Genomic DNA, 61,692 nt, shown 5'->3' on the forward strand with positions numbered 1-61,692 from the left:
AGACAAATAAGGTAAGACATCTCACAAACCTTTTGCCTTCCTCCACTGCACTTCTTTCTTTTGACCTCTTGACCTATGAAAAACTCAGCCCAGTCTCACGAAATTTCGTTATATAGTCACGTATTTTTTTGATTCTTTTTTCGTGCTATTATCACGAAATTTCGTGTTTTTTCGTAGTCGTATAACGAATTCCTGTTTTCGTGTGATTATCACGTATTGGTTACTCGACTGTTTTGTCCTATTTTCTTACCATTGTCGCTTCGGTTTAGGGTTAGATTTACATAAAATGACATCCCTAACCAAACCCAACTCTAACCCTAACGCCAGGCGACATATAAAAAATAAATCAGGAAAAATAGTATAGATCAATATATTAAGTGACATTCTAATGCAAGCACCAAATCTAACCCTAAACCGAAGCGACAATGGTTTAAAAATAGGAAAAAACAGTCGAGTAACCAATACGTGATAATCACACGAAAACAGGAATTCGTTATACGACTACGAAAAAACACGAAATTTCGTGATAATAGCACGAAAAAAGAATCAAAAAAATACGTGACTATATCACGAAACTTTGTGAGACTGGGTAGGAAAAACTTCAAAGAGCTGATGCATTGTTTCAAAATAAAAGTGCTTTTTTTAAGTGCTTTGGGTAGGGTAACACCAATGACGTAAATTTGGTGGACAAATATTTATTTGATATTATTCATATTAATAGTGTATTTTTATCATTTCAGTGTTGTAGTAAATTCATACAGGGTTAAAGGTAAATGTAAATTAGATTTGTTTTACAAAAAACATGGTTTTAAATAATAAGTACACAGTTCAAGTCCCATGTATGATCAAAGGGTCAGGGCAATTTTCAGGACCAGACATTTAAAAAAAGTTTTAAAAAAAGAAAAAAAAAGAAATTTAAATAAATAAACTCTCTCATCATTTTAAGGACAGTCTATATTAATTAAATATATATCATTATGGGATTATTGGGTCAAATTAAATGATTAAGGGGTCTGCAAAAGCAAGGGACAAGCATTTCCACCTTTTTTGTAGAATGAACCATATGGTAATTTAATGAACACTTAAATGCATGATACATTGAGGACAATTTTTCTGTCGTAATTGTTGATCAGATGACATAAAAAAAAACACTAACAGTTTTATAATGAGAACGATTGATTATACTGCTGTATTGTTACATAAAAAACTGTTTTGTCCCAAAAGTACCGTAATATGTTCCTGTCTTTACATTTACCATAACACCACAGTATTTAAAAATATAACACTACATTGGAGTTAACAAATTACACTGAGGGAGTTAATTTTAACAAATAAAAAATATTTAACACAGACTCAATGTGCTTTCAAAAATGTTAAAATCAATCTTTTGGGAGTGGATTTCTGGTGCATTCTCCGGAAGTCGCGTTGCTCAACCGCATACGTCATCGAGGTTCTCACATTTCAGTTAAAATACATTAGAAAATTAAGATTTATTTCTTTTAAGACATACAATCATTAGTTTCATTCTTACCTTGAAATGTAACGGTTGCTTTTCTGAAATTGAACTCGAAATATTAAACCTTGATGATGTATGCGGTCGACCATCGAGACTTCCGAAAAACGCACTGGAAACCGGTTCGGGACGTGTCTGGCGGAACTGGCCCGAATGGCCACCCTAGTGTACTACGGCATTTGGTCAGTATGAAGTCCTTATCAATCTAAAATCATTATGAGTCGGAGTCGTTTATAACGTGCATTTAAAAAGCAACACTCGTTAAACAAAATCATTAAATATTATTTATTATCATGAAAATACATGAAACAATTTGAAGACCAGCGATATAAATAGATAGACATTATTATCTTATAGGCATTTCCTGGAATAGCGTTTGTAATGCTACTTCTTCTGTGGCACAAAGGGAGTTTCTGCACGAGAGCGCCCTCTGGCTTTTGGATATTGCCGGGATTTCACCGTAATTCAATAAATTTCATTCATTGAGAAAAAGTGCATTTACACAGTTAAACGTTACAGCCCTCCTGTCAATCAATTACAATATTTAATCTAGATTAATCGCATGATTCTCGTGAGTTGACTTGTGATTAATCGCACAAACTTAATCACACATTTTTATTTGTTATATATTTACCTTAATTTAAAGGAATAGTCTACTCATTTTCAATATTGAAGTGTGTTGTTGCCTTGGCTGGGAGTTGTTGATGCATCCCTCTGTCATCTGTGTGCGTGCGCGTGGGTGCTGGAGCGCGCTGCGACGCTTCGATAGCATTTAGCTTAGCCCCATTCATTCAATGGTACCATTTAGATATAAAGTTAGAAGTGACCAAACACATCAACGTTTTTCCTATTTAAGACGAGTAGTTATACGAGCAAGTTTGGTGGTACAAAATAAAACGTAGCGCTTTTCTAAGCGGATTTAAAAGAGGAACTATATTTTATGGCGTAATAGCACTTTTGGGAGTACTTCGACTCGCCTGAAAAGTCCGCTCCCCTTCTCAATCTCATAATGGGAGAGGGAGGGTGTTACTGCGCCGAGTCGAAGTACTCCCAAAAGTGCTATTACGCCATAAAATGTAGCTTCTCTTTTAAATCCGCTTAGAAAAGCGCTACGTTTTATTTTGTACCACCAAACTTGCTCGTATAACTACCTGTCTTAGTCACATTGAAGCTTTTCTCACACTTAATGGCTGTACAGCAAAGGTTTGGCTTCATTTGTGTTGTAATCCATCGTCGTAACGTCCAATTTACAGAGAATCTAATCAGAACCGTCTTCACGACTATCTTATGGGAACATTCACACATGACATCATTCCCGAGCGAGTCGGACACATAATAAGTTGGGTAAACAGTGCGTTTATTTACAGAGTCTTAAATTGTGCAATAAATTAAAAATGGTGTTTGTAAGAGAGCTATCATCTGTTAGCTTAAAACAACATAAGCGAAGCCTCACATGCTGCTGTGGGCCATGGGATCCTCACACATCCACACCAGAGAGTGTTATGGCAGGTGTGAGAGGAAGTGTGAGTGTTTTAAAGGGGACCTATCGTGAAAATCTGACTTTATCCATGTTTAAGTGCTATAATTGTGTCCCAGTGCTTTTATCAACCTAGAAAATGTGAAAAAGATCAACGCAGTAACTTAGTTTTGATAAACCATTCTCTGCAAGCATGTGAAAAATAGCTCATTGAAATTTGGCTCCCCTTGTGATGTCAGAAGGTGTATTGTGTAACTTTTACTTGGATCCCTTTACAGAAATGCAATATGATAACATAACTATATTATCAGTGATGACCTTACATAATGAAATTATCTTAGAATGAGCAGTTTTTATCTCCATACACCATGTTTCTACAGTAGCCCTAAACGGACAAACTGCTTTTTCGTCACTATGGCCCTGTCCCAAATGGTGCACTTCATTTGGACTTTCGGTCTTGTGGCCTTAAATTGCGCGTGCTCGCTTAGTCCGTAGGGTGACCCATCTGTCGTTTTTATGCTCATCAGCGCCCCCTTTGAACCCTTGTTGACTGCAGCAGGCTTCACGCGCACTTTACCAACCCAGAAGTCCTTGCGAAAGAGCATTCAAAGCAATCAGACGACAGAAGGGAGGATTTCACACTGATGGGCAACTTCTCTTCCTATTTCCGACGTGACGCTCGAGTCTGTCCCAAAATACGACTCCGGTGCACCCTTTTGGACACAAGGGTCCCTAAGGTCTGCACTACATGATGTCATCAAAGTGTGGACTCTGAGGAAGTCCACAAGTCCAGAGTGTGCCATTTGGGACAGGGTCATTGTTTCAGACGATGATGTGTTTGTCCTGTGGTGGCCACCGTAGCTTCATGCACTTCCAAAGGAGGGGTGAGTTGTGGACTGAACCATTGGTTGCAATTTACAATCTCACCACTAGATACTGCTAAAAATCTACACCATGAACTTGTATCAACAAACTGCAAGGGTCAATAACAAGTTTTTTATTGCCTTTTAGTCCTAAAATGTTATATTTTATTTATTTAAGTTTATTTATTGCTTAATTTAACTCTATTTCTGCATAAACAATGCTTGCATTTGGTGTTTTGGTGGGTAACCTAATTGGTAACATGGGTTGCAACCAAGCGCCCTGACTCAAACTAGGTCTGTGTATGTGCTGTTATTGTTTAAAAATCACTGTGGGAGGGTAGATGGGGGAATGATGTTCATTCAGCAGGGCAGCCAAAGTGCAATGTCTTCCTCTTGGCACGCTTTCTCCTTCCTCTTCTTTAGGGTGTGGCTCATTTCCTCTCTCTCTCTTTCTCTCTCTCTCTCTCTCTCTCTCTCTCTCGCACGCACGCACGCACGCACACACAGAGTCCACAGCAGAATCCCATTATGTACAAAATACACCGCAAAAAATTATTTTCAAAAAAATAATTCTTAGTATTTTTGTCTTGGTTTTTTTTCCAGTAAAAATATTTAAAAATTCTTAAATTAAGGTGCTTTTTCATAATGAGCAAAACGACCCAAGAAAATAAGTTTAGTTTTTAGACCGAAAATATCAAATTTAAGTGATGTTGTGCATAAAACAAGCAAAAAAATCTGCCAATGAATTTATGCTCAAGATTTTTTTTGCTTATACCTAGTGTTGTAGTTCTCGAGACCGGTCGCGTCTTGGAATCAACCACTTTTTTACATCGGTCTCAAAGAGGACTCGGAATTTTATTTTTTAGACCGGACAAGACCACAACTGATGGCACATCATGAATTAATTTTTTATCATTAATTTTATGCAGTTTATTCAGGTTTGGCATATGATGTTGGCATTGTTTAAGCATTGTTTAAGTTTCTCCTAATGACAATTTTTCTAATTTTATTACTAAAAACACCTGCAAGTGGATGGCAAGCCATGAAGGACAGTTCAGGTAAAGTTTGATTTCAGCTCTTTAGTGTTTGTTCACTTTTATTTGCTTATAGACAAAGATAAATTCCCACATATCTGCAATGCTTTTGATTATTTTATCAACTTCTCTAATGGCATACATACACACACGCACGCACGCACACACACACACACACACACACACACACACACACACACACAGACAAGAAGTGCCTAATCATATGCATATTCCACATTTTATAAGTGTTTTAATGTAGTTACTTGCACTGGTCTTGGTCTTGACTTGATCTCGGCCTGTCTTGGTCATGACTTGGTCTCGGTTTAGGTGGTCTTGACTACAACACTATTTTTTTTGCTTGTTTCATGCACAATATCACTTAAATTTGATATTGTTGCAACTAGACTTATTTTCTTTGGTCGTTTTGCTCATCAAGAAAAGCATCTTAATTTAAGAATATTTAAGATATTTTTTACTGAAAACAAGACAAAAATACTAAGAATTTTTGTTGAAAATCATTTTTTGCAGTGTATTCTTCTTGACGAGCAAAATGACCTAAGAAAATAAGTCTAGTTTATAGACAAAAAATATTTTAAGAAATAATATTAAGTAATAATAATTTAATTAAGTAAATTTAAAATGAAAACAAGCAAAAATATCTGCCAATGGGGTGAGAAAAAAATCTAAAAATAAGTTTTCTTTTTTTCTTAAACACTTGATTTAAGCAAAATTGTCTCACCCCATTGGCAGATAATTTTGCTTGTTTAAAGCACAAATTCCCTTAAATTGTATATTTCTTTGGTCCAAAAACGAGACCCATTTTCTTAGGTCATTTTGCTCATCAAGAAAACACATCTCAATTCAAGAATATTTAATATATTTTTTACTGAAAACAAGACAAAAATACTAAGAATTTTTTTTCTTGAAAATCATTTTTTGCAGTGTATGTTTCTTGATGAGCAAAATGACCTAAGAAAATAAGTCTAGTTTATAGACAAAAAATATTTTAAGAAATAATATTAAGTAATAATAATTGAATTAAGTAAATTTAAAATTAAAACAAGCAAAAATATCTGCCAATGGGGCGAGAAAAAAATCTAAAAATAAGTTTTCTTTTTTTCTTAAACACTTGATTTATGCAACATTTTCTCACCCCATTGGCAGATAATTTAGCTTGTTTAAAGCACAAATGTACTTAAATTGTATATTTTGGTCTAAAAACTAGACATATTTTCTTGGGTCATTTTGCTCATCAAGAAAACACATCTTAATTTAAGAATTTTTAGATATTTTTATTGAAAACAAGACAAAAATACAAAGAAAATGTTTTGTTGAAAATAATTTTTTGCAGTGTTTACTTTCTTCTTACCATTTCTGAAGTTTTAAAATGTAAATATTAATATTAATAATAATAATAATAATGATAATAATAATAATAATAATAATAATGGGATATAACAGAGACTGAGACCTTATTTTTTTCTTACGTGCTCATTTTTGCAGTATACTTTTAAGACCATTTGATCTCAAGGTGGCTTAGTGGCTGAATTTTTTTAGGTCAATGAGAGAAAAATACGTTTCTCTGGCATACTACATACACTGCAGAAATACTATAAATAGTAAAGCAGTACTATTGGAGGTAAATATGGATTTTTTTAAAAAGTGAATGGACACTAGATGGCAATAACAAGCTTTGAATCCACACATAATGCTGCTGTCTATCAGGAGAGGGCGCCACTGTAAAACAATTCAGCTTAGATATCAATAAGGTGATAGATTTGCATGAATTTCTACTGTCCGCCATAACATTTGTGACAGTATTAGTTTAATTTGTATTGTTTATTATAATAACTATACTATAAATTGCTGTATATTAGCATTAGTAATGGTTGTGAATTTTGTTTTTAGCAGAAAAACAGCATTATAACATGATGAGACACTTGTGAATCTGGCTTCATTTTACTTCATATTGAAACAGATTTTTGTATTTTCATATGCGTTTGTAAGTTTGATGCACTGCATGAGTTCGTCTTATTCAAGCGTGCATGTGTAGGTGCATGCTGAAGGCGTTCTCTGTCTTTACCAAACTCTGTACCTACTGTATGAGCGTATGTGTGCTTTGCTGGGCATACCGGGTCGGTGTTCAATAAACTGCAGTAATTTAGTCATAATTAAGTCCAGGCATCAGAGCACAGAAGAGCCCTCAGTGTACCCACACACATACACTCCAATACTTGCACTCAAGTTTACCCACACACGTCTGTCCTGAATGGAAAGTCTGTGTGCGGAGCGGTGTACTTTTGACTGGATAAACAGGAATCGCTGCACAAATATACAATTCAATGAGTATATATATGCAACATTTCATTTGGGTAACCAGGTCTTGGTTTGACTCACAACATGCATTTCAATTTGCATAACATGCACTATTTTACACCGTACTACTATTTGTTCAAATAGTGTTGAGTTCACTACAAGACAAAGTGCACTGCGATTCCCCAGATGGTGCAGTTATGCAACCAAAAAAATAAACATGGAACATTGGACACAAGTTTATACGTTCAACAGAAGCCGCTTTTAGCAGAAGAGGCGATGTGCTGAAGCCAGCTGCAACACATCACATGCACATTTGATTTGACACCTTATTGCAAGCTATTCACAAACATCACAGACGACAAGATAGAGCTTTGTAGTGTGCACTTTGCAAGTTTAGTTTTGCATACGGTGCCATGACCCTCCCTCTGTATGTAAGTTGTTCTGGGGGAAAGAAAACTGCTGTGTGATTTCTGGAAGTAAAAAATTGATTCATGCATTCTCCATAGAGAAACTGACAAGCTTGGGGATTATTAAGCAATCTTGTCTTTGGGTATGGCAACTTATGCACTGGGTCAAAAAAGGACAAACCCATCTGTTGGCTTAATTAGAAACAGAAAATGTTTAGATTTCACCAAACAAAGGGTTACCAGCATAGGCTAAATTACAACCAAATGAGTTGGTTCGTCCCTTCTTGACACAATGCTGGGTGTATGATTATATATAAAAAAAAACATAACATAAGAAACCCCAACCCTGCCCTAAATCCAGCATCACTGGATGAACCACTGAAACTTTTTGGAAACGTTATTTCAAGGTAAAAAAACTCTTTGGTGTTGCTTTAACTACCTCGTAAAATACATTCGAATTGTTAGAAGATCATGTTGGGTCAAACCCACAACCTCATATCTGTTTTGAAGCCCTTTCTTCCCTACTGAAAAGAGCCTGGTTTTAGCTGGTGTGCCAGGCTGGTTTAGAGGGAGTTTAGACACTTTTAGATTGTCTAAGCTGGTAGCCTGCTCTTAGCTGGTTTAAGCTAGTCCTCACAGCTTGCTTTTAGCTGCTTAAGCTGGTGTAGGATGCCACTTACTTTTTAGCTGGTCAGGCTTGGAGATCCGCTGACCCACCAGGTTTACCAGAGCTTTGCCAGGCTGAGAGGACTAGCTTAAACCAGCAAAGACCAGGCAGGCAGCTTAGACCAGCTAAAAAGTATCCAGTCTGGTAAAACCAGCCTGCTACAGCTAAAACCAGATTGGGAGCCAACAAGTGTATGAGGTTTTAGCTGGTCTTTTCAGTAGGGTTTTGGATGCAGGTCACAGTAGCGATGAGGTACTCAGACTCAAGACCAGTCTCGAGATTTCTGTTTTCTAGGATTCGATCAACACATTTTTTCAATGTTAATATAAAAAAACACACAACACAAAACAATAATAATAAAATGCATTGTTGACGGGCATTATTTGAAAATGACATCCCATGGTGCAATGCAAAGATACTGCCATCAGAGCTGTTTATTTATCTCTAGAAAAATAGGCAGATGATGATACATGTGGAAGGGATTTTTTTAATGATAGTGAAAGCATCGCCCATATTAAGACGTTAAGACTGCTCGTCTAAACAATTCCCAATCTAGCCTAGTCTGTAGGCCTAATGCTACGTACACACCAAACGCGGGGCATCGCGTTACTCGCTATAGATTACTTGTGGGATTTAACTGCGTGTCATGCGAATTTTTCGCTCGAGTTCAATTTTTTCAACTTTGGCGAAGACGCATTTGAGGCGAATAGCTCATGTTTTTGCGGTAAACGCGCCGCCCATATCGCATCATTTGCATTTCTCCATGCGTGGATGCGTCTGATCACGTCTTTGCATTGACTTTGTATGTAATCTACTCGAGCAAATCGTTGAACTCGCGTTTGGTGTAAACCCACAGTAACTGTTGATTATTAGCTGGGGTTGAATATGAAAACTGACATGTTTTTATGGTCTTGGTCTTGACTAGTTCTCGACTCCTAAAGTACTCAGTCTGGACTCAGACTTGCTTCCTCAAAGACTCGGTCTTGACTTGGACTTGACTCTATTTGAACACCAATGGACTCGGTCTCGACCCTTCAAAGACTCCGTCTTGACTCGGAATCGGCATAGGCGGTCTTGTCCCCATCACTAGGTCACAGTAATGGCTAGTGTAATATTAGTTTAATCACATAAAATTGATTGTTTTACTTGCGTTTTTAGAACGATTGTTTGTTATTTTTATACCTCATTTGCTTCATGGGACAAGTGCATTTGGCCTTCTTTAATTTTCAAAACTTGCTTTAAAAAATGTTAAAGGGGGTTGTCGGTTCCTGTGGTCTCATGGGATGAAAACGTTTCTGATTAGTGGAACCAGGACAAGATCAAACTTTTTCCAAATACTGCGGATTCAGGCATCCTACACATATTGTGTACTGCTTGTCATATACCATTGTTGCCATATTTAGATTGGGAACAGTTCATAGCTATGATACTATTGGATTGGATAGACGAGCCTACTGAGCCCTACTTAACACAGGAAAGAAGTCATAAGCCATTTTATGGGGTCTTCCGTGGAAAAATGTTAAAGGATTATTCCACTTTCATAAAAAATCTGAATAATGTACTCACCCCCATGTCATCCAAGATGTTTATGTCTTTTCTTCTTCAGTTGAAAAGAAATAAAGTTTTTGGAGGAAAACATTCCAGGATTTTTCACCATATTGTGGACTTTAGTGGACCTCAATATGTGAGCTGTGCTCGAGTTGCACTATGAGTTTTCTAAACTTTCAGCGGGATAACTATTAATTACTACAGTATTTTATTTGCGTTAAGTAGTGGAGGAGGAATACAGACGCTGCTGTTGCCCATCTCCATTTCCCGTAACCTAAGCTGCCTACCTACAACAAGCTACCATGACTTGAAACACACCTTACATGCCACCATAAATTGATTGATGTTTTCATGACACAGCTTTTCTTCCACATTAATGAGCTATGTACCTAGAAAACAACGTTTCCCGTCATTTATCAGCGTATCCTCTTATGTTTCGAAACTGGACTGTTTGGACATTTAAATATGAACATACACATGTTTCGTTTTATAAGAACAGAAGCAGATAAACGAACGAGAACACATTTTAAGGCATTCATGTGTATTAAAATTAAATTTGTGAAAGTTCAGAGAGAAAGGGAAACGTGAAACAGCCAATGTAGTAAGAATGCAAATACGACGTGATGACGTCACTGGTATGCTAATGAGGCAATGGCGTAATCTAGCGACATTTAGCGACTTTCCAAGCAAGCTTTAGCTACTTCCCATTGAAAATAGTTGGCAACACTGACCACAACTTTTCGCCTTGCACTAACCGTGTGACGCGCCAGCACAACCTTACGTATTACGTAAAAAGGTCAGAAGGTCACACGTTACATATGAGAAACGCACAATTGCGGACCATTTTAAACATTAAACTGAGACAAAGACAGTCATTAGTATCATTCCACATACAACAACATCTGAACGTTTCTATTGGCCGCGCGCGTAATCATCACAAAGCGCAGCGCAAAGTTAAACTATTGTGAACATTTACCGCGACGTTGGCAGGGTGACACAACTACAAACCACCCTCGCACGGCCAAGCCATTAAAAATGAATGGGTTTCATAGCACAGTGCACACCATGTCCTGTGTGATGTCGCGTAAGGGTCTTATCTAGCGAAACGATCATCCATGAAGGCCCACTGCTCTGCACATTTTGTATGTCTCTCTTATCTGCCAACCACAGTTCAGTTCATGGAGATCTCTGCTAATTAGCTGATGATTTGAATGGTGTGTTAAATAAAGGAGACATACAAAATGTGCGGAGCAGTGGGCCTCCAGGAATAACGTTGAGAACCACTGCTTTAAACCACAACTTTTGCCTTGCACTAACCGTGTGACGCGCCAGCACAACCTTACGTATTACGTAAAAAGGTCAAAAGGTCACGTTACATATGAGAAACACACACTTGCGGACCATTTTAAACATGAGTCAAAGACGGTCATTAGTATCATTCCACATACAACAACTTCTGAACGTTTCTATTGGCCGGGCGAATAATCGTCACAGAGCGCAGCGCAAAAGTTAAACTATTTTGAACGTTGACTGCGGCGTGAGCGGGTTGATAAAACAACAACAAACTGATTGGGTTTCATAGCGCAGCGCACACCGCATCCTAAGTGAATGCGCCATAAGGGTCTTATCTAGCGAAATGATCGTCATTTTCGCCAAAAAAAAAAAAATTTATGTACTTTAAACCACAACTTTTGTCTTGAACTAAGCGTGTGACGTGCCAGCATGACCTTACGTATTACGTAATCATGTCAAAAGGTCACGCATTACATATGAGAAACGCACACTTGCGGGCCATTTTAAACAACAAAGACATTAATTAGTATGATTCCACATACAACAACTTCTGAACGTTTCTATTGGGCGGGCGAATAATCGTCACAAAGCGCAGCGCAAAAGTTAAACTATTTTGAACGTTGACTGCGGCGTGAGCGGGTTGATGAAACAACAACAAACTGATTGGGTTTCATAGCGCAGCGCACACCGCATCCTAAGTGAATGCGCCATAAGGGTCTTATCTAGCGAAATGATCGTCATTTTCGCCAAAAATAAATAAATTGATGTACTTTAAACCACAACTTTTGTCTTGAACTAAGCGTGTGACGTGCCAGCATGACCTTACGTATTACGTAATCATGTCAAAAGGTCACGCATTACATATGAGAAACACACACTTGCGGGCCATTTTAAACAACAAAGACATTAATTATTATCATTCCACATACAACAACACCGAAACGGTCCCATTTCTCCGCACTTGTAAACACTGGTGCGGTAGTTTCGCATACGTCACGCGTGACCTTTCGACGTGATTACGTAATACATAAGGTCACACTGACGTATCACAACGCTGCAAAAATTTTTTGGTGAAAATGATGATGGTTTTGCTAGATAAAACCCTTATGCCTCGGTTAAAATTGTTTAGAGTCCTTTGAAGCTGCATTGAAACTGTAAACTATTGAGGATCACTAAAGTCCACTATATGGAGAAAAATCCTGGAATGTTTTCCTCAAAAATTTATATTTCTTCTCAAAATGAAAAAATTTAAACATGAGCATCTTGGAAGAGCATCTTTATTTTTAAGAGTGATAATGGTGGTGGTTCTCTAGTTGATTAGGTCTTAGCTCGCTCTCTCTCTCTCTCTCTCTCTCTCTCTCTCTCTCTCTCTCTCTCTCTCTCTCTCTCTCTCTCTCTCTCTCTCTCTCTCTCTCTCTCTCTCTCTCTCGCTTTCACTCTCTCTCTTGTCAGACAGGAAAGGGGCTGTGATTTGGTGCCTAGCTCTATGAGACGGCGCTTGTGTTCAGTGGGATGCTAAGAAAAGGGAGGGTAGGCGGCAGTTACAAACGCTCCTCTTAGCTCCCTGACAGCCTCTGGCATTACTGAGAGAAAAAAAATCTCCAACCGTACAAGAGGAACTTGTTCAGTTTATCATGTTGAACTGACCAGTGTCTCTTACCCTTCTGGATTACTCTACATAGCAACTTCTAGTAGAACAAGGAGTGATCTTTCCCATAAGGTACTTGAGGAAGCCAATATGATCAGCTTCGGTAAGTGTTTATCTCATTCCTCCTCAATGGAATAGGAAACTTGCATGCGACGTTCAGCCACACCTGAACCAACGCTTGAAAACAGATGTGTAGTGGGGGACAGACTACAAACATAGTTTACCATGTCAGGTTGACTGGCATCAACCAAACACAGGCAAAGAAAATTGCACGGCATCCGTAGCCACAAACCTTGTGTGTTTGCTCGTGTGCTCCAGACGCTGTTTGTTATAATTAGATCAGATGGAGACAGCTAAAGCATGCAGTACTGTCAATGCATTAGTGGTGCTGTGCTGATTCATACTGTCATATTACAGTTCTGCCTCAGATTTATCATCGTCATGATTGTGGAAATCTACAATTATGTTTGACAGATTATCCAAAATGTTGTTTTTTAGACCGATTGCATGCAAGGGTTTGTTGGGAGGGTTTTAGTTCTTGCATAATATGAAAAAGTTGCTTGGTAAAGACGACGCAGTTGCTTTGACATAAGGTTTTGATAAAAGGGAAAGAGTGTTTACACATTTATAAACATTTGGCGATTAGGGGATGGCTAATGACAGTAGAAATATGTAAAAAGGAATGAATACAAACAGGATTTGGGAAAAATAGCTACACTAAAAAAAAGCTGGGTTGTTATTAACCCATGCTGGGTAAATATTGGATACACCGCACTCAATGCTGGGTACTTTTTAACTCTTTCTCAGAAATACCAAATTTGGAGGAAAAAGCTGAGATAATTGCATTTTTGCGAAGGACTTTTGTTAGGGATTAGATTCAGAGCATACAAGGAGTTCTTACCGTTTGCCCTAAGGGGTTGCTTCCAGGTCTTATAAGTTAACTAAGAGCGCCACCTGGTAGATAATAGCGGAAATAAGGATTGCCAGAAAAACGCATTGGCAGGGAAGCGTTTTCTTTTAATTGACGAGATAACTCGTCAATGGCGGAGAAAGATTAAAGGTCCAGTGTGTTTTTAGCGACATCTAGTGGTGAGATTGGAAATTGCAACCAACAGCTCACCCCTCAATTTCAAAATGAATAGAGAAGCTACGGTAGCCGCCACAGGACAAACATGTCGTCGTCTGAGACAATGTAGGGATGAAATGCGCTCTATAGAGCAGTTGGTCAGTTTAGGACTACTTCAGAAACATGGCGGTGACTTTCATGTAAGGAGACCCGTGGTGTATGTAAATAAAAGCTACTCAATCTGAGGTAATAAAACAATACAGTTCATTTTATAGGGTCCTTATACACAACTGATAATATAGTTATGTACTTGATATTGCATTTCTGTCAAGAGATCCTCGTAAAAGTTACACATTGGACCTTTATTACATCAGTGTGTTCTGTCCAGCTGTTAACCACCCAGCATGGGTTAAAAACAACCCAGTATTTTTAGTGTATTTTGTTAGTTTACAAGCTTATTAGAATTTTACATTTCATGCCGCATTTAATGACAAAATGTAAGTGGTGCATGCTAGTGCTAATTAACTTAGTTACCATGATAGAGGTTATCGGTGGTTGCTGAGGCGTTGCTGTGAGTTTAGGCCTGGGTATACTTTACTTTTAATGTGTACGTGAGGGTCAGTGTACAGTGCGCAACACAAATTTCGTGTACTTTACACACACAGCCAAATTTTTGTAACCGCGCATACGTTTTACATGCAGGATGCGCATGTGCAGACAGGGGTATGTTGGCCAGGAGACGTATTGCAATTTGTTGCAATGTGCATGCATCGAACGCCTGTTTAAATTTGAGTAAAATAAAGTTTACTTTGAAGGCTGTGTGATCGACTGTGCTACTCACGTACATGTAAAAAATACTAAGTATACTTGGGGTGGTTGGGATGAGAAATTGAATCCCACATAATATTATTAAAAAATATAATTTTGTACGTTTTCTCCAATTTTCAAAAAAAATTAAAAACGTTGTTTAACCTTTTAACTGGCGCTAAGTTAAGTTTACTTCAATATTTAGAATGTAAATGTTAATCTATTGCGACAAAATTATTTATTTATTGTTGGAAAGATCTAAGAATGTTGTTTTCATATTTAAAAACTTTTAGCAGTAATAATAATGCAGTAAATGTAATTTATTCATTTGTGACAAGAGTATGCAGCAAACCTCACAGCAAACCAACACAAACCTCAGTTTTTTGATAATTTTATGTATTAAAAATAATACTATATTGCATTTTTTATAAATGTAAACGATCACACTTTATTTTACGGTATCACTGTTACAGTGTAATTATATATTTAAGTACTACGTAATAATCATTAACAGCATGTACTTACTATAGGGTTGGGGTTAGGATTAGGGTTTGGTTTAGGGTAAGTTGCATGTAACTATGCATAATTAACTGTTATTACTATAATAATTACATGTAACATGTGTAACAAAGACATTGTAAAATAAAGTGTTACCATGTAAACTGCTATAAAAAATTATATTTTGACCTCCAGACACTTCTGTAAGAAACGTTAAAGTGTCTTCTTTAAAACAAGACCAAGACAAGAAAATTAATGAAAAATGGTTTTAGTACGAAAGTTAAAGATCCTATGTGCCTAATCTAGGGTTTAAAAGAGATCTCAGTAGCTGCCTTTCCATTAAAGATTTGTGCAAAACTTATTTTTTTTAAATGTCGACCAAAAACTATTGTAAAATGACGACTCATTAACGTTTCCATTAACCAATGTTATGTGACTAAAATGTAATTTTGTTGTCACGATAAGTCATTCCAAAAACGATGATGACGGGTATGTTCGGCTACATACGGCTACATACTACAATGTGTTCCTTTTTTTCTAATTGCCTTAAAAACTACTTCACCCGAAAAAAAAAACGTTTTTGCAATATATAGTTTATGCGAAATTGACGTGTTTTAATTCAGTGCATTTTTTATTTGTTATTTCAATTTGCGCAATTTAAAAGGTAATGTAAACACTCAGATTTTCATCAAAGTCTGCATAATACGGGACAAAAATATAAATGAAATTCATTTTAACTCATTCCCCGCCACCCTTTTTTTTAAGTTGCCCTCCAGCATTTTTTTGTGATTTTCACAAAAGTTTCACAAAATGCCTTCCAGGAAATGTTTCTTCTATAAATAAATAAACGTACAAATATATCAAATGAAAGAACAAACAATAAACAAACAAACAAAACAGGAAAAAAATGTTTCATTCTATCTTTATTTTTGTCTCTGTTTATAAACTCTTAAATATGGGTATTTTTCTTTCAAAATACAATTTTTTTATCAAAAAGTTGAAATAATTGCATTTTTGTATAGGAATTTTGTTAGAGATCAGATTCAGAATTATTATCAAGTGTAAAATTAATTAAAAAAAAATTTGCTTCAATTTTTTTATAAATTGGGTAAGTGCTATTTAGTAGATAGTCGCAGTATTACAGATATCCATAAAAACTCATCAGGAACACATTTTTTTCATGCAAATGTTTGCTCTTAATTGGCGAGATAACTCATCAATGGCGGGAAAGAGTTAAATTACCCAAGACCCGGGTCCACTAACATTACAACCGACCCGTGACCGAGGCACATGTGAAACTTTTAGACCCGTAAAGTCCTCTAAGCCAAAGTATGGGATGTGCTTTTTTGAACTGAGCTAGTAACCTTCTTAGCAACCAACCAAAACACCCTAGAAACCACCTAGTAATGCCCTAGCAACCACATAGAGATATGCGAATGACCACTAGAATATCTTAGCAACAACCACATAGAAAAACCTGGGCAGCTTTCAGAACACATTACAAGCAACCTAGCAACTACCCAGTACACCTTAGCAACCGCGAAGAGGTGCTAAAAATACACTCACAAAAAATGTAGCAATGTTAGCGCTTTAGCTCTGGCCGCTACCATGAATACACTTACATGACAGGGACCGTTATACTTGTGCAACCTTGCTACATTTACATATCGAGGGCTGAGAACCAGAAGGGCGTAAGTGACATTTCACAAACATTACAGGAGGGCCAGAACAAAAATATCACCATGGTTTGATCTTACTTTGTGTACTAATTTCTTTTATAACTCCAAAATGATTCAGAATTAATTTGTGTCCTTTTGACAGCAGGAAAAGCTCACACACATATATATATATCAATTTCACCCAAAATGTCACCTACGGCCTTCTGGTTCTGTAAAATTATCCAAATTTATAAATGCAATATTTTTTTGCTTTTTATGTCTTCATTTGGATTAATTTGAAATGTGTGACATTCAAACACAGTGGCATCTTCAGTTTAGCTGTGCACATGAGCCAAAATGTTTTGCTTTCATTTCATTTCTCTTTAGGGGTTGTAAGACTAAACAGCGTGACTGCTTTGTGCCATTACATCAATGAGTCAATGCTTTTCAATACTGTACTGTTGCCACTGAAATGACCACAAATGAAGTTGGAAAATATTGCTGTAAATGACACAAACATAGTCAGTGTACCAGTAAAACAATGAAACATCTGTTAGTTTACCTCTGCCGTCAATGCACTTCAGTTATACCCTTTATTATTAAACTCAGTGAGTCCAGGAAAGTACTTGGGTCCAGTCCTGAGTGATTCAAACCTTTTTCCTTGAAGGGATTATATTATCCTGAACTCCTAAATTGGGTTTTGGCTGATGTGCTGTCTTTACCAGGTACCTTTGGTCAAACAGCATCATTAAATAGTGTTTAACATAATGTTGCTTGTAAACAGCATAATAAAACTAGCCAGCTAGACCAGCCCGAAACCAGATGTACATCCTTGGACTAGTATGGACATTTAGTCCAAACTGTTCTTTTCAGCTGGATTCAGATGTTGTAAGGGCAATCCAGGCTTCTTATGTTTGTCAGCCAGAGAAATGAACTCAGCGCTTGCGACACACATTGGCAGATATGCTACTTTCTCTACTTTCTCTCGGGATAGGGAATGATATTTGTCACGAATTATGTAATACATCTTAATGGTTGGTTCATGGAGTGATGACTTTGCATTGAGAAAAAAAAAACAGAATTAGCTCATGCACAACCTTCCTAATGCATGCAGTAGGCTCTGTGTTAAACCAAATGTCTACTGTACATAATTGCCTTTTAATGGTGCATCCTAATTGACGCTGAACCTCATAAGTGCTCGATTTGGAATCCCCTACATAAGCAGTAATGTACAAATAGCTCAACATAAAACGTACAAATATCAGATCAAATAGACAGATAGATGCAGTAAAAAACATAAACAGCAGAATACAGCTGTTAGGATTAACCATACTAGCGAGCATAGTAAAAATGTAACGTATGTAAGTGGGTGCTAAGTTAAGCCAATGTCAGCAGTCTCCTCAGGGGTTGAAAAAAAACCTAGGAGAAAAACCCTGTGGGAGAAAAGTCCTAGGAGGGGAAAAAACCCTTGGGAGAGAGACAGACATAGCTGATTCTATAGAGGATATATTATATAATAGGTACATTTTTTAGTAATTTTATGAGGGTTAAAACATAATATATATGTGTATATACACTGCAAAAAATGACTTTCTTACTTAGTATTTTTGTCTTGTTTTCAGTAGAAATATCTAAAAATTCTTAAATTAAGATGCTTTTTCTTGATGAGCAAAATAAGTAAATAAGTCTAGTTTTAAGACAAATAATATACAATTTGTACTTAAAACAAGCAAAATTATCTGCCAATTAGGTGAGAAAAAAAAATTGTAAAATAAGATTTCTTTTTTCTTAAACACTTAATTCAAGTAAAATTTTCTCACCCCATTGGCGGATGTTTTTGCTTGTTTTGAGCACAAATTCACTTACATTGTATGTTTTTTGTCTAAAAACTAGTATTATTTTCTTAGGTCATTTTGCTCATCAAGAAAATACAACTTGATTTGGGAATTTTTGGATGTTTCTACTGAAAACAAGACAAAAATACTAAGTAATAAAGTCATTTTTTGCAGTGTACATGGATAAGTATATTAGATGGGGGCAGCTGGTGGTCGTTGGTTTGACATCAGCAGGGCATCATGTTGAAGGAAGGCCAGTAGATCAGTGGCATGATGTCCCATTGTTAGTCCCATTGTCCTTGGGAATGATGACAAGACAGGAAAAGAGAAACAAAATCCGAAATATAACACAAACAAACGGCTTTCATGGAACAAACGTAACTTCCGGTAAACTTTTACAACGAATCAATAACAACAAAGTCCTTTAACAAGCAAAATAAATAACAACACTGCAAAAAATGATTTTCAAGAAAAAAATTCTTAGTATTTTTGTCTTGTTTTCAGTAAAAAATATCTGGAAGATCTTGAATTAAGATGGTTTTTCTTGATGGGCAAAACGACCCGGGAAGGTAAGTCTGGTTTTTAGAAGAAAGTATCAAATTTGGGTGATTTTGTGCATAAAACAAGCAAAAAAATCTGCAAAAGGGGTAAGCAAATTGTTCTTGAATTTTTCTTGAATTTAGTGTTTAAGAAAAATGTTCAAGATTTTTTGCTTACCCCATTGGCGTTTTTTTTTTTTGTCTTGTTTTCAGTAAAAATATCTAAAAATTCTTAAATTTGGAAGTATGTTCTTGATGAGCAAAATTACCTAGAAAAATATGTCTAGTTTTTAGACAAAAATATACAATTTAAGTAAATTAATGCTTAAAACAAGTTAAAAAAATCTGCCAATGGAATAAAAATATTTACTTTAAATAAGTTTTTTTTTCATGAACACAATTTTTTTCTTATTTCATTGGCAGTTATTTTTATTTATTTATGTTTTGCTTGTTTGAAGCACTAATTCACTTAAATTTGATATTTTTTGTCTAAAACTAGACTTATTTTCCTAGGTAATTTTTCTCATAAAGAACAATACATCTTAATTTAAGAATATTTAGATATTTTTACTGAAAATAAGACATAAGTAAGAAAGTCATCTTCATTTTGTATTTGGCAGAACAAAGAAATGTATACAGGTTTGGAACAGCTTGAGGCTGAGTAAATGATGATACAATTTTCTTTTCTTTTTTTTATTGGTGAACTATCCGTTTAAAAATACTGAATATTATCTAGGCGGCATACTAGGTTATGTAACAGAGCCTCACTGTTCATTGTATTAGTTTGATATATGCTGCTAACCAGACCGGTCAATGGCATCTCCATGGACTAGTTACCCTATCAATAAGTGTTAAAATACTTTCTAGACACTGAAGCCCCTTTATTCAATATCTGAAGTAGGGTATTTTATCAGTGCCAGAAAAAACACAGGGGGTTCTGGGTAATACGGTGCTTTAATGTGGAAGTTGGGCCTTTGCGGAGGTCATAATGTTCGCAGACAACGTTTTTAATTCCCATATGAACAATCTCAGGACTGAGTGCATTTCCATAAAAGTGATTAACGTAAAGGAGTTATGGATTAAATGTCAAATAAATGCTTGATAGATGAGAAAAGTTTTATTAGCAAAATACATACAAGTTTATTTTGCAAAGCTATCATATCTGTTTAGAATAAAGTGAGCCGTATGGGCTGTATTAAGGTATACTTTCATAAACATGACTTTTCTGTAGTCATTTTTTTGTCGCATAACAATAGTATTTGATGGGTAAACACTTGGTTTGGACTTTCCTAAAGATTTCTTTCAATATCACAAGACACGTTATGATCCATAATATATCTGAGATGGCTTTGTGGTGCAATAACGTTCAATGTTGGTGGCCATGACATCATTTTTGTGCAGTAAGTACATTGTGTTTTAGACACCGGCCGTCACAGTATATTCCCACATGCCATGATGGATATGAGCTCATCTCACATGTTTCATTAATGTATGTGCAGCTGGTCATTTATAATGCATGATTTTGCTAGATCACTTCATGTGTGTATGGAAAAAACAAGACAAAAGCATTAGGTTCAATCCCCTTGGGATATACTGTAATAATAACGCTTGCATTTTCTACCAATTTTTTCTTATTGGAAACTCGACCATCTTGCATTTAAATAAAGCAATCTTATCCAGCTTATAGGAAGTTTATCCATATGACTTTATTCCAAACACATGATAGCTTTGTTAGTGGAGTAAACCTTTTAGTTTTAGATGTAATTTGCTCCTCTTCACTAAAACTTGAGCCTAGGCCATGTTTATGCTTAAGAATGGCACATTGTTGACCCCAAAACCAAACTTGTATGTGTTGTAGTTGAACATAAAAATCTCATTTTCTGTTTGTCGTTTAAACAATGCAAGTAAATGATGACACATTTTTTATTTTGGATGTACTCCCCTTCCCTTGTAATCTATTGCTGTTGTAAGATTCCCTGCCAAGTCAGTCACGGGACATTGGTTTTGCTCAGAAGAAAGCGCTCTTATCTGCGCTCGTAGCCTCTGCGATTTCTGAAAACACTTAGGCCACAGGACTACGGCGGGACGGACTCCTAACCGAATTTTCTAATTGCTTTCTTCTGCAGAGCGCCCCCCTCCATTAGCGCTGATGCATCCTGGGAGAGAACCTCCCTCTGTGGCCATCATGCCTCTGAGAAACACCCACCACCAACAACTGCATCACAGGAGGAGAACCAAGAGGATGGAGAGGGGGAAACCCGGATCGCGCTCCAAGAAACTAGCCATACTGTCCAGATCTCTCATCATCTGTAGCTCCAGCACCAATGAAGAGCCATCGAGCCCAGAAGAGAGGAACTGCGAGGCCTGGGATGAGGGATGCTACAAAGACCCGCTGGAAGGGTCAAATTCGGAAAAGTATATCACGAGGAGCATCAGCTTGCAGACCTCCGTGCAAGAGGGCCCCAAGAGAGCGATGAGGAGGTCCTTCTCCATTAAGGTATGTATTAGTGATGACATCACAGGTGTTGATGACATCACAATGTATTCCTGAATGGGTAGAGCATTGCTTTAACAGCACACCATGCTCATTTTAAAAGTGCATGTGCACATTTCAAAAGGATCTCTTGACAGAAATGCAATATAATATGTATAACAATATAATTAGTGGTGTATAAAGACCTTATAAAATGAACTGTATTACTTTACTTACCTTAGAATGGGCCCTTTTATCTATTTACACCGTGGGTCCCCTTACATGGAAGTCGCAGTCATGTTTCTACAGAAGCCCTAAATGGACAAACATGCTCTACATGTCGCGTTTCTTCCATACGTTGGTTGCAATTCGCATTCTCACCACTAGATGTCGCTAAAATTGACACCTTTATGCAGGGTTCACACCAGACGCGGTAGAGGCGGCAAGCGCAAGTAATTTACATGTTAAGTCAATGCAAAGATGCGATTAGGCATCCTGCTGCACGGTTGGCGTATAGCGAATAGCACAGAATTGAGCATTGCCGATGGAAATACGCGAGTTGAAAAAGCTGAACTTCGGCGGATTTCCGCAACGCGTTAACCAATCAGGACCTTGCTGTATTTGTGACGTGATTAGAGGAAGCGAGCGGAGTCGCAGAAGCCCCTCCCATGATGCGGATTTCCGCTTGGGTGTCTCGGGTGACTGGAGTTTCGCGTGCAAATGAAGCGAGTGAGCTCGGGTATTTGGGCGTCCAGCTGCGCGCGAGTGTCACGTTTTTGCCGCCTCTTCTGTGGCTGGTGTGAATGCACCATTAAGGTATAAATTTATAATCAAACTTAGTAAGGTTAATGCGTAAGACAAGCAAATGAAGGTAAGAAAATCGTGACAACAAATCAGTTTATCTTTTTGCGAATATTTCTGTGATGGTGTTTAATAATGTATTTCATTTGGGAATTAAGTCCTGTTTTTGCACAGGACTTCAATGTGTTTTCCACTGCAGCATATTGACTCCCACATGACAAAATATTGTAGTAAACATTAGTGTTCACCAGCGTTGGGGAAAGTTACTTTTAAAAGTAACGTATTACAATATTAAGTTACTCCCCCCAAAAGTAACTAATTGCGTTACTTAGTTACTTTTTATGGAACGTAATACTTACATTACTTTTAAGTTACTTTTGCGTTCTTTTTCATACTTGGCTGAGGCTTGATCTCTTTCAGGCCTTGCAGGTGTTTTTTTATGAAGTTTTGCATTCAGAAATTGCATATTTCCATGGCTAAAAAGTCTAGCTCTCGTCTGCCATTTCTGCTAACTCAAACGGTTCCCGCTGAGGGCGCGCATAGATTGCGTAATTCTACGTGACTACATTCAGTTTAATTCAGTGCATAATTTTTTTAATCTTATTAATTAGACTGAAACGTAACTCGCATTACTTTTTTTAAAAAGTAACTTAAAGGCGGAGTCCACGATGTTTGAAAAACGCTTTGGAAAAGGAGACTGGCCGACTACCAAAACACACTTATAGCCAATCAGCAGTAAGGAGTGTGTCTACTAACCGACATCCTTGCCGGGTTGCGTATGTGTAGGGCGGGTCTATCAACTGAAGGTCCAGATTCTATTGGGGTAGGGGCGTGTTTGTTTAGGTGATTTCAAATATCAACATTGGCTTTCAAACATCGTGGACTCCGCCTTTAAATATTAATGTCTACATTTATAAAGTAATGCGTCACTCGTTACTTCAGAAAAGTAATATTATTAAGTAATGCACGTTACTTGTAATGCATTACCCCAAACACTGGTGTTCACTATAGTAAATTGTAGTATGTTATAGCGAGTACTAGACTTTGGTTATGTGTACTATAGTAGTATTAACTATAGTGAATTTTTAAACTGTAGTAAATATTGTGAAAAACTTTAAATATTAACTACAGTAAGGTTAAAAAACAAAGTAGAAATTACAACAGTTTAAACTACAGTATTTTTATGTGGACTGCAGCAGGTTCAAAGTTTAAAAAAAATGACAAGAAAGAGCTTTAGACGGGAATAAAACATTAACAACGTACTGTTTAAAATAACAGAAAAATCTAAATAATGAAAAAAGAAAGTCCACAAAATAAGGGTATTTTTTAAAATAATGAATAAATAAGCTTTCCATTGATTCATGATTTGTTATGCTGCGTACACACCAAATTTGAAGCATTGCGTTCATTGCTCTAGATTACTCGTGGGATTTAACTTCAACTCAAGTGAAAAATTCAAATGACACGAATATTTTTGTATCTTTACATTGACTTTGTAAGTAATATACTCGCAATAATCATTGAATTTGCGTTTGGTATGTACGCCCCATCAGGACAAGACTACCCAGTCTCATGTAGATGCGTATAGATAGCACGAAGTGTGAAAATCGTGCAATACATACGCTAAATTCCAGTTTGCCGTGCATATGATACGCCAGTCCTTCCCATTCACTTAAATGCCGCATCTTTTTTGTCGTTTTATTTATTTGTTTCTCAATTTTTTTCTGATTTTTAAACAGTTTTCGCTTGGGATAGATTTGAGATTTGCTTAAGGAGGTTATTTAATATACAGGTTTCTCCATGTTTTTGTCTATATTCAAGCCATGGTCGCTTGGAGTTGGTGGTTAGAATTGGGGTTCGGGTAAGGATGTCATTTTTATATAACAAAAACTTGTTCTAACCCTAAACCCAAGCGAAATGGTAAAAAATAGCAATAAAAATGAGAAACCAATAAATAAAACGACAAAAAAAGATGCGCCGTTTAAGCGAATGGGAAGGACTGGTGTATCATATGCATGCCAAAGTGAAATTTGGACAAGGACGCTTTACATTGACTTTGTAAGTAATATACTCGCACTAATCATTGAATTTGCGTTTGGTGTGTACACCCCATCAGGACAAGACTACCCAGTCTCATGTAGATGTGTATAAATAGCACGAAGTGTGAAAATCGTGCAATTCATACGCTAAATTCCAGTTTGGCGTGCATATGATACGCCAGTCCTTCCCATTCACTTAAATGGCGCATCTTTTTTTTTGTCGTTTTATTTATTGGTTTCTCAAATTTTTCTGTTTTTAAACCATTTTCGCTTGGGTTTAGGGTTAGATTTAAGATTTTCTTAATGAGGTTATTTAATATACAGGTTTCTCAATGTTTTTGTCTATATTTAAGCCATGGTCGCTTGGAGTTGGGGTTAGAATTGGGGTTCGGGTAAGGATGTCATTTTTATATAACAAAAACTTGTTCTAACCCTAAACCCAAGCGAAATGGTAAAAAATAGCAATAAAAATGAGAAACCAATAAATGAAACGACAAAAAAAGATGCAACGTTTAAGCGAATGGGAAGGACTGGCGTATCATATGCACGCCAAAGTGAAATTTGGACAAGGACGCTTTACATTTACTTTGTAAGGAATATACTCGGGCTAATCGTTGAATTTGCGTTTGGTGTGTACGCCCCATCAGGATAGGACTACCCAGTCTCATGTAGATGTGTATAAATAGCACAAAGTGTGAAAATCGTGCAATACAAATGCCAAATTCCACTTTGGCATGCATATGATAGGCCAGTCCTTCTCATTCACTTAAACGGCACTTTTTTTGTCGTTTTATTTATTGGTTTCTCAATTTTTTTCTATTTTTAAATAATTTTCGCTTGGGTTTAGGGTTAGATTTTATATTTTCTTAATGAGGTTATTTAATATACAGGTTTCTCCATGTTTTTGTCTATATTTAAGCCATGGTCGCTTGGAGTTGGGGTTAGAGATATGGGGTTTGGGTTAGGATGTCATTTTTATATAACAAAAAGTTGTTCTAACCCTAAACCCAAGCGAAAATGGTAAAAGATAGCAATAAAATTGAGAAACCAATAAATAAAACGACAAAAAAGATGCACCGTTTAAGTGAATGGGAAGGACTTGCGAATCATATGCACACCAAAGTGGAATTTGCCGTATGTATTGCACGAGTTGTCTTTCTGTCACTATATGTAAGCCTGTGTATGTCACTATACCCTGTAAACTGGGAATCACACAGATGTATCTTCACAATATGAATCATAATCACATGGCTGGTGAATCTATGGTCCAGCCCGTCTCATTACATCAGCACAAAAGAGGTCTTGTTATGATACAGAGAGACACAGAACAGGGCTCTCATACAGGCCACGTACAGTAGAATATTCATGTAATGACATTTAAGCCCCAAAGAACGACACTGTGATAAAACCCCACTGTGACCTTTGCACAACATTTAAACGTATTGTAACAATGTTTATTTTAAAATAGCGCTGCTTTGACTTTATGAAAAAAGAAAAGAGCTTTGTTTTGAATAGAATGTCAGTACCCTGCTAGTTCCAGATATTGACTATAAAACGACAATAACAATACATTTTCTTTTTAAAGAGGTGTGTTTATTGAAAATAGATGATAATACATTTCCATTGCAATGCATCAAGATGGCCAGCAAATAGACTATGAAAGAACAGCTGGTTTGGACTACAGCCCTCTACTTTCCAGTTTAATGACGACAATATTCTAAATTTTTTGACTAACCTCCGCCTACTAACCTGTTGCGCTTCTATGGAGAGGAGGAAGAGTTGTGTTAGTAGAGTGTTTTTGTTGCCATTTGGGTATAAAGAAATGTACCTGACTCGAAATGAGCCGGATCACTTTTTACCTGCACCCGACGTGATAAATAATTTTTTAAGACCCCAGTCCTTATACCCAAATTCTTAAATTTTTTAAAACCTGACTGGTCCCGAATTTAATTGGCATAAGTCAGACAGAAAGAAAGCCCGTTTGCCTTGCAACCAATTTGGCCCGCCGCTCCATTTATTTTTATTTATTATCTGAAGACGACACCAAGGTAATATTGTAGTAAACATTAGTGTTCACTATAGTAAATTGTAGTATGTTATAGCGAGTACTAGACTTTGGTTATGTGTACTATAGTAGTATTAACTATAGTGAATTGTTAAACCGTGGTAAATACTGTGAAAAACTTTTAATATTAACTACGGTAAGGTTAAAAAACGAAGTAGAAATTACAACAGTTTAAACTACAGCATGTACAGTTTAAGAATAAAAGAAAAATCTAAATAATGAAAAAGAAAGTCCTATTTGATCCTGACCACAAAATACACTGCAAAAAATGATTTTCAAAAATTGATTTTTTTTCAGTAAAAATTACCAAAAAAATCTTAATATAAGTGTAGTTTTTAGAGCAAAAAAAATCAAATGATTTTTTTCTTGAATTTAGTGTTTAAGAAAAACCGTGTACAAATAACAAGGTGATATGAGACACAGCGATCTTTTAACAGTATACATACTGAGAACTATATTCTCTGAAGACGAAGCACTGCCGCATGGGCGGAGTGATCTGCACAACTCTGACCGAATTCTCTGCTCCTCACCAGGGGCTTCTCGTGTGCTGCGAGCAGATCACTCCGCCCATGCGGCAGTGCTTCGTCTTCAGAGAATATAGTTCTCAGTATGTATACTGTTAAAAGATCGCTGTGTCTCATATCACCTTGTTATTTGTACACGGTTTGACTATACAAATCACAACACATAAATAGGAAAATGATCGCGTTATTTTGTCACTTATTGGGAGCAGTATACTAGCTGGAGCCATGCATTTCCAGTCTTTGTGCTAAGCTAAGCTAGCGGGGGCTGCGTCAGACAGAGTTACAGCACGCACGGAGATGAGAGAGGTATGTATGGACTTATCTAACTCTGGGGGATACGGTGAATAAGCTAAATTCCCAAAATGTGGGCGTGTTCCTTTAAATTTGATATTTTTGGTCTATAAACTAGACTTGTTTTCTTGGGTCGTTTTGCTCATCAGGAAAAACATCTTAATTTTTTTTATATTTTTACTGAAAACAAGACAAAAATGCTAGGAATTTTTTTCTTGGAAATCATTTTTGCAGTGTAAGACTATAAAAAAAAAGCTTTCCATTGATGCAGGCTTTGTTATGCTGCGTAGTGCATACACACCAAATACGAAGCATTGTGTTCATCGCTCTAGGTTTCTCGTGGGATTTAACTTTGCGTCATTTAAATTTTTAGCTTGAATTGAATATTTTCAACTTGCGCAAAGACGCAAGCATTGACTTTGTATGTAATCTACTTGCGCAAATCGTTGAATTTGCGTTTGGTGTGTATGCCCAATTAGGATAGGACAATATTTGTCTGAGATAAATAGTTTTTTAAGAATAAACCGACCCAAGACAAACCCGATTAAATTAGACCCCGAGTCCTTATACCTGAATTCTTAATTTTTTTAAACCCGACTGGACCCGAATTTAATTGGCACCAGTCAGACAGAAACAAAGCCACGTTGCCTTGCAAACAATTTGGCCGGCTGCTTCATTTATTTTTATTTGTTATCTGAAGACGACACCAAGGAAATGCTAAAATGTACATTTAAAGTTGATTGACAGGTGTGTCAACGAAAATTAACCTAACACCAGCCACACGATGTCACAAGTGCTCTTGGTTAACAGATGACGGGTTGGTAAAGGACATCTACACACACACACGTGAGATAGTTCGGGTTGTCTCATTCATTTTAAATTACCCGAGACCCGATGCCGCTATTATTATACCTGACCCGTGTCCGAGGCACATGTAAAACTTTTAGACCCTTTGGTTAATGGTCGGACCTCGGGCTTTCCGATCTAAGTAGACCCGTGAAGATCTCTAGTTGCCATGCCATCAAGACGCTGTTAATTTCCACCCGGAGTTAAGTCCCCTTTGTTTGGCCTTTGCTAAGGCCAACTTCCTCAATCTGGCGTGACCTTTCCGGACCATAGACTGTAAAAAAAGATGGACGATGCGACGTCGCCTCCCTCCAATCTAATGAATTGAAGCTAAAAATGTCTGACTATGGTCGCCGCCATGTTACGTAAAAACGTCAGTTTGCATGCGCAGAAGGAATCATCCGTGGAGCAAGAGGCAGAGCCGCGGTATCAAACTTCTGCCCAAACGCTACAGCGCTTTAGAGATAAGAATTTTTTTTTTACACGGGAAACATGAACACGTTATATTGCGCACCGTACACACAATCATAGCTTCGAAAACACAAAAAGAAATGGCACCTTTAACTATTGTGTTACATGCTAAATTGAGAGAATGACATGCCGTCTCTAAAATTATTATTTTTTTAGCATTTTTACTTCAATTTCATATAAAATAGTCTTGTCAATTACTGAATTGATAAGATGTTACGTAGGTCCATTTGTCATAGTGGAAACAGAAGGTCAAGCAGATTGCATTGTGGGATGCAGCACCCACCGCAGTGCGCTCTGGTTGTTTACCTCACTCTTTTTGTTGACGGAGATCTGTTAGGAATTCCTTGATGCAGAAAACAAATGCAAAATAATATATTTATGGTATGACACTATGCTTAAATCACCATCTGTTGGTGAGAAAGTTTGTTATAAAGAAATGTTAAAGAGTTTAAACATTGCTTGCTTCCTAAACCGTTGATATAAATTTGCTGTAGTAAAATGATCCAACCCAACTTTCATAGACGCTCATGTAGTCTTAATTTGTGGGACATTGAGGTTCTTTTTATTGGGACCCTGATGTGGTTTATGATCTGATGTGGTTCGTGGTCTAATAAAAACTCAGTTACTATACTCACATTTACTTCAGCTGTCAAACCATTAAGTCTAGGTTTGATTTTTTGGTTGTAAATAGGTCTCTTTAAATGTGGGAATAGTAGCGCCCTTGTTTGACCGATCCGTGGCTTTTCCCTAAAACAGGAAAGCAGTTTCTGGAGAATGTGTGTTGCCACGGGGGAGGAGGGGCTGCATGTGGGCGATAACAAACTTCTTGACAATGGCGGCACTGTCGGTCAAGATCTGCACAGGTAATAATCACCTAACTTTTACTGTTGTGCCAACAAATGTCCTATTCACATGTTCGCATGAAAAATGCATACATGTGCACGCTCAAAGCAAAGCTCTGCATATTATAGTGTGAATGTAAGTGCTTTGTTCTCTGTCTCTAGGGACACTTATATCTACTTTGGAGACAGGCTTACCCCATTCAACGGACAGATTGTAAACGATCAAACTAAACTGGAGCCTGATCCAGAGAAAAAGACTGTGTGTAGAACCACCAGTAATGAAGTAAGACTTTATCAGTTTCATATCTATGAGTTTTTCTGAGAACAGTTACTACTTTTTACAATGTTTTTGACAACATTTCAGACAGAAAACTGTACAATGGAATTCCTTTTAAAGTTGAATCAATTCGAAATTACAATAATTTCAAACCTTCTTGACTAGTGGGGAGTTGCTATAAATTATAAAAAATAAAGTTGAAATAATTAAGGTAATTCAACTTTACTTTTAAAATTTATTGCAACTTTTCAAATCAAGAAAGTTGGGTAACACTATATAATAAGGGTCCATAATAAACATTATGAATCACGTGAATCACTACAACATGACTCATGACTCAACACACGAATTCATGTTAATTAAAACATTAATTAACAACGAAAAAACTACTCATGTTGTACTTAACTCATTCACCGCCATTGACGAGTTATTTCGTCATTTATGAGTTCATATTTAACTAATAAATATGCCTTTCTGGACGAATTTCAAAGTGAAAGTGTAATACCGCCAAACCGAATTGATAAAAAATGGAAGTTTAAAAGATGTAATCATTTATTTTAACTGCCTTTATGTTTGATAGTCATTCTGAGTCTGATCTTTAACATAAATTTCTTTACAAAAACGCAATTTTTTTAAGCTTTTTGCTCAAAATGTTGTATTTTTTAAGAGAAATATCCATATATCAGTGGTTAAATTAAGTAGAAAAAGTAAATATATAATGAAACGTTTTTTTCCCCATTTTGTTTGGTTGTTTGTTTGTTTATTGTTTGTTTGAAAGCAGAGGGTGTGTTCTTTAATTTGATATAATTTGTATGTTTATATATTTATAGAAAATAATTTTTCCTGCAAGGAATTTTGTGAACATTTTGTTAAAATCACAAAAATGCAGGTGGGCAACTTTTCTCAAAAAGGCTGGCGGTGAATGAGTTAATGATGACTTTTCATTAGTTTATGATTAGTACATAGTTCATATTTAAGTAAAAAAACAATTAATGTCTTAGTTCATTTTGATTCATTGACCCTTATTATAAAGTGTAACCAAAAGTTAATTAAGCCTAAAATTTAAGTGCAACAAGGAATTTTTGGGGGGTAAGCTGATTTTTCTTGAATTTAGTGTTTAAGAAAAATTTTCAAGATTTTTTTTCTTACCCCACTGGCAGATTTTGTTTGCTTGTTTTATGCACAAAATCATTTAAATTTTATATTTTTGGTCTAAAAACTAGACTTATTTTCTTGGGTCGTTTGCTTATCAAGAAAAAGCATCTTAATTTAAGAATTTTTAGATATTTTTACTGAAAACAAGACAAAAATACTACGAATTTTTTTCTTAAAAATCATTTTTTGCAGTGCAGGGCAAAAATAACTAATGCGATAAGAAACATTTATTTTTATTACCCTATGGGCAAACAGTTTTTTTTGTTTGTTTGTTTCCTGTTGCTTGATACTCTATGTCAACTATTGACATAAATATGTTTCATTGCTCCTTAGGGGTGAAATCTGAGATGTTTTTGTGCTTTTTGTGATTTTAGATCAGTACAAATGAAAACATCTATTCTGGGTGTTCTTGTAATGTCAGTGATCCCAAATAACTTCACTCCTACACTATGTGCTATGCTTCTGAAAGCAGGCGTACATCGCTATGAAAGCCATGCAGTGATTTATTTCAGACAAAACATGTGTTGTTCTCAACAGATTAACTCATTCCCTGCCAGCCATTTTTTGTGACTTTCACAAAAGTTTCACAAAATGCCTTCCAGGAAAATTTTCTTCTAAAAATATATAAACATACTATATCAAATAAAAAAGAACAGACCCTCTGCTTTCAAACAAACAATAAACAAACAAACAAAACGGAAAAATTTTCATCCTATATATATATTTGTGAAGGAATTTTGAGACCAGATTCAGAATGATTATCAAAACATACACAGAGCGTAAAATTAATAAACAATTTTTTGCTTCAGATTTTTTATAAATTGGGTAAGATAATTGCAGATACTCACCAGGAACACATTTTTTTCATGCAAATGTTTGCTCTTAACTCGTCAATGGCGGGGAAAGAGTTAAGAGAAAACGCTTCCCTGCCAATTGCGTTTTTATGGCAATTTATATTTCTGCTACTATCCACTAGATGGCGCTCCTACCCAACTTATAAAACACTAAATCATCTACAGATCCAAAAGCAGTAAAAACTCTGTGTATGTTTTGATAATCGCTCTAAACATGTTCGAAAGTCCTTTACAAAACTGCAATTATCTCAGCTTTTTGTTCAAAATTTAATATTTTGAAGAAACCTACCCATATTTGAGAGGTGATAAAAAAGAACAAAGATAGGATGAAATGTTATTTTTTTTAAAGAAGAGGGTTTGTCCTTTTATTTGATATATTTTATGTTTTATATTTAAAAAAGAAAATTTTCTGGAAGGCATTAAACTTTTGTGAAAATAAAAAAAATGCTGGCGCTGACTGGCAACTATTTTTAAAACACTAGTGGGGAAAGAGTTAAAAATACCACCAAACCCATTCCCTTGGATAAAATACGGAACTACTTATTTGAATTATTAGCTTTCAGTGGCGGCCGTTGACTTCTTTTTTCGAGGGTGCATGATGCTTAGTTCGTCACAGCATGTATGTAGCCCATTATGTGTGTGGTTCGTAATTTCAAAATATGTGTTCTGCGCGTCAATTAATCCTATGTGCATCACGTGTCTTGTCAAAATAAGTGCCTGCTGCAGATGCGTCTAAAGGGTTAATGATAAAAGAGACGCTCGCGTTTGCCAGATACTCGCACAATCTCATGCATAATAATACTGTTAAGGGAGTGTCTTGCGTGTATTTTGTGAACTTGAGCGTCTCTTTTGTCATGAACAGTTTTGATGCGTGTGCTTGTTTTGACAAGACACGTGATGCACATGGTTCGCATGACGCAACAAACACATGTTTTGAAAACACGAGCAACACACATGAACACATATTTTGAATTTGTGCCCCTTGGAAGAGCAGTCACAAGGTGCCACAGCTAGCTTTTTATCTGTATATTCGATATTTAAAGGTCACATTCTTTTTGATCCCATTGTTTAAACCCTAGTTAGTGTGTAATGTTGCTATAATAGCATAAATAATACCTGTAAAATGATAAAGCTTAAAGTTCACTGCCAGGCGATATAGCGAACGGCCAGTTTGGACTACAGCCCTCAATTTCCTGCTTTAATGACGTCACTAGAACAATTTTTTGACTAAACTCCGCCCATATGAATACGTCAGTTTACAGTTAAGCTAACGGCAAGCTAAGCTGCTATCGAATCACAACACACTAAACAAACTACACCATCAGAACTTCTTACGTATTTCTGAAGGAGAAACTTCATAGAACAAGGAAGACATCAGCTTGTTTTTAGGACAGTGAAAACAGCGCTATACAGATAAGTCAATTGTGTGAAAAATATCGCATTTTTTACACGTGAAACATGAACGCGTTATATTGCGCACTGTAAACACAATCAAAGCTGCAAAAACACAGAAAGAACGGGACCTTTAAATGTATCTTCTTTCAAAGATTCTTGGTCTTTTTACTAGAAAACAAAACACATGTGAATGTTATAAGTCAGACTTTAATCCATTCAGCCAAGCAGATTTATTAGGTGGTAGAAACTGATTCAATCCAGGACTGAAAAAAGAAACAGAAACGCATGTGTCTTGTCTTACAGTATGATTCACACACATTTTAAGAAAGATTGTTCTGTAATGTTAATAATTTTTGTTTGTACCGCAGGATTTCTTTCCATGTGAGAGCAGAACTCTGTTTACAAAGGTGAATGAATCAGACAAGCTTGGCTACAGTTATGGAGAAAAGGAGACGATCGGAAACAATAATAACCTAAAGGTGATATATAAAAAAATCTAAGTCAGAGAGATGTTTGCTGTATTTAGTCGGATTAGCGTCATGACGTCATATGGTGTTTCGAAAACTAAAGTTACAGAATGGATCATTTTAGCTCTTAACTCATTCGCCACCAGCCTTTTTTTAAAAGTTTCCTATTTTTTGTCATTTTTTTTGTAAAAAGTCGATTTTGCATTATAGGTGCCCTTTATAGGTGCACTATCACACAGTATGTACCCTCACACTGCCAAGTCCCATTAAGTTATTTTAAGTGTATAATGATATTATAATATGACTATCTGGCAATAATTTCAGACTGTGTGTTTGTGTAGATGCCGTTAATTAGGGTTTCAGAAGATAACAACAAGAACTGTGAGGATGAAAGTGAAGATCTGAACTGTCAAGAGACGTCCTGCAAGCGATCTCGTTCCAACTCCACCAGTAAGACATATTTGCATGTTTGAACTACATAAAGGCCTGGTTTCACAGACAAGGCCTTGCTAAAGCAATGACAAGGCCTTAGATTAATTATTATAAATAGGCCTTAGAAAAAGACGTTACTAGTGTGCAGTTGTGGCCTGTGACTTCTTTTCCCAGGGGGGCGAACACAAAATATGTGTTCGATGCGTCATGTGAACTAGCCGCTAATGTTCTCAAAATTCTTCCAAGACACTAACTTAACTCAAAAATACTAAACACGTGAGATTAAGCTAGTATCTGGCAAACTTGAGCTTCTCTTTTATCATAAACCCCTTATGCTGCGTTCAGACCAGCTGCGGTAGAGGCGCCAAGCACGAGTGATTTCAATGTTAAGTCAATGTAAAGATGCGTTGCCATGGCAAATGCGCGAGTTGAAAATTTTGAACTTTGGCAGAAAAACGCGATGCGTTAACCAATCAGGAGCTTGCTCTAGTAGTGACGTGATTACAGGAAGCAAGCGGAGTCATTGACGCGCATCTGGAGGTCTCGCGGCGCGAATCAGGCATTTAGCGCGGCACAGTAGACGCGAGTCCGCCTCATGCGCACGTCTAGGTCACGCAAATTGAGCGTTGCCGCGGCAAACGCGCGAGTTGAAAAATGTGAACTTTGCCAGAAAAAATGTGCCGCATTAACCAATCAGGAGCTTGCTCTAGTAGTGACGTGATTACAGGAAGCTAGCAGAGTCATTGACGCGCATCTGGAGGTCTCGCGGCGCGAATGAGGCATTTAGCGCGGCACAGTAGACGCGAGTCCGCCTCATTCGCGCGTCTAGTTCACGCAAATTGAGCGTTGCCGCGGCAAACGCATGAGTTAAAAAATGTGAACTTTGCCAGAAAAACGTGCCGCGTTAACCAATCAGGAGCTTGCTCTAGTAGTGACTTGATTACAGGAAGCAAGCGGAGTCATTGACGCGCATCTGGCTGTCTCACGGCGTAAATGAGGTGTTTAGCGCATCGCAGTAGACGCGAGTCCGTCTCATTCGCGCGTATAGTTTGCACGAATTGAGCGTTGCCACGGCAAACGCACAAGTTGAAAAATGTGAACTTTGCCAGAAAAACGCGCCGCGTTAACCAATCAGGAGCTTGCTCTAGTAGTGACGTGATTACAGGAAGCAAGTGGAGTCATTGACGCGCATCTGGAGGTCTCGCGGCACGAATGAGGCGTTTAGTGCTGTGCAATAGACACGATTCCGCCTCATTCGCATGTCTAGTTCGCGCAAATTGAGCGTTGCCTCTGCAAACGCGCGAGTTGAAAAATGTGAACTTTGTCTGAAAAACACAGCGCGTTAACCAATCAGGAGCTTGCTCTAGTAGTGACGTGATTACAGGAAGCAAGCGGAGTTGTTGACGGCGCATCTGGAGGTCTCGCGGCACGAATGAGGCGTTTAGCGTGGCGCAATAGACACGATTCCGCCTCATTCGCGTGTCTAGTTCACGTGAATTGAGCGTTGCCTCAGCAAACGTGCAAGTTGAAAAATTTGAACTTTTCCAGAAAAACGCGCCGCGTTAACCAAACAGAAGCTTGCTGTAGTAGTGACATGATTACAGGAAGCGAGCAGAGTCGCAGAAGCCCCTCCCATGATGCGAATTTCCACACGAATATCTCGGTGACTAGAATTTCATGCGCAAATGAAGCGAGTAAACTCAAACTGTTCAAGTGGCAAACTAGCATGCTCGTATTTTGCACATAGGTTCACGTGACGTGCATATTTTGACAAGACGAGCCACATACATGTTTTAACGTGGTTCGCATCGTGCACCACTGCTGGTGTGTATCTTGAGACAAATCCATGGCACTGGCATAAGATCTGTCAATGCAAGTTTATTATCTTTTAAGACAGCTTCTGCATGTGTTTTAGTTTAGAACCAGCCTTAAGCCTTGTCTGTGAAACCGGGAGATTGTGTTCAGATGCCGTCAGATAAAGGGAAGTTCAAGTACATGTTGATAATATATGACAGGTTTTATAAAATTCCTCCACCTATACACACAACACAGTACTGCGGAGGCCGAGTACTGTTACACAGCTTCAGAAACTCTTGAGATAACATCTTTCTAGAAGCAAACGCATCCTGAAAATAAACATACAGTGTCCTTTTCTTGCTTCACAACAGTAAGCTGATTCATGCTCACATTGTCCCACTGTGCATGTAGAGGACACTGTCTTACATAACTTCACAAGTCCACATGGTTTTAGGCGTTCACCCTTACTGGATCGGAGACTTGGACAGCATCATTATGAAGACGCCAGATCTGTTCCCGTGTCATACGCACTCTACCGCAGGCTTTTACGGCAACCGGAAGTCTCTCTCTCAACAGCTGGAGTTTCCTCATAGCATTCCACAGGTGAGGGTGACTGACCGGATCTGAGCTCTGGGTCATGATTTCATAAAAGTTAGATGACTCTTTTATAGTTTGTAGGATGGTTTATCCACTGCAAAGAAGTATTAAGTAAGTTTTTTGGATGATGAAACCAAATGTTTCTGGAGGCAAACACACTTCAAAAAATGGTTTAAAGGTGCAGTGTGTAAATTTTAGCAGCATCTAGTGGTGAGTTTGCTAATTGCAACCAACGGCTCAGTCCTCTGCTCACCTCTCGCTTTTGAAACACACAGAGAATCTACGGTTGCCGCCACCGGACAAACATGTCATCGTTGGAGACAATTTAGTAAAAAAGTTTGTCCGTTAAGGGCTTCTGTAGAAACATGGCTGCACAAAATGGCGGCTTCCATGTAAGGGGGCCCTCTCCGTATATAGATAAAAACGTCTCCTTCTAAGGCAATAAACACGTAACGGTTCATTTTGAAAAGTCTTTATACAACCCTGATGATATAGTTTTGTATATTATTTTGGATTTCTGTCAAGAGATCCTTTTAAAAATTACACACTGCACCTTTAAGTAAAAAATCCTGAACAGTAAATTCAAGAAAAATTTGCTTGTTTTATGCACATAATCACTTAAATTTAATATTTTTTGCTCTAAAACTAGACTTATTTTCTTAGGTCGTTTTGCTCATCAAGAAAAAGCATCTTAATTTAAGTTTTTACTGAAAACAAGACAAAATACTAAGAATTTAGTATTAGACAATATTTAGACAAATGTCATCACCTGTGTTCACCTCTGCATTTTTTGTGGGTCTGAATTCATCTGCTTTACATAGTATTTCATATTCATTTAAAATAGAAATGATAGTTCACTTTTATTTTTGTGTGTTTGAGGAAGTCTTTATCAGTACTGAAAATAGTGAGGAAAAGCTCACTTTCCCTTTTCAGGGTAGTAAAACACCAACATTTACTCATTAAATGTATTTAATTTGTGTCTATACAGTTGCCTTGGAACAAAGAAATACAAAAATCATTATTTGTGTTAAAAAAACACACTTCAGAGCACAGCAGTGTATCCTAACTTTGCATGCATGTTCATGGCCCACTTTTACCATATGTGTCTGTGAAAGTCTTTTCCAGTACTGAAAAGAGTGAGTAGAAGCATTTTACCCCATTTCAGGATCGTAAAACACCAATATAGCAACAAACACTGAAAACATATATTTAATTTGGGTCTGTACAGTGTCTTTGAAACAAAACAATTATGGGTCAAATTGACCCGCGAACCTCAAAATTGTTACAAAATTATTTGCGTACACTTTAAAACATATCAGCGTATTCTAACTTTGCATGCATGTTCATGGCCATAAATGAGACACATTCACAAAGTTTCAAGAATAAAATCACAGGTTTACTGTTTTTTCCGACAGCTTAATTATCAAAATGGGTCAAATTGACCCGGACCATAATATAAGGGTTAAACTCCTTAAATAAGATCTTGGGTGAAGATATTTTCACATTTTATTCTATAACATAAAACACCAGTAATACGTCTCAAAAATATTGCAACATGGGCACAATTACCAACAAAAAACACCCTTATTAGTAAACATGTTTTTAAATGTGTTTATTAAAGTTTGAAAGAGCTGTCAGAAGCTTGGTGGTGATGATGTTGATGTCGAGAGAACGTGGTGTAGTTCGCATGTAACCTAGACATCTGTGAAGATTATCTTGTTGGGCGAAACGTGTAAGTGTCATAAACCTTTGTTAAACACAGAGCTTATTTTTTGCGGTAAAGCAAAAGTCTATGGAAACATTTATGGGCTTTTATGGTGATTGAACCAGTGTCCCGATAACTTCCTGGTTGACCTACAAAAATACAGTATGTCATCCCTGCGGCACTCTATTGGGCCACACAAACAGTAGGGGGACGTTCACATTATAACGTTAGCATCCACACCACCAGACGATAACTTTATGCTAATTCGCTCGCGAAGGCACAGTACTCGCGCAAATCATTTACCCTTAATTTGGAGTAAATTCAATGGCATTAACTAATATTTCAATAAAAACGTTTGTAATTGTTCACGTCATTAAATGTATAAATATGCTCTTTTTGTTGCATTTACAGCGGCTATTACCAGCAGATTTCCTCAACACACTGCGTTTCACATAACTCTAAACAGTGAATCTAGTTTGTTAATCTAATATCTTACCTTTTGGGGTTATTGTTAGTGTAGTAACAAAAAACCGTTGTGAAGTCAATTTTAAGTTATTATATGTAATGGACCTCAGCAATGAGCTTCTACACAGAGTCATCTGTCATTTCAAATGCAGGTGCACTTTAAATTCAAATAGATTTGATTGGCTGCCATTCGTTTATCGTTCATCAGTAAAAAAAAAATTGCTCAGCAAGTTATCCCAACGATATCATTCCTTGTATCTAGGGGTGGGCGATAAACCAGTAGACATGATTAACTGGTAGAAATTTGTCAACCGATAGAGATCGTCTCTATCGAGGTTACACGACCACGTCACACTCCTGTACGTGACGTTTGTACACATATTTAAACACCGCAGTTTTAAAGTCGCGCAACCGCTGCTCATAACGCTTGTGAGCATTTTCCCGCTTTTTTGGCCTTAAATACATATATGTGTCAAAATTCCCGCCTTTGCAAGTATCATCAAAAACACGACCAGTTAGAGCTTAAGAGAAAGCGCATGTGTAAGTAAGGTTCGGACTTTGGTCTTAAAGGGGAAGTTACCTAATTTTGTTCCACTGCTCTTGACCAAATCACTTTTCTACCTTAAATAAAAAAATATATATGCATACATACATAATTATTTATTATCATTACTTTATCACTGACTGTTTATCTTCAGAGAGCTTGAGTTTTGTTTGTTTTTATTTTCTTTTAATGCTTGTATCAGGTTTTTGTGAGAATTATGAAAATTGTTATGGTATTAAAGATTTTAATAACACAAAAAATCTCTACCGTGATACATATCGTTATTATGATATAAAACGAATCCTATCGCGATAGAGGTTTCAGTCATATCGCCCACCCCTACTTGTATCTTTATCGTTATAGTTGTTGTGTGAACTCTGCAATTCTCTTTAAAATAAAACGATTTTTTTTTTATTATATTTTTTATCTTTATCGTTTTAATGTGATTGGCCCTTTACACGGCTATTGTTACCCAATCATATCATATAGATCATTTACATGTAAATGTCTTAGAGGTACATCAGCAAATAAACAAACAAACAAACAAATTGAAATAATTGAATTCGTCTCTTTGCTTCGATTCTGCGACTTTTCTGAATGTTATCTGAACAGTAAACTACCTTTCACAGTTGCGTTTTATGTGATAATGGAATTATTACACTGGTAATCATATAAATGGTGGTTACAGTAAGTGCTCTAAGAATCTCTATTCCTCTAAAAGTGCTCTTCCGAAGTGCTTTCCCGTTCCCATCAGCAAAGTGGCTATATTAATAAATATCACACTGCACGTCTAACACAAATATGACCACAACATCTAACTCACATTTGCTCTGCTGAATTTCACAAAATGTAAACCTGTTGGCCATTAATCTGCTTACCATATTAGTTAGTTGGTTAGTCTGTTTACTGTATGTTCTCTGTTTCTGCAGGCAGTGGTCAGACCATCTCGCTCTCTCAGTTCTGCACATTTGGTCCACTCATGCAGCAGCGTACAAGCTTTTATCATTTCCAACATCGTCCTCATGAAGGGCCACGGCAAGGTTGGAAAACACATTATGGTGTCATACACGCAGGGTCTAAATGTCAAACTTACTTGATTGGCTAACTATTATTTGTAGTCTGGGTCTGCCTATATTATATACTGTACACTACATTGTTCCTTTTAAATAATTGGACACTTGAAAATGTATAAAAGTCATCGCATTGTATTTAAAAGCCCCTAAAGTGATATTGAAACAAACATGTATTTTAGGGCTTGGGATTCAGTATAGTTGGAGGCAGAGACAGCATGTATGGACCGATGGGGATTTACGTGAAAACCATCTTTCCAGGGGGAGCTGCAGCCGCTGATGGAAGGCTACAGGAAGGTGGACTTGCTAGTTAAATATCACACTGTAATTGGTAATGGATGAGCATATCTATCAGGATCTATCCAGACGGGATGTTCGAAATGATGCATTAGCCGGAAGCGGGACGAAATATTATATTAGGTAACTCTATTACTGTTTCTGCTTTACAGGAGATGAAATACTGGAACTGAATGGTGAATCTCTTCACGGTTTGACCCACGAAGATGCATTACAGAAGTTTAAAGTGAGTGACATCACCTCCATAGGTGCATATTTTAAATGTGATCTATTATTACATAACAAACATATTTTTTTAATAAACTAATATGTGTTATTAAACGCTGATGACTAGAGCGAGACAGAAAATCATTTCTGTGCTGATATTGAGGAGAATTTTTGATAAAATGTTTTAAATTTAGCTAATGGTGTAGGACACTGCTGTTAAAACTAAATCAAATTACCTAAACATGCCGAAGAAATTTTAAATGATCGCTGTCCCTTTAACTCAATAGGTAGAGATTTTCGTTAGCAGTAATGGTCCTGGGTTAGCTGCCAAGGAAGTTAAGCCCGGAATACACTGCAGGATTTTTGCCCTCTTATAAGATCATTAACTTATCACACTGTGCGACATGGATCGTTTAAACTCGGTTACGACAAGCACGTAGACTGTACGATGATGACACGGAAGCGTCGGCGGCTGCGTCACACGTTAACGCAACGTCACCAGCATGCCCTCGTGGCAGGTCATAGCAGCAAACACACTGTGCGGTGATCATGCCGAATTTCTGACATTTCAGAAAACTATCGTAGGCTATCTTTGGGCACAAGACCGGGAAAACAGCCGTCTTTGAACCTCTCTCATTGTACGACATAGGTCCACCGATGAAGAGCCACGATCACAGAAATCGCGGCGATTGTTTCACGATGGCAATCTTTCGTCTGGGACAGCCAATAATCGTGCAGTGTATTCCGGGCTTTACAGGAATTCGTACGTATTTTACAGGTCGGCTAATTCATATGAATTTCGTACAAAGTTAATCATAAAAAAGTATGATTATTCGAAAAATAAAAACAATTATGAAATCCCACCTCTAACCCCAACATCACAGGGACAAATACAAATCGATAACAATAACGTGCATATGTGGCCGTACGAATTATTACGAATAGGTATGATATTACGCAGTGCGTGAACATAGTCCCATGCTAATGAAAGTTACCAAGGGGACTATTTTCGGGCGCTGTGTAATATCATTGCACCTTCTGCAGCCATGTTACGGCAGCAAAGTCCTTGATTATTACACCAGAATGAGAGTATAGTTCCTGCCCATATCGGCCTAGAAAATCGTAAGTTTTAATTTTCCGTCTTTCTTACGATGTAAATACAGGAGAATCATGTTTTAAACAGGAAAAATATCCAAACTCTTTTGTCGTTTTTGAGCACAATGCTAATGGACTAATCAGATTCAATGTATTATGCTAGACCTGGAGATTAGCTGAATGGATTCCAAAAAGGTATAAATCCATTTTTTTTTTGGTGCAGTGTGTAATTTTAAGAAGGATCTCTTGACAGAAATGCAAAATAATATACAAAACTATTTGATCAGGGGTGTATAAAGACCTTTTTATAATGAATTGTTATGTTTTTATTACTTTTATCTAAATACATAGAGGGTCCCCTTACGTGGAAGTCGCCATTTTGTGCCGCCATGTTTCTACAGAAGCCCTTAACGGACAAACTTGTTTTTACTAAGTTGTCTACGTCGATTACATGTTTTTCCAGTGGCGGGTACCATAGCTTCTTTATGCGTTTCAAAACGAGGGGTGAGCAGTCGACTTAGCCGTTGGTTGCAATTCACAACCTCACCACTGGATGCCGCTAAAATTTACACACTGCACCTTTAACTCTAGGGGAGCTGGAAAATTAGCTCATAAAATAGTGACCCTTTAAGCTAATGTCAGCTGACTCTCAATGTATATAATTATACATAAAATAGCTAAACATTTGGTAATATCACAAATGTCTGTATGCGTACTGTGATTATGTGAATGTCATCTACTTTATGTTTCCAAGCAATAACCTGTGCATCTCTATCTGAAGCAAGTGAAGAAGGGTTTGTTAACGCTGGTGGTGAGGACCAGTCTGCGGGTGGGAGCTCTGCCGGGCAGTCAAGGGCAGGTGTCTCAGCTGTGCCGATCCAGATCTCTGAGCTCCAGCACGGGTATAAGCCGAGCCAGCGCTGACCTGGGAGAATATAACTGCCTCGGTAACCCTGCGAAGCCCCAGGACAGGGTCATGATGGAAATCACCCTCCAGAAAGGTCAGCATCCATGTCAACATATACACTTGTGGGCTGGGTTAAAATGCTAATTAGTCTTATAATGCAGATTAACGATGAGGTCCGAGCTCAGGTGCCAGTCCTGGTGTAAAAGTGATTTTTCTTATAGGCTGATAACATGCATTAGCATAAACTGTCTGGAGTTTTCTCATTTATTTTATTATTTGGTAATTTCACAAATGCCAATATGCATACTATGAAGTTAGTCGTGTAATAATAATAATCTGGTTTATTGGTTCATCATTTGAAGGATATCATAAGGGTTGCATATTTGCTATGCCTTGGCCAGCATCTGTGTTTGTGTTAAGTTTGTTTGTTTCTGTCCTAACACTGTCTCAGATGCGATAAACACTGTGATGACACAACTAGCTGTTTCTGAAGCTTCATGTCACACATCAATCAAACGCTTCCTTTTCACGCCCTGCATAACAGCATAAATTCAAATACATATCTTGTCAATGTTGTCATGTCCGTATATTGTCAAAATATACAAAAATGGCCAAAAAATATATTTTGCTGGAATATATTTTAAAAATAAATATTTTTCAAAGCATTTAAAAATAGGAAATACATTCCTGTCGCATTGAAAGAAAAGCTTTGTTTATGTTACAAACCTGTATGGTAAAAAGGTTCAAATAAAATATATATTTTTTATATATAGTTAACTCCAAAATATACTTGTATTTAGCATTTAGCATTTCAAATATATTTTGGTCAGGAAAAAAATATATTTTTGCTGTATGGATTGTAAAATTACTTTAAATTTTATTATGCTTGCCCCTGAAATACATTTTTAAATGTATGTTAATATATGAAGGTTAAGTTTAGTTTGCGCGAAACAGCACACGAAATGCGGTAGTAACGTCTAGCATAAGTCATGTCGTATCGATTCCTATCGACGTTGAACACTAATCCTATTCTAATAGCGTCACCAAGCTGCGCAATTGGTTAGCGACCTCTAGTGGTGAAAATTACATTTTGTGCCTTTAAGTTAATACAAAACTTATGTTACAGTGAGGAAGATTTACAGTATGTGATCCGAAATTAGATTAAAATCTTTTATTTACTTTTATATCATTTGTAGGCTTATGTTGTAGCTTTTTCTGTGTAACACAAATATAAGCGGTTGTCAGGCTAAATTAACGGCATTATAACGATTTAAAGAGTTTATTATCAGCTCATATTTTTTTTGTAGTTCTTGTTGACAAGCAGGTAATTAAGTGCTGGACATTGTTAATTATAGTTTATAAAAGTGCTTATGCAGTCATTCAGTTTACTGAAGAAGTGACCGGTTTGCAGAGACTGTTGTGTACCACAAAATGGATGTTGACGATTTTTGAAAATCTGTCTTTCCATGTTTAAGTGCTATAATTGGGTCCCCAGTGCTTCTATCAACCTAGAAAATGTGAAAAAGATCAACCCAATAACTTAGTTTTGGTAAATCATTCTCTGCAAGCACATGAAGAATTAGGTCATTGAAATTGCTCTCCTTATGATGTCATAAGGAGATTTTATTATAATAATACCGCCCCTTAATCTGCACTATCCAATCACAGCACTGCCATTTAGTGCAGAGAGAAAGAAAGAGAGAAAATAATTCAAAGCACAATTGAGTTTCAATTGCAACAAACCACCATTATGGAGATCAGTGAATTTCATCAGCTCATTTGCATTTTAAAGGACACACCCAAAATGCCACATTTTTGCTCGCAACTACAAAGTATCAATTTAAACATGTTAGTATAAATTATCTATATGGTATTTTGAGCTAAAACTTCACATGTGTACTCTGGGGACACCAAAGATTTATTTTACATTTTAAAAAAGTATTGTGACATGGCCCCTTTAATATTTGGTTTTGTCTATTTGCTCAGAGTTCGGTGTAGGTTTAGGTATCGGGCTGTGCTGTGTTCCTTCAGCTGGGTGCTGTCCGGGAATCTACATTCATACGCTGTCTCCAGGATCAGTGGCCCACATGGATGGACGTTTAAGGTACAGACCCAACATTTCGTCCGAACCTAAATGTCATATTCATTTCAGCCTAACGTTACTTTGATGTCTTTTTCTGTGTGTGCCATCAGATGTGGCGATGAGATCATGGAGATTAATGACACGGTGGTTTGTAGCATGACACTGAATGATGTGTACACAGTTCTGAGTCAGTGCAACCCGGGCCCGGTCCAAATCATCATCAGTCGACACCCCGACCCAAAAGTAGGTTTAAGTTTTTCTTTCGGTAGGATAATGTAATAGAGCGGCACGGGACAGATTTACTAAGAGAAGTCACATGCATGTTTGACTCTTCGTTATGAATGTGCACTGCAAAAAATGATTTTCAAGAAAAAAAATCTTAGTATTTTGTCTTAAATTAAGATGCTTTTTCTTGATAAGCAAAACGACCCAAGAAAATAAGTCTAGTTTTTAGACCAAAAATATCAAATTTAAGTGATTTTGTGCATAAAACAAGCAAAAATATCTGCCAATGGGGTAAGCAAAAAATCTTGAACATTTTTCTTAAACACTAAATTCAAGAAAAATTTGCTTACCCCATTGGCAGATTTTTTTTGCTTGTTTTATTCATAAAATTACTTAAATTTGATATTTTTGGTCTAAATACTGGACTTATTTTCTTGGGTCGTTTTGGTCATCAAGAAAAAGCATCTTAATTTAAGAATTTTTTGATATTTCTACTGAAAACAAGACAAAAATACTAAGAAATGTTTTTCTTGAAATAATTTTTTTTGCAGTGTAAACACGTGTATTTATTTGATCTAAGTCTAATGGTGCGTTCACACCAGATGCGAATGAAGCATTAAGTGTGAGTGATTTACATGTTAAGTCAATGCAAAGACGCAACAGACATCCTGCGGTGTGAATGATCGTTTTGGGGCGTTTGACGCGCTCAACACTAGTTGAAAAATCGTAACTTTGGTGGATATTTGCACTAGTGTTGGGCGATATGCCGTACTAGATCGTACTATCTTCAGCCTGTGAGATCGCTGATACATAGTATCGGTTCTACCACATGCAGTTTCTACCACATGCATCTTCTGCCTATTTTTCTAGAGATAAATAAATGACTCTGATGGCAGTATCTTTGCATTGCACCATGGGATGTCATTTTCAAATAATGCCCGTCAACATTGCATTTTATTATTATTATTGTTAAAATTAGTTGGTCTCGCTGACTTGGTCTGAAATTATGAGTCCTTCTCCTCCCACTGTGGTCCGAGACCGAGTCTTTGAAAGAACAAGTTCGAGAAGAGTCTGAGAAAGCAGAAATCGGTCTCGAGTCCTACATCACTAACATTCGCGTCTGGTATGAACGCACAGTAAGTTTACGAATGTTGTGTAAATGATGTTTTTGTGTGTATGAAGGTTTCAGAGCAGCAGTTAAATGAAGCCATCGCTCAGGCGGTTGAACACAGTAAACTCAGGAGAGACCGAAGTCAGTGGAGTATGGATGGATTTCACAACAGTATGTTGTCTGGCTTATATTTTTATATATTTGAGTCATGCTAAAAGGATATAGTTCGCCCCCAAAAATGAATTAACTCACCCTCATGTTGTTCTAAACCTGGATGTGTTTCTTTATTCTGTTGATGACAAAAAAAGTTTTTTTGATAAACGATGGTAACCACACAGTTGATGGTACCCATTGACTTCCATAGTAGGAAAAACAAATACTATGGAAGTCAATGGGTTTATAAAAATATAATCTTTTGTGTTCAACAGAATAAAGAAACTCATATAATTTCAAAACAACATGAGGGTAATAAATGATGACAGAACTTTAATTTTGGGGTGAACTGTCCCTTTAAGTCGCAAAAATTGACTTTGACTCGACCCCCAATTCGCTGGTTTTACAAAAAAAATATATATGACCTGATGTGGTTTAAATACAACAAAATTATCCCATGTGAAGTCTTTCTCTTCTTTAGTAAAAACACATGGGCATTTTTTCAGACCACAGCGGTTCATTGCCAGCTTAACAGATTTAAGACAATAATGACTAAACAAGTACAGTACTTCACAGGCATGCAACCACTATTTTGAGAAATATATCGTCCATCTGTGGAAATGACATCATATGCATGCATTAAAACAATAGCAGTGTTTAATTTAGGAATAGATTTGATCATAATACAGTATATTGGTAGTGTGGCTTTATATGGAGGAAAACAAATCCAGTTTACAAGAGTTTCCCGTTTCTATACTAAATCGAAATAAAATGTTGTCATTGACAAGGCATTCACAGAAAGAAATTACTTAGTGGTTTTTGGGTCAGCGATGGACACCATTTTTGTTGGAGGGACTTTCAGTTGTAAGTCTGAATGGAAGGGTCCAAAAATATTATAGTAAATGTAAATTAAATGTTGGTGTCCAAGTGATGCCTAAAATGTTTAAATAACAAAAGACTTGAAGGCTCAAACTTGAGGCCCGAACTTAAACAATAATTGTGATTAAACAATAATTAATATAATAAAACAATAATTGTGATAAAAAAAATTAATTGAGGGCTGAATGGGGTGTGTGTGGCTTGTTGGGATGGTGTGGAGCCCCTGTGGGGACATGGAGCAAAAAATAAATAAAGTTTAGTTTTGCGTACGCACGTGAATCTATCGCGTGCTCACGTGAAACTTTCGCTTTCAAGTGTGCATGTGATAGATTCACGTGCGCACGCAAAACTAAACTTTATTTAATTTTTGCTCCATGTCGCCTTAGGGGCTCCGTACTATCCTAACAAACCATACATATTTTATTCAACTTTCAATTTAAAAAAATATACAATTTTTGTTTTATAATTTTAGGCCACAAGTTTGAGCCTTCAAGTCTTTTGTTTTTAATTTTAGACATTGCTTGGACATTAATATTTGTCATACATTTATTATAATATTTTTGGACTTTTTATATTCAGACTTACAGCTGAAAGTCTTTCTAATAAAAATGGTGTCCATCACTGACTTAAAAACCACTAAGTATTTTCTTTCTGTGAATGCCTTGACAAATAACAACATTTTATTTTAATTTAGTATAAAAACGGGAAACTCTTGTAAACTGGATTTGTTTTCCCCCATATAAAACCACACTACCAATATACTGTATTATGATCAAATGATGACTCTATCTATTCCTAAATTAAACACTGCTATTGTTTTAATTTTTACGTGAGCATGCGAAACTAAACTTTAAAAAAATCTGCACATGAAGGTTTTGCGTGAGCACATGAAACTAAACTTTAGATTTTTTTACTCCAATGTCACCTTAGGGGCTCGGTAGGATAGGACAACATATACAACTATTACAATACAACTATTTGAAAATCTGGAATCTGAGTATGCAAAAAATTGAAATATTGAAAAAAAATACACCTTTAAAGTTGTACAAATGAAGTCCTTTGCAACACATTACAACTGATAAATACATTTTTATATATTTGTGGTAGGAAATGTACACAATATCTTTATGGAACATGATCTTTATGTAATATCCTCATATTTTTTGACATAAAATAAAAAGTGAGCAATAGCCAAAAATACATTGTTTAAGATTGGTTTGTAGTCCAGGATCACATTTGCATACAAATGAAAAAGTGACTGTAAAGATTGGGCATTACATTCATTTCTTATCTAATCTCAGGTCTGAGGAGATCAGAAGGTTGTCCTCACAGCAGACAGAAGTGCGTCCGCTGTCTAGACCGGAGCTCAAACCAGTTAAATTGTAGACGGGCACAGAAGCCCATGATCCGGTCCTGCAGTGAAGGTGCCTACAGTCATCGCTGTATCCCTGAGAGTGTCAGCACTCATTCCTTCCTACAACCTGATCACGTCAACAGAGTACAGAGCATGGACGTCTCCTTAACCACCAACAGTGATATTTCACTCAATAACAGACTGTCTCCATTTACCGACGATGACTATAACGTTCCTTATAAATGTCCAGTGAATTTCACTGAACAACAACCAAGAGGTGTGGTGAGAAACTCAATGCCAGGACCAGCAAATCAGACACAGAGATGCTGCAGACGACAAGACGTTAGCGGTCAGGACGAACTGACTGATTCGAGTTGCTCCAGTCAAGGTTCTCCAGTGAGAGAGAAGGATCTACTGGCTTCTCAAAGCAACTGCCAGGTAGCAATTTATAGCTATATAAATATTATAGCTGCCCGGACAGCAGACGACTCTGGGCCGGATCCGGGGCCGAAGTCAGCGCATCCGGCCCGGATTCGTCTGCTGTCTGGTTGTATAAATTAAATGCACTTTTAAATGCAAACATGAAATTTGATTTGATTTAGACAAGCAAACAAAGTTTGTATATATTTAAATATAAGGTATTTATTCCTGTTTAAGATGTAAAACAATTTTTTTGTTGTTGTTTGCTCTCTTCCGATGTGGCCAAGTAGGCGGATTTTACTCTGCAGCACATGCATTGCCCATAAATGGTATTTGAGTAAGTCAAAGCGTGATTGGCTAAGGTGCGATCCTCCATGAGTTTTGCAATGTCAGTATTATCATCAGCACGCATCTACAGGAAACTACAGTTTGACACACTGTATCAAAACGAATGCAATGATGCATTTGTTTGCATATTGATACAAATTTGTGTGTCATCATTTAAAATCATTCAAACCATTCACAGCCTCATTCTGTCTTTGATCTCTCCACATGCATCTAGTTTTTCTGCAGTCTGTACAGGGCTTTGAGAAAGATCTCAAGGCTTCTGTTTAACAATGTACGTAGAAATCCATACTTCCTCTTTCTGGACTGGTTTATGTTGGTGTTTGGTGATGAAACCTTTGATTTGTTCCAATGTTACATATTTTTTTGCACTTCATCATATATTTCATCTCCCCCATTGGTGCACCCATTTGATTTGATCAAATGTAGGATTTTGGTGTTTATGTTTTTGTCTTCATGTGAATGTTTGGAAGTTTTGCATGTCTATGGTTGCATTTACGCATGATGAAACAATGCCGGATGTATTTCTACACCTTTTCAAATTTTTGTACTTAAAATCAGGCAATCTTTTCCTGTTTTTGTGACAGGAAGTGGTTGAACGCTCAGAAGTCGGAAGTAAAGCGTCTGCATGTATCTCTGAAACTAAACCTGACACAAGTGACACAACACACAGAGGGGGTAGAGAACACGGAGGTATGTCAGACATAAACTAATACATGAACTAATACAACCTGTCAATATTCATCTTTTTTCCAAATAACATTATTAGTAATATATGTGTATATAGGTTGAATTTAGACATTTCATTCATATTATTGTTTTGAAGATTAAGAAATGAAAAGAAACTTACTTCCTATGATGGTTTTTTTCATTTCCTGACTCTACTAATAACAGAACATGTGAATATTCTAAAGCTATGTTTTCCAAAATAAAATAACATTTGCAATTGCTATATTTTTAAATGAATACGCAAAAATTATTCTGTGACAGTTTGTGGGTTACTGCTTTTTACTTTGCACTTCTCTGTTTGGCTGCTCATTAAAGGGAAATACATCTGAACACTATTACATAATGTTACAGGTCCAAAAAGCCCTTCACCCGTGTGTAGTCCGAGCAGACGGGTCGGTTTGAGACGGCAGGCTCGTGTGGAGGTCAGTACAGATCAACAACTTGATCCCTGGGTCAAGATCACAGATAGCCCGGAGAACCAGTCGTACTGTTCCAAAACCATGAGTGACCTTAATGGGGATAATGAGGTTAATGGCACACCTCCAGAAAGCACAAACGTCACCTCGGACTCATCTTCCGAACAGACACCCAATGTTAAAAAAGGGCCCCCGGTGGCTCCGAAGTCTGCGTGGGTACGTCAGAGCCTGAAGAACATTAAGTCTGGAAAACCAGTTAAAGAGGCTGTGAAACAACCGGACATCCGGAGCCAGGACACCGGAAGAACCTTTGGGAGTGGTCTGAGGAGTGCTTCATCAGGAGGCAATTTGTCAATTAGGCAGAAGATCAGTTCGTTTGAGACTTTCTCAAATGCAGAAGCAGCAGAAAGGCCAAGCAGGAGAGTGGCCGCAGCAACATGCCCTCCTCCAATAGAGAAGACAGCTAAAACACAGACAGCAGACTATAGCAATACAGGGAGAACCAAGGTTGTCACCAGTAACTTAGAAAATAATGATAACTGCCAGTCTCTACCAACAATTTCTGCTTCCACACAGCCTGCAGTGGAAGAAAAGCAATCAGCTTCCCTCAGTTCAAATATCGCTTCAGCCCCCCATTCTCTAGAGGAAGAAAAGCAATCGGCTTCCCTAAGTTTAAATATCGCTTCCGACTCCCATACTCTAGATGAAGAAAAGCAATTGGCTTCCCTAAGTTTAAATATCGCTTCAGCCCCCGATTCTCTAGAGGAAGAAAAGGAATCAGCTTCCCTAAGTTCAAATATCGCTTCAGACCCCCATACTCTAGAGGAAGAAAAGCAATCTACTTCTCTTGGCTTAAATATCACTTCAGAGTCCTGTGAGCCAATACTCGATGAGGAACCCACTCGTGAGTCCACAAGTATCTCGAAAGAGCTTTCCCCAGTTGCTGAGACCGAGCAAGAACCTTCTTCCCCTGTAAGCCACGTCCCACGAAGATCAAGCAGTTCAAAAGAAGGTACTTCAGAAAAGCCATATTCATCCGAAGGTGTTGGCACTCACGCCGTAAGTTTGAGAACCAAGAGTCTACCCCTCAGTCCATCAGATGCCCCCAGTCAATGTGGCCTGGAAGGGGAAAGTCTGGGGATCATCTTGTCTTTCAGCAACCAGGTGTCCAATGCTCTGATGCGGTCCATGCAGTCACTGCCTCAGTCTCCTTGTGTGAGATTTGGAAACCCCTGGGGTGCCCCACCAGGATCCCCTATTCATAATCCTGTAGAGGCAGACTCGTCAAGCGAAAAGCCCCCACCGACCGTAGAGACCAATGAGAGGGGTTTCTCTGTAAGGTATGTGTAATCGCAAAGGATATTGATTGTTCAAATAGATGCACTTGCAGGATTAAAGCTTTACACATTTGCTTGACACAGTATTGCTTGAGTTTGGATAAAATCACACGGACCAGAGCCAACAATGCCAAATGGTTTCATGTTGAAAGCTGCCCGTACGATAAAGGCATTGCACAGATTTGAATAATTTGAGAGTCTGTTCTTAAATGAAACAAGAAAAGGACATGCAGCTTGGTTGCATTACTCACACACAACAGACCCTTTCATAGTACTGTTTTGTATGCAGATAATCTGAGAATATCTTATCACTTTAGGGAGAAACAAATGAAGCATGTTTGACCCAGAAGAGTCTTTATATAAAACACTTTGTGATGTTAGGAAATTGGTCGCAACATGTGCAAATGACACATAAAATCAGCTTGTACTTCAAGCAACTGTAGTCATGAGTCTTTTTAAATGTGTTATGCTGTAAAACCAACATCCTCTTGGCAGGGTCCCAAATTTAGTTTTAGTGGTAATAGCGACCTATACTTTTCCTGGTCCACAGCCTGGCCGAACTGAGAGAGCGCACTATTGAGAGAGGGGAAGACTGTGAGAAGCCAGAAGAGACACCCGAACGCCCCCTAAACTCAGCTTCGGCGGTCTGTGCCCAATCCATGATCTCAGCCCTTCCGCCGGAGGAGATCCAGCAGATGATTCAGGAAGTCAAGGATCTGGATGAAGACACGCTAAGGGTGAGCGACTCTCTGGTTCCGTAATCACACGAACCACAAAGTACATGGTTTTGTCTGTTTTTCATTACTTCCACATTTTGCCGTGTAAACTTTAATATGTACGAGAGGTGTGACTAAAGAACAGCCAGTTCTCTATAGAGACAAAAGTGCTCGAAAAAGTGAATGAAGGAGGTTGTATTAGGTGACTCCTAAATGTTTTATGCTAAGCTAAATGAATGGCTGTATTCCTCGGTTTGGATATAGTCCGGAATAATGGGCTAATGCCCTGGAATGTCAAACTGTCAGAGACCTCAAGTCTCACATCACATCAAAGACCTCTTTAAGAGAATATGGCACATCATTTGCTATTAGAGTACTCTTTGAATTATTTAAATAGTACAGCAAAACCACGTGTTGGTTTGTGTTATATAGCCTACTAAATTATTTTAGCCCAATCATCCGCTCATCTTAGCTGATAGTGGGCTCGTGGGACCACAGACCAACCCTGGGCTACAGCACAAGCAGATAAAAGCCCACCTGGAAACTATTAAAGAAGTGTTTATAAAACGAATTCTCAAATGCAGCTCATTCTCTAGCATGTTTCATAATGACTGCTATGCTAAATGGGTTACAGTATGGATATTCCGTTATGGATATTCGGTATAGCCACATTACAAAGGGTGTTCAAACCCACCAACCACAAAATGGTCCAGAAACAAGACTGAATTGGTTTTCTTAACATCCATTAGCAACTGGAAGACATCCACGTTGTGATTCTGCATAAAGAGGAAGGAGCTGGCTTGGGTTTCAGCATCGCTGGAGGTATCGATCTAGAGAACAAAGCGACTACAGTGAGTGATGCTTCCACATCTTCAACACCACGGTTAATGTACTTCACCCGTCAATAGACAATTAGCAAACGTTCAAATACTTGATGCTCGTAAATGCACAAACCTCATGTCACTCCAACCATGAAAAACAACATCCAAATGAATTGGGATTTGCACTGTCCAGCTTTGAAAAGGACAAAAACGGTGCACAGTTCAAAAATGAAATAAATTGTTTTTATTTTAAAGTAATTAAATAATTCATAGCTGAAGTGACACGATCTCCGTGCAAAGTTCGAAGATGCAAATACATCATGTGGTCATGTGGTCACCATATCTGTGAGTGCAAACTGTCTGTGGTTAATGCTAGCAACACATCTAAATTGAATTAGCAGGTTCTTTTGGATCAAAGTGTATTAATTTCACTCCACCAATGTACCAAATCTTCCTCCTTCAGGTCCACAGGGTTTTTCCCAGTGGCCTGGCCGCTCAGGAGGGCACCATAGAGCGAGGCGATGAAGTTTTGTCCATCAATGGGCAAACACTGAAAAACATCACGCACAGCGATGCCACGACGATACTCAGGCAAGCCCGCAACATGAAGCAGGCGGTGGTGGTGGTGTGCAAGAATAAAGATGCGGAGGGCAAAGATGCTAACGCTAATGAGTTTAGCTGCAGCAGTGGGGCAGACAACAGCTTCACAGGTGGGTCTTGTGTTTATAAAGCTAATGCTTTTTGAATAGTGCTTGTAAGCACTTAAGGGCGGGTTCCTGGACAGGGTTTAGATTGATCAGGCCTTAGTTTCTTTAGGACATTTAAGTAATATTTACAAATAAACCTGTGGTGTGCATATATGTGTACTGATATATGTTAAGATATGTCAGTGCAAGATGTTTTAAATTAAGGCAGCTCAAACATGCATTTTAGTCTGGGACTAGAATAAACCCTGTCTGGGAAACCTCGCCATAAAGTGCTAATATAACAACACATGTTTGTAAATTGACATTATACTATTAATTCTATGATTTGTGACGCAACGTCTCACAGGAGATGACGGAGGCGAAGTTGTAACTCTCGAGTTGGAGAAGAATGCAGGTGGCATTGGATTTAGTCTCGAGGGTGGAAAAGGCTCGATTAACGGAGACAGACCACTGACTGTCAACAGAATATTTACAGGTCAGAACATTACAGAAACTTTATTCAAAACATTCACGTAATTTCATCGTACAGATTTGCGCAAAACTTTTGCGATATTTTCTAAATATTTCCATTAACCGATGTTATGCGACTAAACCGCATAATGAAAATATTCCTCTTGCGTTTAGTCATTCGAGAAGTCACATTTTTATTCGAAAGAGACACAGACAAGCCCCTTGCACTTGGGAGCTGTCATGTATTTGGTGTTTCTCAGAGATTATAGTATGTGACTTCGCATTTTTGAAGAATGATCATGTGACATTTATGCATGTCAGGTGATCTGCGAGTTACATGCACTTTTTGGCGCTTTTTCATTACATAGTACCACACGGTTTGCATTGGGTCAGTTTACTTTTGAGGGCTTTTCCACTTCCAAGCGACCCGAGCTGATACCAAAACGTGACGTGAAAACACTGTAGATCACTGATTGGTCTGAGAGAATCGTCACTACCAGCGTCCTCGCTATAATGTAAGATTAGCTTTACCTTCATGCTAGCTTGCGCTATCTCGAGTAAACCTGTTGTCATCTGTGCTCTGCTATAAGTTCCCAAACTCCCTTTTAGCGATGAAAAACATCCACAGGTTGTGAATCAGGAACACATAACAGTTTTTTTTAAAGACTTGCAGTTTGTGGCGGCACATTCGCGACGCGCACGTCCGCATATATGCTTAAATGCAACTTAAATGAGGCTATGCGGAGCGCGTCGACAGGTGTTTTTATAGAAACTGTCATGTGAGATAGAGCTAGTGATAAACGCGGTGTGCAAACAACTATTTGTGGTGGTCAATTTTAAATTTGTGGCGGACTGAGAAATAAATAAATGTATGGGAATGTACAACCATGCTCTAACTTGTATGATTTTTACCGCAGTAGGCAGCGCAAATATAAAGACACGCCTATAATCCCTCCCACTGCAAGTGTTACTAAACTCGATGGAAAAGCTAACCAAGCCAAAGTGAGGTGAGCTGACCCAAACCAAACCGTGGGCAACTATGCAATGGAAAAGCACCATATGTGATATAGTTCTTTATTGAACTGCCTGAAAAACCACCTTACTGTATGTGAGCGAAAAAAAAAAAAATTGTTTCGTATTTTGGTCGTATTTTTTTCATTTGCAATTTTAAAGATTTTTGATATTTTTGGTCTAAAAACTAGATATAGCAGTGAAAGTAAGACTGTACACTCTCAGAATGGATGTGTTAAAAACCATTTTAGGAACAACACACTAAATGCATTGTCCCAGAATACAAACATCTCTGGGTTACTTTTAACACAACTTGTGTTTATTTTAACACAAAATCAACACAAAACGACACATAATGTGTTAAATAGCATAACACAAAAAATGTGTAAAAAAGTAACGAACCCTTTATTAAGAGTGTAGAAAAGTAACATAGGACCTTAAAGGGATAGTTCTCTCTAAAATTAAAATTTTGTCATCATTAATCACCCAGGAAGATATTGAGCAATGTTGGTAACCAAACCATTTTAAGCACCATAGTCTTCCAAATTAGTATTTTTTCCTACTATGGAAGTCATTGTTGATTCTGTTTCATGCTATAGAATTCAATGGTTACTATCCTTATGCTTAACATCATTTATAAAAATATCTTATATATTAAGAAATCTATACAGGTTTAGAACAACATGAGGTTCAGAAAATTATGACAGAATTTTCATTTTTGGGTGAACTGCACTGCAAAAACGATTTTCAAGAAAATAAATTCTTAACATTTTTCTTGTTTTCAGTAAAAATAATCTAGAAATTCTTGTATTGATATGCTTTTTCTTGATTAGCAAAACAACCACAAAAATTTTTTTTTGGTTTTTGGATCAGGGATATCAAGTTTGGGTGATTTTGTGCATAAAACAAGCAAAAAAAATCTTAAAATTTTTTCTTAAACCCTAAATTCAATAAAAATTCAAGAAAATGTGCTTACCCCATTGGCAGATTTTTTTTTGCTTGTTTTATGCACAAAATCACTTAAATTTGATATTTTTGATCTAAAAACTAAACTTATTTTTTGGGTCGTTTTGCTAATCAAGAAAAAGCATCTTAATTTAAGAATATTTAGATTATTTTACTGAAAACGACAAAAATACTAAGACATTTTTTCCTGAAAATATTTTTTGCAGTGTATAGTGTAGAAAAGTAACATAGTACCTTAAGGGGACAGTTCACCCAAGGTTGAGAATTCTGTCATCATTTAATCGCCAAACCTGTATTATTTTATTTGCTTAATTTTTTCTTTTGTGTTCAGCATAACAATGTTGGTAACCAAACTGTTTTTGAGGACTATCTACTTTCAAAGTAGTTCTTTTCTTACTATGGAAGTCAATGGTGCTTCTGCTTCATGTTTCTTGTGTTAAATTTTTAGGTTAACTATTCCTTTAAAGATAAATGTGAAGACACTGAACATACAATACTACAGTATTGCAGACTTATTTTCCCATGAACTAAATTAACCACGTCATCAATCTTAAAGGGATAGTTCACCCCAAAATTAAAATGCTGTCATCATTAATCGCCCATTTTCTGTGTTCTGCTAAACACAAAAGAAGATATTAACCAATGGTGGTAACCAAACCAATTTTGAGCACCAGTGACTTCCAAAGTAATATTTTTTTGTACTATGGAAGTCAATGGTGCTTCTGTTTCCTGCTATAGAAGTCAATGGTTACAATTAGCTGTGTGCTTAACATCATTTATAATAAAATATCTTGTATATAAAGAAATTTATACAGGTTTAGAACAACATGAGGATGAGAAAATTGTGACAGAATTTTCATTTTTGGGTGAACTATCCCTTTAAAATGACACACAATGTGTAAAAAAGTAGCACATCCTTTCTTATAGTGTAGAAAAATAACATAGTACCTTAAAGGGACAGTTCACCCAAAATTCTGTCATCATTTAATCACCCTCATGTTGTTACAAACCGTTATTATTTTATTTGCTTAATATTTTCTTTTGTGTTCAGCATAATGTTGGTAATGTTGGTTTTCCTACTATGGAAGTCAATGGTGCTTCTGCTTCATGTTTCTTGTGTTAAATTTTTTAGGTGAACAATCCCTTTGAAGATAAATGTGAAGACACTGAACATACAAAACTACAGTATTACAGTCTTATTTTCCCATGCACTAAATTAACCACGTCATCAATCTTAAAGGGATAGTTCACCCCAAAATTAAAATGCTTTCATCATTAATCAAATATGTTCTTTGTGTTAACTTTTTAGGTGAACTATCCCTTTGAAGCTAAATTTAAACACACTGAACATCTACAGTATTGCCGTCTTGTTTTCCCATTCACTTTGTCATCAATCTTAACTAAGCTCTATATTTTATGTTCATGATGCATCTGTTTTCTCCTGGCAGGGACTGATGCCGAGCAAAAGGGCCTGAACTCAGGCGATGAGGTTCTGCAGATTCAGGACTCGCCTCTGCAAGGGCTCACGCGATTCGAAGCCTGGACGATCATCAAAGGTCTAAGTGACGGACCGTTTACACTCCTCATTAGGAAAAAAAAATGTGAGCAGAACTAAAATTGCCGTTTAATGTGAAATCAACTTGAATTTCGCACCATTTCGGGCCTTATGGAAGATGCCTTTACTATTTTGACACCAAAACGTCAAAATAGAACGGTATATTAAAAAATAATAATTAAAGAAATAGTTCACTCTAAAATGTATGATTTTCATAAGTGGGTGATTCTCACGAAAATATGGTTTTAAACATGACAAGCATGAAAATGTAAAAATTGCTTAAATTGACTTTTTTTCCCACCAGACATTGAAAAACAAAGTCTGGAGTAAATGGGAACATTAATTTAAAAACTTTTACTTATCATTTAACACTTTTTGTAACATAATTTAAAAAATTAGTCCTAAAAAATCTCATTACCGCAACAGTCAGAAAACATCAACACTGACATATTTTCAAAATGACATGACAAACCTGAAAGAACATAATTTGGAGATTCTGCACATGCATTTAAAATCAAAGTATTATGCTTCTATTAATTAAATTAACATTTAATAAGCATATGTTGCGGTAATGATAATCAAAATGTTGTGTAAGCATTCTGACAAGACAATATTTCAAATTAACTGTAAAAAATGATCTTACCTGTAAAAATGATTTTTCTGTCATCTAAAGTAGTCTAGCAAAACATCCATTTATTTTTTTTTAATATTTTTGTGTTAATTTGATTAAATTACAACATAACGCATGTTCAAACACAGCCGGACACATTGCGGTAATGAGAATTTCAGCAGAAAATGAGATAAAATTTACAATTATAAATTCTTATGTTGAAATCACACATTGTGCAAGGTAGAACACAGTATTGTGTTAATTCTGATGCTTTTTAATGTTACTATATTACACATTTTAAAGCTAAAATCATTAGTGCCGTGGTGTTTCAATGGTTTCGTGAGAATCACCCAGGTGCGTCAAACATAAAAGTCGAATTTTTGAAAAATTGAAAAAAATTAAAATGAACAATGAGTTATCAAGCTTAAAACAAAAATGTGTTTCTGTAGCTCAACTTGTAAACCATTGCGTTGCAGTGCAAAGGCTGTGGGTTTGACACATACTAATAAAATGTATAGCTTTAAATATACTGTATGTGTCTGCCAAATGCGCAAACGTAATGAAAGTATCATAAAAGTGGTCCAAAATATATATCGCAGTATACATATTCAAAATTTATATTTCCATAAAAGTTAACCAGGTTTGGGAAGATATAAGGGTATGTAAACAGAATTGTTATTTTAGGATGAACTATTTCTTTAAATTCTTTACTCATTCAGTTGTCCCAGGATCTCTTTGCTTTGTTTTGCCATTAATACATATTGACAGCTGTGTGACTTCTGTATGTGCATGATGTGCAACCAGTCGTGCTGGTATCGTACTGTTTCACATAATCAGGGATTAAAATAAGAACACGATTATTTTCGTCTGCCTGTTTTGAAGCTAAGATTTGCACAACCCTGTATATAAATGTTTATTTCAGATCTATTTGTTTTTACCAAAGCAGAGTGTAAAGAAGACGTGTTGCCTTGCATCGGGTTAAAACCTTTAGAGAAGATTATACATGATTAAAATATTTCAGTTATTTTTTTGGTTGTTTTGTGAAATGCTCCCCATAAAAGGTCATCAAAGACAAAAAAGGATTATACTTTATAACATTCGCTACCCTAAAAAGCAGACGACTCTGGGCCGGATCTGCTGACTTCGGTGGGAATCTGGTGTGGATGTGGCTTGAAGTCGTCTGCTGTTTTAATTTAACAAAATAACAAGCATTCACCCTGTGACAGTTAAGTGAACTAACTAGTGCACCAATCACTGCAAGTTTTCCGGTGATGTTATTTATTAACCCCTTTCACACACGCAGCTTTGTATTCCCACCGCAAAATGCAAACTAAAATTTTTAATAATAAAAAATCAAATGCTTTGGTTATAGACTGTAAAATGTACACGTGTATAATTTTAAATGCATGAAATAATGGTTGCGAATACAATTTTGCTCAGTTTCTAATCAGAAATTTCTTCATTCATGACCCACGAATTGCAAAATTACATTTTTAAAAAGCCTTTGTATGTGTGAAAGGGGCTATAAAAATGTTTCCTTAAAAATTAAAGTCTTGAAATTGTTGCAACAAACACATTTTACAGTAACATTTTAAAGTTTTGTAATGTTCAAATAAAGTAACTAGTGGCAAAACCTTTATTTTTTGTGTGTGTTTTTTTAAGTGCCTATAGTGTCATAAATGTCAAACTTATTAAAATACATTGAATGGGTTGAAATGGATCAATTTCTATCCAAAAAAAAAACAAAACATTAGGTAGAGATTCCTACCTTAAAATGTATTTATTATTACTAATATGTGTTGCTAAAGACTTCATCTGAACAACTTTCAGGCGAATTTCTCAATAATAATTTTTTTTGCACCCTTAACATTCAATATTTTTAAATATATTTTCATATCGTCCTAACAAACAAACCACATATCAATGAAAATCTTATTTATTCAGCTTTCAGATGTACAAAAATTTTGAGGTCCAGGAATGTGTGTGCGCAATTACAAGCTAATACACAGTTTGGTCATCAACATTTTTAATAACAACAGAGCTGAATTTGAATCTATAATGAGAATCATTATACAGGATTTACAGTTGTGCAACAATTGAAATCAATGTTAAATAGACATCAAACAAACAGCACTGAGCTTAAAACATATTTAACTGATTTAAGAAAAATGTAATTATATTTACATAAAGTGTCTTTCCCTTCAACTACCTAGATTACTTTTTACCATGCAATCAATACAAATTAAGAGCCATGCTATAATATTCTTCATAATCAAAATATGTATTTGTTATCTTTTATTTTTACTTGGAAATATGTCAGATTATGGAAATAAAAGGAGTAAACAATAAAACACTTAAATAATCAAAAACCCTAATTTTGATTAAAAGGCAAATTGACAAACAACTTTCTCATTTGTAATGGACAATAAATCAACACTGCAAAAAATGACTTTCTTACTTAGTATTTTTGTCCCGTTTTCAGCAAAAACATACAAAAATTCTTAAATCAAGATGTATTTTCTTGATAAGCAAAATGACCTAGGAAAATAAGTCTAGTTTTTAGAAAAAATAAAAACAAATTTTAAGCGAATTAGTGCTTAAAAAAATAAAAAAAATCTGCCAATGGAATAAGAATTTTATTTTTTTAATTAAGTGTTTATGAAAAAAGTAAACTTATTTCAAGAAAAATTTTCTTATTCCATTGCAGGGTTTTTTTGCTTGATTTAAGCACTAATTAACCTAAAGTTTATATATTTTGTCTAAAAAACAGACTTGTTTTTCTAGGTCATTTTGCTCATCAAGAAAAAACATCCCAATCCAAGAACTTCTAAAAATATTTTCACTGAAAACAAGACAAAAACACCAAGCAAAAAAGTTTTTTTTTTGCAGTATGCATTATTAAAATGATTGTTTCGGAATATACTTACAGAACTAGATCAGTGCTACCAAACCAGAATGAAGGCAATATACATTAGATCCCCAAAATAATAAAAAATGCTCTTTTGTATATAACATATCT

At 36.7% G+C, this 61,692-nt stretch overlaps 1 protein-coding gene across 3 annotated transcripts; it reads left to right on the forward strand.

The window, feature by feature from the left end:
- Nucleotides 1-12,613: 12,613 nt before the first annotated feature.
- On the forward strand, nt 12,614-60,306 carry il16 (interleukin 16). 3 transcript variants are annotated; one of them, XR_008637855.2, is made up of 24 exons: nt 12,614-12,869; nt 21,296-21,666; nt 29,436-29,542; nt 29,684-29,804; nt 33,571-33,681; nt 34,011-34,119; nt 36,353-36,501; nt 40,139-40,249; nt 40,462-40,576; nt 40,729-40,802; nt 42,660-42,879; nt 44,772-44,889; nt 44,979-45,111; nt 46,276-46,375; nt 48,538-49,028; nt 49,573-49,629; nt 49,943-50,048; nt 50,436-51,840; nt 52,388-52,574; nt 53,303-53,404; nt 53,838-54,084; nt 54,428-54,556; nt 57,957-58,281; nt 59,028-60,306. XR_008637855.2 is itself a non-coding variant. In XM_055180146.2 (23 exons), exons 1-23 carry the CDS (start codon nt 12,857-12,859, stop codon nt 58,121-58,123), a joined length of 4,743 nt encoding a protein of 1,580 aa, XP_055036121.2. In that variant the 5' UTR covers nt 12,614-12,856; the 3' UTR covers nt 58,124-60,306. The 3 variants fall into 3 exon arrangements, 2 of the variants coding, with proteins under 2 accessions (XP_055036121.2, XP_055036233.2); XM_055180146.2 differs by having other exon boundaries at nt 57,957-60,306; XM_055180258.2 differs by lacking the exon at nt 49,573-49,629 and having other exon boundaries at nt 12,615-12,869; nt 57,957-60,306.
- The last annotated feature ends 1,386 nt before the right edge of the window (nt 60,307-61,692 follow it).

The sequence above is a fragment of the Misgurnus anguillicaudatus genome, chromosome 21 (genome assembly GCF_027580225.2).
Source record: "Misgurnus anguillicaudatus chromosome 21, ASM2758022v2, whole genome shotgun sequence".
NCBI classification, from domain to species: Eukaryota; Metazoa; Chordata; class Actinopteri; order Cypriniformes; family Cobitidae; genus Misgurnus; species Misgurnus anguillicaudatus.

Bases quoted from the DNA above. Each gene is read 5' to 3' on its own strand.
- il16 (XM_055180146.2), top strand. The intron at 40,250-40,461 runs GTTGGAAAACAC...CATGTATTTTAG, and splicing joins TCATGAAGGGCCACGGCAAG to GGCTTGGGATTCAGTATAGT. The intron at 42,880-44,771 runs GTCAGCATCCAT...CTATTTGCTCAG, and splicing joins GGAAATCACCCTCCAGAAAG to AGTTCGGTGTAGGTTTAGGT.